Below are 72,089 nucleotides of genomic sequence, written 5' to 3' on the forward strand. Positions count from 1 at the left end.
GTGAAATTATTCCCTTGGAAGGAGCCAGAGGTGACTCTGGGCACTACTTAAGTATTGCTCTGCCCCTGCTCTATAAAATCCAGTGACTTTTAAATGGTGCCCTGGCTTCTGACTGACATTCTCCATATGGAAGAGTTTCATGGGGATGAAAGAAAAGGGACATCTGTCTTGAAATTGTTTTCCATCCCCCTGCATGGAAATCTAATCTAATCTAATCTAAATTTAATCAAGAGAGAATTAAATCTAAGAAGAAATTCCCCACTCCATAAAATTCAAAACCTCTGATTGCCAACTCTTCAGGAAATCATAGAATTCCAGAATAAAGATAGAGAAAACTAATGGGAGATTTCAGCAAACTAAACAGGCAAGTAATACATGTGCCTTTAATTATGTACAAATATATTTGTATATGTAATATTTATTTGAGTCACTCAGCTGAAGTCTATTTTTTATTGAGAACAGATTGAAAATCATCACTTATTGCTATTAGTAGATGTAAATGTGCAGTGAGATGCTTCCTCAAATGAGCAGAGAAACCACATAAGAAGCTGGCTTTGTGTTGTCAAACATTAATTTTTACTTATTTCTATTCTATCTCACCACCTTTACACTGCTTACTCCAAGTCAAAGGCCAGATCAGAAAAATGTTTGCCCCAAAAGCTAAATGGTGATTTTCTTGGTTTTATGTTAAAGAAGAGTAAACAATCTTGAGTTTTTGAGGAAAAACCTACAGGAAAATGTAAGTAGGAGGCATTTTCTACTGCAGAATCTGAGTAACTTCTCTTCATGCAAATGGGAGTTTTTTATGTGCAAGGTTTTGAGAGGTTTGAATAATTAATAGATGCAATTAGACACTATTATAGAGAATAAATGAAAAAAAAAAAACAAAAGCAGGACACTGATACATGCAGGGGGTCCAGGTTAAGATATTTAATATTTCTTAAGATATTTAATATTTCTTATTAATCTTTTGGAGACATCTCTGAAAATACTGTTTCTGAATTGAATTGAAATTATAGTAGCAGAAATTGATGTTTATATTCACATGTGGACAAACCCAGTTCAAAAAAAGCTCTCTTATGTTAGAGATCACATGAAAATCACAGCTGGATCTTAATGCATCCCAAGAGTTGATTAGGACAATATTTGTTTCTTCACAGAGGCAGTTACTAAAAAAACCCTAAATGGGTGAGCTTTGGAACACAGTGGTTTAGTTATTCAATGTCAGGATTTTCAGACAGTTGAGCCTCTGGAAGAGGATAGAAAAGACAATGTATTTACTCTCACGTTCAAAGTAAAGAGACTCCTCTGAAAGCCAACGGTAATTTTACCAATTGTATGATGAATACAAAAGGACAAAATAATATTCTCTTACATTCAGCAATTTTTTACAGGATGGTGTCAGGAAAAGGCTGAGCTGTGCTAAGTCTTGCTGAGAAACCTTTCTGGATCTAGAAGTCATTAGAGGTCCACTACAAACATCTGAACAAACTCTGCAAGGTGCCCTCTGGATCTCACAGCTCATATTTGCACTTTTTTCAGATATTTTTGGCCCCTGTTTGGGCTGTGTAATGGAGTATAACGTCAGGATTGCATAAACTCCAATGTTTTCCTTGGAATTGGTGAGGATTTCACGAGGCCTATGGATTTGCTTTAAATATACAAATATCTCTTCAGACATGTGGCTGCAGGGAAATTCAGCCCTTGGTGTCTGAGCTCTTCTGCTTTGCAGCCTGTGAGAAATTCCAATCAGCTGAGGGCATTTGTTTAAGGGTAGCACAGCTTGGAATTTGGATTATTCCATAGGGATGCTCAGTAGCTGGCCATATTTGAGCTGTCTCTGTTGTGTCCACAGCACAACTCCACTCAGTTTCCGTGAAAACAATGTGCTCATGCCAGTCTGCTGAGAAAAAGAGAGAGAAACAGGGAGGAAAGAAAGAAGAAGGAAGGAAAACCAAGAAAAAAGGAGAGGAAGAACAAAGATAAAGATAAAAAGACAATCCTCCCCTCATCCACCAAGAAGAACAAGGCCTAACAAAAGTGTTATTCACTGCTGAGCTGTAATACCTTATTTTAGCTTCTGATCCGAAATCCTTTGACGTCAATGAACTTTCTTTGACTTTAATGTGCTCTGGCTCAAGCCTGTCATGTGGATCTCAGACTTGCTGTCTGTGAATTAACATGAATCCATGGATTAGCTTTCCAGAACAAACAAATAACTCTACAAGGTAATTAGGCTGGTATTTCAACATTAGCTGGTTGCAATACCCAGGTTCCTGAGCAGATATGTGGGGTGATGGGTTTGAAGGGTGCAGGATGAAGTAATTTCTCAGCAGTGTGCTTTCTGGGGGGGCTGACAGAATTTAGGTTAATGGAAAACATGCCTGTCTTGCACAGTATTTCCACCAGAATTATTGGAGTCTGAACAAAAAACTTTCCCTGTTCTGAAAAACGTGTAGCTGCAGTAATGTGCTTTTTTCCCCTTTGGTGTGTACACCTATATAACTGAGTATATCCATGTCATTATAATGTGTACATGCAGCAGCTCACATTATATAAACACATTAAAATGTAGCCATATCTACCTTATACATTTACAATAAATACCACTTATTATTCCAGAATAATGATTACTTGGGCTCTGCACACTGGATATTAAATATTAAAATAAAATCTTAACTGAGAATTTTTGTTTTCAATGCTTATATCCATATGTTGTTTTTACTTTAAAGGACCATTTTCTGACTCAGCACAGTCGGTAAAATCTTTTTAAGATCCCACTGCCACTCAAGGAGAGGTTTAGTTTTAATATAGTTTATTTTATGGAAACAGTAGGGGATGAATGTGTTTGTGTGCATATAAAGAGGATAAAGAATTCTTTTGTTAACCTGCTAGGACTAATTTTATATGGTTGATGTTCTGTATTATATTTAAATCTGGAACTACCTATTTTAAACCATTTACTGATTTTGTCTGATCAGTGTCCCAAATGTTGCCATTTCACATGGCCAGATCATATTATACTGCAATTTCTAAATTGTGCACACTTAAAAATTCTGCCAAAATATGCAATTTAGTACACAGAAATTAATGGTTGAGGAAAAATATATGTAACAGTTAGCATATTACATGTCATTGCTATAGATTTTATACTTGAATATTTTGGCAGAAGCAACTAGAGGGAGACCAAAATGACACCTATTGAGTAGGAATGAATTCCAAAGTCTCTGTGTTGTTATTACATGTTATTTAAACTGAAATAGAGTAGGTTTAGATGGGATATTGAGAAGGAATTGTTCCCTGTGAGGGTGGGGAGGCCCTGGCACAGGTTCCCAGAGAAGCTGTGGCTGCCCCTGGCAGTGTCCAAGGCCAGGCTGGAGCTTGGAGCATCCTGGGCTGGTGGAAGATGTCTCTGCCCATGGCAGGGGTGGGATGAAATGAACTTTGCTTTAAGGTTGTTCAGAGCCCATTCAAACTGTACCCCTTTAAATTCCATCCCCTTTACACCCATGTAGTTTTTATTTAGTCCCATTAAAAGAGAGAACCAAAACACAGCAATATGGTTTTATCCCCGTATTTGGTGGCAAAAAATCTGTATCTAGTGTAGGCAGAATCAGGATTTGTCCATATGCTGGGCATTGTTAATTCTTGTTCTTATCCCTCTTTGTTGCACTCTGGTCAGAAAAACCATCCTGGAAAGGTGGAGGCCACTAAGGCTCAGCCATAAACCACATTCCTCTTTCTGTGCATGTATACATTTGTGGTGTATAATTTTAAAAAATGATTATGTTTTATTCAAACAAAAGCTAATCCATGTAGCAGTGTAACAAGAAGCCATCAGAAAAAAAAAATTAAAAAAAAAGAAAAGAAAAGCTGTGTTCTGAGGTTGAAAGGGAATAAGTGGTTGGTGTGTTTAAAACAAAGACTCATTTTCTCACTGCACGCTCTTGCACAAGCGCCAGTGACCACAATTGAAAACTCCTTGCCTGGGTGATGTAACAATGCTGGTCTGAGCCCACTGCTCTGATGCTTTCTCCTTATAGAGGTCAATCACAGTTGCTCTGTTTCTGTGGCTTTTCTTCAGGGCAGCCTGACTCCTTGCTGAGCTCTGTGACCCAGTGTCACCATCTTTGTCGTGATGATCTCCTAAAATATTTATGGGCTGGCTCCAGTGCCCTTTGAGACACCCTAAACAGGACCAGGGGCTGGCTGCTGGACCCAGGAGCAGAACTGAATCCTGTTGTTTTTGTTACTTTCTAATATTTTTCTTAATTTGTTTAACCAGAAAAACCCAACTCATGCTCAGATCTAAGAGAGTAATTATGTATTTATATATATAAAAAAAACCCTGTGTATATATGTCTGTGTCTGCAGTTATCATTCAAGTTTCAGTGTTGTGCTGGGTTTGGCTGGGGCAGGGTAAATTATTTTTAAATGGGAAATGAGAAGAACCAAATGCAAGGTGGTGATGCAAAAAGAGAAGGAGACAGGGAAGCACCTGGCTTGTACAGGGGACATCTGTTTTTACTGGGTTTTACACAGTAGGGAGGGGAGAGAGGAATAATTTCACACAAAAAGCAAAGAATTGACAGAATTTTATCTGGATATGGAGGAAGGAAGAAAAAAGAGAGAGAAGCCTAAAGCATGAACAATTTCTAAATATGAAGACCTGAATTTTTGAGTAACTAAATAACTGCCATTTTATTGAAGCCAGATTTTGTGCTCAGTGTCCCACCTCCCTGGCACCCTGGTGGCCATTTCACCTGCCAGTCTGACATGTGTGACCATGTATTTCATTCCCTTCCTAAAGGGTTTTTGATTCCTTTCCAGATGGTCCAAGCCCCAATGGACCAAAGTGCATTCAGCTGTTGTAGCACAGAGCTTTGGTACAAGTGTCACTAGCACATTTTGTGTTAAAAAACTTATTTTGGGTAAGAACTATGATCAGAAAAGAAGATGAGGAGGAGTCGGAAGATGAGGAGGAGTCGGAAGACCATTTCTGTGTATTTTAATTTGGGATCATTTTGCCTGGGACAAATTCAGTGAGTGCCTCTCTGAGGGCATTGCACATGCCTATAATGGGTCTGAATTTAGCCTAATTGGCACCAGGCACATGGCACCATCAGTAGACAGCACTTCTGGAAATCTAATTACAGCAGCAGGATGTCAGAGCTCCCAAAACTGGAACAGCACCTTTCAGGGCAATAACATTAGTAGCCCCAAAACTCCTGTTTATCCATTTTATTTATCTGTGGGGAAGGAACAGCATTAGGTACAAGGATGTGTTTATCACTCGTGACAAATATCTGCGCCTTAGGACAGGCCCAAGATGGAGCTGGACATTTACAAAAACATCTGAGCTAAGAAATTTCAGGATAATTTCTAAGCCCTGCTAGAAGAAGTGATAGAATTCCCATGGGGTTTGGTGTATCTGGAATGCTCTCAGGTGGTGTCAGGCTGTTTGTGATGGCCCTGGAAGCTGTCCCTGAAGAGATGTTGCGTGGGACAGACAAGGCTGTAATGTTCTGAGTGGAGAACTTTGGGACAGGAGATGCTTTGGGATGAAAAACAGCAACCTTATTAATCAGGGAATTTCCCTTCTCTGCAGAGGGCAGCTGGCGTGGAACTTGTCTGAAGTATCCTAGAGATGGGCAAGGTCTGGTTTCCTGTCCCAGCCCCACAGAATGTCAAACCCCTCTTTCTCTGCTTTTGCATAATATAAACAATGAAGTGATAGATAATAATTTTTATCCTTTCTCCTCTTGCCTCAGCTTTTCATTTGGGCAGTCACAAAGTCCCTCTGTTTTGACATGAACAGATTGTTTCTTTCTCTGTCCCTGTCTCTTTTGGTCTGCATTAAAAATGTGTCTTCCTGAAAATAGAAGCCTTTGCTTGCACATTGGCCATGCTCTCTGTATTTTGAATTGCTCATCCTTTACCCCTGACTTGGCCTATTTGAGATGCAATCAACAAATCACAGTATTTCCAGTCATTTTTCTTGCAGAGCTAATCTGGGAAAAGTTCTTTCCAAACAGAATGTCTGGGACTTGCTGCTGGATTATTTCCTCTCCGTTTTATCACCTCCATAAGCAAATAATAGCCAGGGTAGGAACAGAAAGGTCCTGCAGCAAAATTAACTTAAAAATTAGCTGTAGTGTTCTCTGATGAGAGACCAATTATAAGAGAGATGCTGTATTTCTCTTCTCTGCAGGATAATTAAAACTGATTAACAAGTGGCTGGTTTTTTCTGTTTTCCATACAGAACCACATTCAAAATTTGAAATAGATGCTGCTAATCCTCAGCAGTACCTGTTAATTTAGCACAAATTGTCTGATTGAATCCATTTTAGTCACCAGTTCTAAAATCACAAAAAACAATAATTTATGAGCGCACTGACAAGAATCTGTGTTAGATGGAGTCAAGGAGGATAATAAAGACTGTATCTATGGAAAAAAAAGGGCCATTCTGGGAAAAATTGCCAGACTTGACTCATTCTAAGCACAAAAGGTTGGAAAAGATACGAAAATTCGAGTATGGAAAACAAAGAGAGGAAATGACTTTGCAGGACAGTAGCCAGTGGGTTATTTAGTTCTTTGTAGGACTGAAATACAAAGCAGCTTTAGTTATGGGACTTGGAGAAGACTGAGGCTTAATTTTCAGACATATCTACCTAAATCCATCAGATGTACTTCAGGCTTTAAACACTTTTATTTTTAAGCTTTCTGCTTTTTTCCCAGATATCTATAAATCTTGGGGTATTTAATCAAGACATATTATAGCACTGTGAAAAGTTGTATTCTGAACAATGATTTGATGTTTGCTTTCAAGTTCAGTTTGATATGTGTTAATGGTATGCAAAAAAAGGCATTTTTGCATATGAGAGACAAGCAGATACATAGAAGTGTGGCTGAGTTTTTGGGGTTTTTTCCCCCTAGTATTTCAAAGCCAATGACAATCTCCTGACTATTAATGGGATGGGAAAAAAAAAGAGGAAAGGAAAGGAAAGGAAAGGAAAGGAAAGGAAAGGAAAGGAAAGGAAAGGAAAGGAAAGGAAAGGAAAGGAAAGGAAAGGAAAGGAAAGGAAAGGAAAGGAAAGGAAAGGAAAGGAAAGGAAAGGAAAGGAAAGGAAAGGAAAGGAAAGGAAAGGAAAGGAAAGGAAAGGAAAGGAAAGGAAAGGAAAGGAAAGGAAAGGAAAGGAAAGGAAAGGAAAGGAAAGGAAAAAGGTTTAAGAGTGTTCTGGGACTCTCGTATACCTCAAATAGAAATTAAGGGGAGAAAATAAAAAAATATAGTTTGATAATTAGGCCTCTGAAAACAACCAAGATAGAAACACAGGCCTTGTGAAGGCCATGACATTTTCTGGCCCAGGGCAATGTTTGGTGTTCACCATGGAGATAATTTAACAGGGAGGATTATCTGGTGTCTTCAGCTGGACACCTTGGGGCTGACGCTCAGGGAGAAGGAACAAAACTGAATCCCAGGTCATGCTCCAGCTGGGAAAGTGCAAAAGAAATCAAGAGACAGCAGTCAGGTCCTTGGCTCATGGTTTAGTTAGAATATTTTGCTGCTACTGGCAGCTCTGGTGGCTTTTCTCTGCATCCAGCAGTCTCTTAGAGATGCAAAATTGCTCATGACACCATTCAGCACAGTTTGGGCCCAGAGATAAAGCCCCTCTGCTGCCTCCCTGCCATGGGCAGTGGGCAATGATGAGTGGAAGCATCATGAGGCTGTTTTTCTCATGCTCTACTTAATATTTGCTTCTCCTGTAATTCTCCTGTAATTCTCAATTCATTCCTTCAGGATTTTACCTTTATTCTCTGTAATTTTTAATTTATTATAAATTAAAGTGCAAATATCTACCCATCCCTCAGAACCACTGATGTACTTTCCACAATGGAGTCAGAGGATGTGACATCTTCATTTGTGTAAATCAGTATTTATTGACACTGCAGGTAATTATTAATTAGGTGTTTCCAATGCAAAATACAGAGCAAACCTTTAGTGCTGGAATTGGCACCTAGAAAAGTATGATTGTGAGTTTACAAAAACACAGAATAGTCCGGAGATTCTCTGGTTCACAACCAGGTTAGAATCTAGAAATAGGTGATAAGAATTGAGTGAACTGAGAATGGTTATCCATCAACATAACAATATTCCTATTCTAACCTGGCAACATAAATTGAAATAACATATGTATGTATATATGTATTGAAATCCTTCATGCTAGCATGAACTTCCTTCAGCAAGATCTTTACTGGTCCGTTGAACTAGAAATTTGGGTGGGGGACAAATTTGATAAATTTATAATTATGCAAACTTGCCAGGCTCTGTATAAGCACCAGGAGGAGGTAGCAGGACTTTGCAAATGCAAACTGTATCTGTCAATGCCCTTTAGCTTTCCTTCAGCTCTTGAGAAGTTTGCTAACAGGCTGCTGATTAATGTGATGTGTACTTAATTACTGAATGCCTATTTCTAATCCTTGCAATAATTAACATCAACAAGAGTGCTGTTGACAAGGAGGGTGATTTGCAGCCGGAGTGTGAAGGTTTGACTGAGCTTGGCATCAGGCTGTGGGAGTTAGAGAACACCTGAATTTTGTCCTGCTCTGTCAATCATTTGGGCTTAGGCTTGGCTGGCCTTTGGCTTATTCCCCAAAACAGAATTTCCAGCTGTGGGAAGCAGTGGCAGACTGATCCCAGCAGAGGATTGTGGGGCAGCTCCTTCCCTCTCCTTTGCCTGGAGCTGTTGTCTCCCCAGAAAAGGCTTCATCTACACCAGGCCACCAGTTTGTGAGCCCAGCAGAATAGGGAACACCTGACCCTCCCAGGGAATCTTGCTGCATGAGGGGCTCTTTGTACCCTTCAATAAAAGATGCACACACCTGAAGGGCTCTTTTGCTCCTCTTTTGCTTCTCTGATTCCTGGGCACAATCCACGGGGATGAATTCAGAGCACCATGATGCTCCCATGATCACTGCAATTTTCTACACATGAGCTGCTGGGACAGCTCATTTTGGGAAAGCTGTGGGACACAAAATGAGAAGGAGCCACTCCCTTGGCATTTTTTGCCAGGCTCTGTCCACTCACCTCAGTAACTCAGTTCAACATCCAGGATTTCTGCAGGTGTTGGATGAAAAGGAGTGGCTCAGCTCTCACATTGCTGTGCCTCAGCTCCCATTCTCCTCCGAGTTCCTTGGCTAGACACAGTCCCTGGGTGTCCCTCAGCTGCCTGCCACAGCCTGAGCTGCAGCATGGATGCATTAACCCAGCCTCATCCCTCAGGATCAGGCTGGGGATTCACCTCAGGTTAGGATCTGCTTCATCCTTTTTGGGATTATTATTTGATTCCCACATTTTCAACTCGTTTTGGTTGCAGTTTTCTCTGAGGTCACCAGCTCTGTCTTGGTTTCTGGCTGTTCTCATTAATATCACAGGATCTGACACTAGCTTTGTGTTCTACAGCTGCATGATAACTAAATTAATTCAGTTTATCCACCATAATAAAACAATGTTTTCCTAAAACTTAATGTTATAAAATAAAGCATAGGAAAAACCCCTATATTTTTATACATAATATCTTTTTTACTAATACAAATAATGGGAATTATTTAAACAAGTCTGATTAAATTCCTTTTAAAAGCTCACAATATTTGATCAAACTCTACTAAAAGAATAACATTTATTTTAATATACATTATTCAATGTATATCTATTATACTGAAATACAACCCTAAAAAAATATGTACACGACACAGAAATAAGTACTGTGACAACAAATGGGATTACTGGCAGCTGATTAATTGATTTGTTTGGATAATGAAGATATTAACACAAATTTTTGATATATAGGGTTATTCAGAGTTTTTTTGCCAAAAGATATCAGGAATTAGCAATGCAAAAAATTAACAATTCCAGATGAAAAAGAGAAGTTTCCTAAGAAATTTCTTGTTTCTGGTTCACCTCATTGAATTTCTGACTCATTGATTCACCTATTGAAGTAATTGTAATATTTAAGGTCTTACATTACCCATGGCTCTCTTAGAAGCTGCTTTACTGAATTATTTACTGAGGGATTTGGCAATCCAAACCAGGGAGATTTTGTGCATAGAAATCCACATCTCTTAAGTGTGTTGTTTTTTTTTTTTTTTAATTTTCTCCCAAAGCTTTCAGGATGGATTGGATTTAATGTGCACCAGTCCTAAGTGTCAACTCACCATCCTTGAGCGAAAAAATAAAGATGTGCTTGGAAAAAGCTCAATGTATGATAACATTAAATTTAACTATAGGATCTCACAGGTAAATAAAATAGCATTGTGCTCTTTCTTGCTGGATAAATTATATATATATATATATATGTATAGGTGTATTGGGGTTTTTGAGGTTGGTTGGCTGGTTGGTTGGTTGGGGTTTTGTAACCTGCCTTTTTATTCATAAACATGTCAAGTTCTTGTAAGGGATCATGGAGCTGGTGCAATGGTGGGCAGGTTTCTGAGGCACCTTCCAGGCTGCAGGGAAGGGAACAAGCAAACCTTCCTGGGAGCAAAAGGTAGAGAATGATGCAAACCACAAATCTCCTGATCTACTACCTGGAAGCAAAATACCTGTAATGGGACAGGAGAAGCTGTGTATAAATCCTTCTAATTTCCATTCCATTTCCCATAGACAATTTGAATTTCCTCTGTTTGGAAAGTTAAGTTTTCCAGTCTTCTTGGCTATTTTGAGTTTTAAAGTGTCTGGGTTTCTTTGAGGAGTTTGCTATAAAAGCAAGGCCTAAGCACATCCATCACAAGGTTATGGCTGAGTCCCTGGGCCATAACCTCACCCCCCTTCCCCTAAAGGAGTCATCCAAAGGGAGACCTTTGAAGGTGCAGATGCCCTTTGAGATCCTGGCTCTCACCAGTGCTCTTTGGATTGAAAATCTGCTTTTTGTATCTGAAGGAACCACCTGAAAAATGTCTGCTTGTGTTGCAGTGCTTCCAGCGGAGCCAATGGCCTTGCTCTGACATTTAGTGCCCTTTTAACACAATATTTTAACTTCCATTTCTATGGTGCTGGCTGCAGAACCTCGGCAGCTGAAAACCTAAGGAGTTTCCTGGCTGTGAAGATAAACTCAGTGTATGACACACGGTTTGGAAGTGGGAACACTCCAGTGGCAGATCTTGTTTGTTCAGTCTGACTGAATCCAGTCCCATTGACTCGACAATTTCCCAACCCTGTGTTACCTCTGCTTTGCAGAAATTTAAGAGAATTTCTGTCTTGGCTGTGAGATGGGGATTTTCAGTGTCATTTTGCAGGTGAGGAACTGAAGCACTGGAAGACCTGTTCAAGTATTTACAAAATCTACTGCCAGGATAAAACTGAATTTAATTATCCCAGAGCAGTCCCTGAATTAAATTTCCCTTCTATGAGTTTGTCTGCTTAAAAAAGAGAGCATTTTGTTGATATGTTTTAAACTGAAGATAGATTTATTTTAATAACTGACGGTTTTGTTTTTTATGATTTCAATGCTTTATGTCAAATATAAATGATACCTGCACAAACGTACTGTCCAAATACAGCAGACAAACCCAGATGAATATTGTGCTCTCACCTGAGAAAGGCAGAGGGGCAGAATTCCTCCATCCCTTCTGCCCACGGGGCTTTGGGTACAGCACAGGGGGGATTCTGGGCTGGGGCTTGTGCTGCTCTCACCCAGCAGCACCCCCAAATCCTTCTCCCCAGGGCTGCTCTGGATCTGTGCATCCCCAACCTGGGAGTTTCCCCAGTCCAGGTGCAGCATCTTTTACTTGTTAGGACATCCTGCTCTGCTGAATGCATGTCTTTGTCCCCATTTTAGACACCTCTGGAGATAAAACATGAGCTGACAACACCTGCTTTATGTGTTCAGCTTTGGGAACGGCTATCAGCAGCTTGTTTCATTTGGAGGCATAATTACACATATTTTTTTTCCATTTAATGGACTTGCATGACCTTTTAACTGAAATTCCCTTTGAACTGGGATTCCTGTCCTCTCCAGTGCTGCTGTTCAGGTCCCTGCCAAGGAACTGGACAGGGTTTCTTGCTTTTCAGTCCCCTTAGTTTCTGTGTCTGGAACTAATGCTCATGAATTTGTCCAAGCCCTCTTTGAACCTGCTGATAATAATTTAGTTTCCTGAGGCAGTAATTCCCAGAGGTTCACTGTGTGCTGTGTAAAACAGGTTTTTTAAATCTATTTAAATATCCTACTAGATTTGTCAGGAGAATTTTAGTTTTTGGATTTGGTTGATAATCTTTGGGTTCATTCCAGTTTGTCTCTCTTGAGGTGGATTGGGAATATTTGATCTATTTAAATCTGAAGATCTAAAAGAAAATAACTTTTCTTCCTTCCCTCCTGAGCTATATCTCAAAATATCTGCTGTACATTTCAGTGCCTGATAAACATGGAAAGAAGCAAAAATGTATTTAAAAGAGATATCTTTCTGTTTGTTGCCTCTGTGCATGATAATGAATATTGATTCTGAAATCACAGCAGAAAAAAAATTATTTTTTCCTGAAGACCATCCAGACAGGTTGTGATGTGAACAAGTGAGAGACTTGATTTCATTGTGTTGTGGGAAGAAAATGGTAATATAATGTTTAAAAATTATGGTACAGAGAAAAAAAATCTTACACATCTTAAGTGTCTCCAAGCAATTTATGATTTTTCTTTTCCAGTGCCATAATTCACCCATGACTTAAATATTATGCTAGCAGTAACTCTGGAAATGTTTTTTATGCTGTTTAGAGCCCTTTTTACATTGTTTTGAAAGCTAAAGATTAGAAAAACACAAATTAACAAACCAGGTGAGATACTTAGCTACAATGTGAATATCCTGTGTAAATAAAATCTCCATGTAATTGACACGGTTTTGCCAGCTTCACATTTAGACATCCAGGATGGCTATTTTAAGAATATATTTAAATTTTTATTCCATTTTCCATGGTTACTGAAGCTTAAAGCTCAAATATTATTAGCATTATTATCTAGGAAAACAGTTAAGGTTATTTGAAATTAATCACATGCAACAAGTCTTTCAGCAAACAACCAAAACATTTGAGTTTCTTTTTTGTTTGTTTGTTTGTTTTGGGGGGGTTGATTTGTTTTGTTTTGATGTTTTTTGGATTTTGGGGGGGGGTTTGTTTGTTTGTTTTGCTTTGGGTTTTTGGTTGGTTGGTTGGTTGGTTTAGTTTGGTTTCATTTAGTTTTGGTTTTGTTGGGTTTTTTGGGGCATTTTGGTGGTTTTTTCAGTCAAACTGGGGCTCAGTTTTGGAAGCCAATTAGAAGAATTTGGACTTTCTACCTGCAATCATCTGAATTCACTGACTCTTGCAGGAATTTAAGTAGAAAAACATAAGGAAGCCAAACATTTTATTTACATAAGCTGCATTTCAAAATAGAAGAACTTCATTTTCAGCTGTGCAAGCCACATTCTTCACTCAGTCTCATGTTTCTTAAAATAATTTGGCCCCTTGCCTTGCAGATTTTGAGGGCAGCTGCGTTGTTTTTGCAAAGCAAACTGTGCAGTGAGTGCCCTGGGCAGTGTCACTCAGACTGATGCAGAGGTTGGATGCTGTGGCTCTTGGAGGGAGGCTGGAGGTGACCTGTTCCAAGGAGCTTGTAGCAGCACAGCCTCAGGAATGAAGCAACCATCCAGGCTCTGAGTGTGGGTGAAATGTGAGGAATTGCTCCTTGGAGCCCTTCCAGAAGCCCAGTCAGTGCCACTGTAATTTGTAATTTGTCAGGGCTCTGGATTCTATAAGGGGAACACATCATGTGCAACGTGTGTTCTTTGTGTTTAAAGAATCTGGGGGGTGCATGAGCATTTTCTGGGAATGAAATCAGTGTGATTTGGTTTCTGGAGAAATAAATTCCCCTGAACTCTTTGCTTTGCTCTTTGTCTTCTGTTAAAGCCGGCAAGATTAACGTGAGTGAAATAATCTGTTTGATAAATGTGTCAAACTACTGTAAGAGTATGCAAAAAAAACCCCAAAACCCTGCAGTGTCGGGGATGTTTGAGATAATTAAAAGCATTTAGTGGTGGGTAAAGCAGATACAGACCCACATTTCTGCACGAGGGAGCTTAATTCCTGCATTTTCACAGGCACTGCTCCAGAATATCCCAGTGGGGCACAAGGCCCTTTACAAAAAGGTTTGACAAGTGTGTCCAGAAAAGTAGTGAAACACTTCCAACACCAAGATTTCTACTTTCTTTGCCTCTAGATTTGAAGGGAGAGAATTTGGAGAGTGACAGCAGCAGGGAGTCAGTGGGAAGGTGTGAGGAACAAGCTGGCAGCTCTCCAGGGAGTTGCTTGGAGCTATGGTTGTACCTGCTGAGGGTATTTTCCTTAAAATTTGCTCAGGAATGGGACTTTCTGCTGCAAGGTCTTGGGTTGCTGGCAAAGAACATCATGAGAGGTTGGCTACAAACAGCCATGAGACAAGGTAGGCTGCAGCCTCAGTGCTCCCCCCAATTCTGTGTTAATCAGATTTCGTAGTCACAACAGGCAATGCTGTCGGATGTTGCTAACATGGTAACATAAATATCGTGTAGCTGTGTCTAGAATGGTGTTTTTCCATGGAGCAGCAGGAGCTCATGCTGAGCACATGTCATGTTTACAGAAGTTTCCATGATTTATCATCCAAAAGACACAAAGAGTTCACGGAAGGGAAAATTGTGGCTAAGCGTTAACCAATGACAAAAATTACCACCTCTCTGTAGGATAAAGAATATTAGTAAGGGAAAACATAAAAATCAAAAGAAGCTTATCTAGTCTTATAATTATTTATCCAAATGGCTTCTTTTTGTGCACCTCTCCCATGAAATTGTGGTCTTGCCACAGTGAGGATTCAGCAGCAAATTGAAAGCGACCCCGTAGTTGCTTGAGAAGGAGGAGCTGTTCTGGTGCTCCAGAAAAATTCCTTGACCATGCACAAGATCTGGTCTATTCCTTGGCAGGTGTGTGCTTTTGGTAGTGTATTGAAGTATTAATTGGATAGGAATGGAAGTAAAGGAATGCTTCCCAATGTCCAGTGGGAACCTGCACTGGCACATCTTCGAACCATTCCCACGTTCCTGCAATTGGGTGCCAGGGAGAAGAGCCCAGAACCTCCCTCTTCACTTCCCCACCTCAGGGACTTGGAGAGTTCTGCCTTTTTAATGGACACAGAGCCTACTGTAGGATGGCTGCTTGACTCTGCAGCTCTTTGTGTACTGTTTAAACTCATTCAAAACTTCCTACCCACAGAATCTGGTACACTGGGAATCATGCTGCTGATGGCATTATCTTTACTTCCAGTTTCACCTCATGCCAGAGCAAATCATTGGCCAAATGTCCTCATTCCCAGCAAAGAACCAGCAGGTTTTGTCATGCTCTTCCATCTGCACATCTCAGCTTCAACATGACTTTCCCAAAAAATTATTTCCTGCTGGCACTTCTCTGTGTTTCTCTTTTCTCCATCTCTCCTCCAGCCTGGTGACACTTGAGAATATTTGTTCCAGCCCCAGGGTAAAGACAGCAAATTTTTGAGTGCTAACAAATCAGCCTTCACATTTCTCCTACTGACAGAGAGTTTATATTATCCAATTGTCCTGGGGGTGTTTCATTTCAGTATCAGACAATGTTTACCTGATACATGTAATTACTTTTTCTGCATGTAAAAGCAAGAACTAAATTTAAACACAGGCTGTGTATCCATTTTCTGAAAGCTTTTTTAAATCAGCAGCTAATGAAACAACCTGTCACCAGCAAGCTGTGGTGCTGAAATTACACGAAAAGCAAAGCCACAAGTAAGTTTGTTTGTAGGCTTTCACCTAAGTTTGGGGCTGGTGATGATTTGTTGTTTTTTCTGCAGTTTAACCTTGTTTGGTCTAGCTGGAGATGTGGCACTGGTGATGTCAGTATTTGCCAAGAGCTATACTTTTACAGGAAACAGTAATGGACATAATTCAAGGTTTTGACAAGATTTCACACAGCATAGCAGGGCAATCCAGCACAAATTCATCATCATTCCATGCCCATTTTGGGCGATGTGCTCATAAAGGCACACATGTGGCCCATGTGTAGCTGAATGAAGCTATTCAGTCACTGCTTTGCCTGAAATGCTGGAATGCTGTGACAAATGTCTATTAAAATGCTTTGCTGCTAATGTGGATTTAGAGGCATTAAAACATCAACACTCTGTGATACAGCATAGCTTGAGGTCACAAGAAATCAGAAAGCACAGATTCAAGTATCATCATTTTCACAGTGTTTTTTGTTCTCTGTGCTGTTGTGTGCCCTCCGAGCACTCTCACTGTCTTTGTCTTTTTCTTTTCAGGGACTTCTTTGGCAAATGGCCAGCAGATGTGTACCTGTCCAAAAGAAAAATAAATCCTTATAATTCCCTCCCCACTTGGTCTTTATATTGTTTGGCACATGTGAGGTTGGTTTGTTGTTGATAGTTTTGTGGATGTGCGTTTGGAATATTTGTCTTTTGCTTTTCTGTCAGCTGAACTTGAATTATTGAGATCAATTCTCTTCCCTTTTCAGATTGCTGGGTAATATCCTGTAGCTTCTGGTCAGCAGGAGAAATCATTAGAGAGTCACAAGCCTAAAATCTATCACAGAATGGCTTACATTGGAAGGGACCTTAAATTCATCTAATTCCAACATCCTGTCATGGGCAGGGACACCTTCCACTGTCCCAGGCTGTTTCAAGCCCCATCCAACCTGGCCTGGACATTTCCAGGGATGCAGCAGCCACAGCTTCTCTGGGCAGCCTGTGCCAGGGCTTCCCCACCCTCACAGGGAAGAATTTCCTCCCAAAATCCCATTTAATGGTCCCCTCTTCCAGTTTGAAGGTTCTGCCCGTTGTCCTGTCCCTCCAAGCTATTTTAAATAGTGTCTCTCCATCTCTCCTTAGGTACTGGAAGCCTTCTCTCTCCAGGCTGAACATTCCCAACTTTGTTCCATCTCTCTGATCATCCTGGTGCCTCCTCTGGGCTCTCTCCAGCAGCTCCAGCTCCTTCCTGTGCTGGGCCCCATGGCAGAGGGACAGAATCCCCCCTTTCCTGCAGCCCATGGGGCTTGGGATCAGCCCAGGGGGGTTCTGGGCTCCCAGAGCTCATGGCTGGGCCAGGTCCACATGACAAATAGCATCCCCTTCAATTCCAAAGGTTTCTCCACTTCATTCATTTCCTCATTTATTTTTTGTTTTACTTCATGTATGACAATGTTATAAGAAGGGGATTGTTGCAAGTGGAACCATATTTTCTTATTTCATATAGCAAATCCAGTGCACTTGCATTAAAACTGATTTGCTGCAGCTTTGTAAGGATGACCTTGCAACCAGAACATTTTGCTGACAGTGATTTTTTTTTAGGCAACCAAATTTGCTAAATGCACAAAATGCAGGCCAATCACTCTTCAAGAGTTTTGACCTACTTTCCCCTTGAACCCATTCCAAAATAATAATAATAAAAAATAACCATGGGGAGAGCAGATTACACAGCTCTATAATTTCACTGATGGGAATGTGAATGCCATTAAAGCAAAAGTGCTTCCTGCTGGCAGCCCAAGTCTGTATTTGTGTGGTTGTAACTCCTCAATACTCATTCAGATTTTGGGAGAGAGACAAGGCCAGGGAAGGACACTTATGCTGACTTAAACATGGTCTTTTCTACTCAGTGGGACCTTCTATTGAATTTCTCTTAATTTGTCCGTGTAAAAATGCACAGTATGGAATCTAGAGGTTTTGGGTTTGTTAAGAAGAATCCACTTTTCATTTTCATATGGTTTAAGCTAAGTTTGAAGAGCCTTTTTCTTACAAGAGTTTGCAATTCAAATTCATTTTTGAGTCATTGCTACTTATGTATTTTCATACAGACATCTTTATGGATATTCTGATTTTTGAAGCTTAAAAAAAAAAAGTAGTGACATAATTCTTGTGCATTTCTCCCTTTGTTCTGCCTTTTCCATGCTAAAGTGCTTCCTTATCTTTGGGAAAGGGGGGAGAGGGCATGTGCTCTGTGTTTAAAAGCAGACCTGCAGCCTTGTGCTTTTCAAGCCCCATGTGAGATAGAGACAGGATGACTGTGTCAGTTCTGAAAGTATTTAAGAGCCCTGCTTTACTGGCAAAGGTATTAATGAGCTTTAAAAAGGGGCGAGGGAGTTGACAGGAAGAATTAATCCCTCCCAATCCTAAACAAAACTCCAGAAATGCTGCATTTCCTTCCTCCCAGCATCATACAAATTGTACGGTTTCGGCGTTCCACCCTTGCTTTAGCCTCCCCCAGCTCCTCAGGAGAGTTATTCTGTAATTTCCAGTAGGGAGATGATTTGTATGAACCAGTTCCTTTTCATGATTAGATTCAGGAAATCAGCATTATAATCTGATGCTGGTTTGCTTTTGTCCTGGAAGTTGTTAAACTGAGTCATCTGGCAAAATCTAATCCCGTTTCTAACCATATACGGACATGTGTGGGACAGAAAATGAAGCTGTGTGGTTTTGTATTGGTGCGTTTGACAAATTCAACAGCCAGATCCTTTCTAGGATTTTAATTTTGCAAAGCACTTAGGCACTGAAAAGTAATTGCACACACAGTCTCAGGAGGCTCTGTGTGAGCAAGGAATTGTCCTAGAAGCATGATGATATGAACAGAAGTTCAAAAGGGTTTAAAAAATCATTTATGGAAGGAAGATGCGTGCTGTAGTGTGGTAGTTCTCCCCCTGAATTTGTTTTCCACAGGTTGTGTTCTCCTCTAGATCTTAGCCCCAAAGAATTCTTTACTCAGCACAAATTGTCAGTTTTGCTTTTTATTATCATAAATCCTGGTTATGAATTGAAGAAATGCCTCCTGCCAGTTTCAGAGGGCACTCTGCTCAAAGCAAGCCCACAGGCTGCTGGACCTTTCTTCTCTCTTTCTCTTGTCTTGAGTCATAGAATCACAGAATGGTTTGGGTTGGAAAGGACCTTAAAGATCATCCAGTCCCACCTTCCACTAACCCAGGTTGCTCAGAGCATCATCCACCCTGGATTTAAACACTTCCAGGGGTGGGGCAGCCACAGCTTCTCTGGGCAACCTGTGCCAGGGCCTCACCACCCTCCCAGGGAGGAATTTCCTGCAACTATCTCACCTAAACTTACTCTTTCATTTTTTAAGCCATTCCTCCTTGTTCTGTACCTTGCAAAAAAAGTCCCTCTTCATCTTTCTTGTAGGCTGATGATATTTGAAAAGTCCTGGCAGTCAGGCAAAGCCCCAGGTGACTGAGAAAAGGAAAATATCTTTTAAAAGGGTGGAAAGGAGGTGACCCGCAGGAACTACTGAGCTGTCAGCCTCAGCTTTCTGCCTGGGAACATCACAGAGATCCTCCATAACGGAGCCCTCAATTTAAGCATCTGCATAGAAAAACTCTGGGTTATGGATAAATTATGTCGATTGGGAGAGCTCTATCAAAGACATATAAGCCTCCCCCATCCCTTCCCTTGATGCCTCAGGTTTCAGCTTTTATATTTTTCAGATTCTGTGCTGCTTTAGTGTGTGGGTCTGGGCTTTGTATTAGGGGATGGTGAGCTCTCTTCACAGAGTAGGGAGACAAAAAATTCCTGCTCTAGCTGGGGACCGAGGACAAATCATCCAAAACTCAGGCCCAAGAGAGCAAACAACGTGGACTGAAGAGAGAAAAACAAAAAGGATGGGACTTCATGGACTAAAACTGTAATTACACAATGAACTCCAATATGCAAATGAAGCAGAACTTATAGAAGTGAGGGACACCATGAGTGGTTCTGCATTTTGGGACCATTTTGGCTCATCTTGGGTGCAGCCCTGGCTGGGCTCTTGTGCTGCCCAAGGTGGATCTATGGAGGAGATCCTTTTAATAAATCCCTGCTTTATTCTTTAGCTCTGTCCAGCCTCTGTTCTAGGTCAGCCTTCACAAGGCATCACCCTCAGATTGTCCCTCCTGCAGCCCCACCCTGTCCCCAGCCCCCAGTCCCAGGGAGGCCGCAGGGCTGGCGCCTGCTCCTGGGGTGCAGGGAAGCCAGGCCTGGTTAAATTGTCTGCATCGCAAGCCAGAAGTCAGGAAATTATGAAATTCCAAGTGGGAACAAAGTCCCTGTGCCATCCCTGCTTCTTGTACAGCTTGATACAGCTCTGTGATGTTGCTGGCGTGCAGGGAAACCACCCTGCCCAATTTGTAGGTTCTTTATTCCTACCCCAATGAGTCCTGACAGCTTGGGAAGGCATTGAGGCAAAACTAAACTAAGGTTTGGCACAAAAACATTGCTGAGCAGCGGGGTAGGAGTGGATGGGCTGTTATTTTTTGTTGTTCCAAAATGCTTAAATACAATCTGTAGTAGAAAAGTTGTTATGGTAAGCACCACAGTGTTAAATCTCAGATAAATCTCCCAGTTGCTGTGAGCCAAAACCAAGCTGTGGATGTCTGGCTGACCCTTTAGATCTAAGTGCCCATAACTTGTTCTGTGGAGTCACTTTTCAAATAGATGGATATTCTCTATAGGGAAGGGAATGCCTGGTGCTCTGTAGGTATCAGATTGCTCCTGTCTTGATCTCTTAAATCCTTTTTTGACAGACAGGAGTCAGGTGAATTTTTGATCCCATGCTCAGCACAGAAGTTCTCATCCTGCCTTGGCATTCTGTTCATCTCCCAGCACCATGGAGCAGGATGTGGGCAACGAATGCACAGAAGAGGATGCTCTGGGTTTCAACAAGCCTTTGATTATCTTCTCTAAAGTGCTTGGTTTCAGTATTTAAAGCCATGACAAAATTGACATGATCACATTTGTCTCCATCCTGTGCAATTAGTTTGGCGTTTATAAAACGCCACAGTGGCAAACTTGGCAAGGGGCAGGCTGAAAGTGCAACAATGACCCACATTTGGAGAGGAGATGGGAAGTCATGTGCTGATGTGGAATAGTGTTTTAAAAACCCCAACTCACTGTGTTTATAAAATCTTGTAAGTGCTTAAATGCTTAGAGCAGGACACACATTTTTATCATCCTTACAAGGTCCAACTTCCATTTGTCTCTCAGTGACACCAGAAGTGTTCAGTTCATGTAAATAAAAGGTGATCTGTGGGGAATCTTTCCAGTGCTGGCCTGGCATCATCTTTACAACATTTCTCACACTGTAACAGGGTTTGCTGTTCAGATGCACTAAAGGGTACAAGTTGTATTTAAACAACAGCTAAAAAAACCCCCAGAAAACGTCCCTTCCATGAATTACCTATGAGGAGACAACATTTTTTTCAGTGATACTTCTATTCAGGTGCCCTATACCTTTAAGAAACAAGCTTAATAATTTTCAGCTAGGGGGACATAATTCTGGAATTTTCTCTTTTACTTAAAGGAAAGAATTCTCACGAGAACAAAAAGAACTCTACCTGTGAGATACAATTCACATATTCTGCCTTCTAAATGTCACTTTCTTCTTGTAATGGATTTGGTAGGAAACTCTGCCCTTTCCTTTGAGTGACTCATGATGTAATGTCCTCACAGATTAGAGACACGATTTGAGCAATGCACTCGTGGCATTGAGTGAGGTTTTGCCCATTCTGTCACGTTTATCCTGGTGGAAACCTAACACTACATCACTTGTGCTAATATTAGTGTGTTTAGGTCATTAGTGCAGAAAATCTTGCTGAAATTCATGTGTGGATGCACTTTTCCTTCATGTTAACAATGTGCTTTTTCATGTCAAAACTTTGAATTCTTACACCTGTAAATGTCATTGCTTAAAACTGAGCATGAGAAGCACTTTATTAATGCCTCATTTGTATCTGTCAGAGATGTCCAAATGACATACAAGTGCACATTTATTTTAATACAAAAAAGCTCTTACCTGGCTGATCTGGAATTCAATATTCATAATATTTGCAGAATTGGACAAGATTGCTAATAAGCTTGGTGAATAAAGGAGCTCTACCATTGGACAGAAGTATGAATGTCCTATTTGTTTCTGCTTTGCATACTCTGTTTTTACTTTTAAGCCATAAAGAGACCATTTCAGGGGTATTTTATTTCAGAGGAGTGTTTCATATTTTGGGTTTCTGGTGCTCTGCCAATATCAGAGGAGAAGGATGAAGTCACAGGCCTGATGCCTGCAGAAATGACAGCCTGCTCAGATGTGAAGTCATCATTTTCACATATGGATTCTGTTTGCTCATGCCAAGGGAATGGGACATGTTGAGGAGATATGGCCACTGCAGGAGGGCTGGGAACAGCTACCTCTGGCTCAGTTATGGGGCAATTTCCCTTAATAACCATGAGATGCTGAAACAGTTAATGGCTCAAACATTGTTAACATCACTTGAGGACTGGGCACATTGTAGAAAACTGAAAAGAAGCAACATAAATTATCAAAGATCCCCAAAACATCCCCAGAGAATTTCCTGAGGCCTTCCACCAGGGTAAAAACTCCCTCCCAGGGAGATACCTGGTAAAAATCCTGTGGATTCCTGAACATCCATTGAATTCTTTTTTTTTTTTTGGGGGGGAGAGCCCTGCCACTGCCTTAAGGGAGAGTCATTACCCTGTAAGGTTAAAAGTGGATCTATGGCAATCCCAACCCCAAAGACTTCAAAGGAACAAACTTCAAACAAAATTTTGAGCTGTTTCAATTGACATTCTCATGGGGTTTGTTGGCTTTTTTTTTTTTCCCATTGTAGCAATGTCCAAAGAGGGAACTTTATCTTTCCTGTAATCTTTATCAAAGTGAAATTTCAGAATTCATTGGCACAACCCAGTTCCAAAAGTCTGATGCCACTTGAGAGGCTCTGGGGACCCACCTGGCTCCAGCTGCCAGGTCAAAAGGGTCTCCTGGAGGTCCTGTCTCACATCTGCCACCCTCTTGGAAACATCTGAGATCCTCTGGATGTCTCAAATGACACCCAGTGCCTCTGTCAGGGGAGCTGAGCTGAGCTAATTGTATCTGTTAATAGACACAAACCTCAATTAGCATCTTCCCTAAAAACACATGGAGTAATTGGAGTTTGGATTTGAGCTTGTGCAATTAAGTCATCCTCAAAAATAAATACAGTGTTTTTTTCCTTAATGCTTTTAGTAGCTGATTTCTTAGAATGTGTCATTCAAAATCTCTTCATTCATAGATTTATCTTTTTTACCTATTTATCTTTTCAGATTTGCCACAAACCAGGTGTTATTTATATGATTTGTTTACAGTAATGCATGAAAAGCCAAAATTTTGATTGGCTCACTCAAGTACATTCATTTATGTCCTTGTCAAATATTAACTTGGAATATCTGTACATAATTGCATGTAAACAGCTGCTGTTTTCAAAGTAAATATAGCATTTTTTCTGTATAAAATACATTTTTTTAAAAGGTTCAAAGTGACAGAAGCCAAAAGGATGACACCAAAATGCTTTTACTTACAGAGTCATCCAATGGAAGCACTGACAGAAGGAGGGCACTTATGAAGCTTAAATTTACTGCCTTTCCTGGATTAATGATTGAAGTGAATGTTTGACATGTTGTTAATTGTTTTGTTGTGGGGAGGACAGCTTTGAACTTCTTCCTTAAAGCACAAAAGAATTGCTGTTAAGTGTTAAACAGCTGCTCTGGATGCAAGTTTTTCTTGGGAATTACTTGGTAGATTGGATGGCTGGATTTCTCAATGGGTGTGTAACTGAAAAGAGAATTTACATAAATATTGAACTTCAATTTCTTCCTATGAAAACATTAATATGAATAACATTATAGAATATCTTCATGTTTAAAATCAGCCAGGGGAGATATTCTGCGAGTTTGAAATCACAAACATGTTGAGGCATTAATACTGACTAAAATCAACTCACACTTTCACTTAATTCCAAAGCTGGTGCAATTGAATCAGTATAATGAGAAAAATTAATAATCCTTTGAAGAACAAATTTTTCCTATAGCAGCAATGCAAATTTTGCCTAAAGCAAAAAGTTGTCTGAAATAGTGTGCCTCAGACCTGCTGAATTCCTTTATTTGGGAAGCAAATACTGAATGCATTTTTGGTGAAGTCAAAATGCATAAATTTTTATTTGCCTAAACTTGAGATAAAGCAAGAAGGAAATATTTCCTACAAAATAAAATATTTGATCTGAAAATATTTTCCCTCAATTTCTAGCCTCAGGATACCTTCACATCTTTCACCAATATAATTTTTTTCATATGAATACTAACTTTTTGGTGGGGGGTGTTAAAATTCTGGCAACAAGTACAGACCACTCCTTAACTGGTTGTCTGAAGTGCCTACCTTGTTACCTTGGAAGATAGAAAAAAGAAGATTCTAAAGTCTTACCTTCTGTCTTTTCAAAAGTCAAATACTTCTAACAAGTAATTTCTCTTAACTTGGCAAGCCTTTTGAGCACTGTTTGTTTCTTTGCTTGCCTCTATTTTTGGGTTGAATCACCAGCAAAGGTGTCAGAAAAAGCAGGTTTAATATAAATGTGAAAGTGTGACAAAGTTTGTTGGCAAGGTTCACTCCACCACTTACAATGTGGTTAAGGCACAGAGGGAAAAGGGAACTAAAATCTGAAATCAATCAATCCAAACCCAAAATCATCCCCAAAATTATCTGTGTGAGGCTGTTGGGGGAAAGGAGTGGGGATAGAAAAGGGAAAAGATGAAAAGGAAAAAGGAAGATGCTCCAGTTCAGTCGCAAGATTCAGAATGAACCCCTTGCCAAACTGAGCACTGGACTTGAAAAATTATTTGGGCTTGAAGGTTTATCATCACTTAATTAAGATTAAGTTAATTTAACAAGAAATCATATAGATTTTACCATAAGCACAACAGTCACTGACAGGCCTGGCTTGCTAACAATCTAAAGTGCTTAAGCTTCTGAGAGAGCAGCACCACCTTTGCTTGAAAGCACCTCTGCTGCCCTGCCTGTGCACTGCAAGGGCTCTGTCTTTGGGCAGGGTGCTCTCCAAAACTGGGGGCTGGAAGACCAAATTCCCTGCCAAAAGAAAGCTGCACTTTTCCATGGATTTCTACCTCATCTTCAAGTGTGGCCTTATGAGTCATCACCATCAGAAAAACAAAGCAGCACTGAGAGCTTGGTGAAAAAATATCAGGGACATCAATTGCTGTCTAATTTGGTGGTGCTCAGACCTGCTGGAGGCTGCAGAGTGTGCAAAACCCCTGCCTGTGTATGGCATTCACATTGAAAATATACCATAGCCTTGGAGTTATGAGGAAGTGGGATGTGATCCCAAACTGTATCCAAATATTTCCTCATGCAGCCAACCTGGCTTGGACAAGGGAATTGTAAAGAAATGAGTCCCAAAGTGGATTCAGCCAGTAGCTGTCCTCTCACTGGGCTGCACTGATGGTGTGAGGTGTGATACTGCCAGCACCACTTTACTTTGTGCTCTGAAAAGAAACAACTTCCTTCTCCTACTTTTTGGTTTGTTTGGCGGTTTTTTGTTTTTTTTTTTTTTTTTTTTTTTTTTTTTGTTTGTTTGTTTGTTTGTTTTTTTTTTGTTTTTTTTTTTTGTTCTGGGTAGATCAGGAGAAAATGAAGCAGTGAGTGCTAAAAGCAACATTTTGGATCAGACAAACATGCACAGCAATTGTAGCCTTTCAAACAGTGAAATGGGCATGAAGGAGCATCTTCTCCACCCAACCTCTTTAACAGCAGTGTGTTGTCTCCTTTATATCCCCTTTCTTCTCATCCCTTTTTTGAAGTTCTGCCACTCCGTGGTATAGATAGGATTGTTCTTGGCTTGCCTTCCTTTTCAGTCCTTCATTTACATCTTGACTCCCTTTTATTCCTCTGTTCTTGATCTCCCCACCATTTCTTTTTACCCACTCATGGAGCGTGTCTCACTCTCAGTGTCTGCCCATGTCCTCATCCAGACTTGCCTTCAAATGTTCCTTTTCCCTCTGGTGAGGGCACAGAAAACCCCCAGGAATTTATTCGTCTGTTCCTTATTCCAATAGCATCCAATTTTTGGCTGTCCCCAGCCCTTTTCAAGTTTTCAGGAGGTGGTTTTGTGTCACACTCTTAGGCAGAATCACAAAATCACTGAATTGTGTGGGCTGGAAAAGATCTCTGGAGATCTTTTAGTCCAACCTCCTTGCCAAGGCAGGGTCACCTACAGCATTTTGAGAAATGAAAATTCACCCAATATTGCTTTAAAAGGCCATTTTTCACTGCCAGGCAAATGGAGTTTGAATTCCAAAGCAGATCTTCCAGGATCTGACCTTTCCTCAACATTCTGAGGAGGAGCCATAACAATGTGGGGAAATTACCCAGTTTGGACCAGAGCTCCTCATGGGCTTCAAAAAAAGGGATCTGGAAGAAGCACTGCCCATTTAACATGAGGCCCACAGTATTTCCTCAGTTAAAAAATGAAAAGTATTTTGGCTATGCATCCGAATGAAGGTGGGAGGAAGATTGTGTTTCAAGAGAAGGGGTTTGTTTTTATTTCTTATTTCTCTGCCTGTGTTATAGCTATTAAATCCTGATAAACTGATCTCATTTGCACTGATTTAGGTTCTTAGCTTAACCAGTTAAACAGATTTGATTTTGGCAGCAGCCATTGTAATTCCCAGAAAGAAGGATCTGAAGCAAAGCCCTATGTGTAATAATTTCTACTGTTTTAAGAAAATCCAATCTCCTTTCTAATCTTTAAACCAGATTCATTGTGACTTTTTTTTTAATACAACTGAAGTTCCCTTGCTTTGAAAAAATGAATAAATTACCTTTTCCACCTGGAAACAGAACCAGCATGAAGAAAAGTGGGTCTATTTTAGGCAAGCAAAGCCAAAATTCTATGCATGTACTTAATCTCTCTGCCAAATGTGCAAAGATAAGAAAGTGGAAGTCTCTTTTCTGCTCCATTTCCACCTCTGTCTCACATTTCCACATTCCTTAAAGGAAATTTTTTCTTCCTATTGTAGGTGAATTCCATCTCTGTGCAGAAGGCTCACCTAAGGCTTGTCATGCTGCCTAAATTCTGCTGAAATCCACATTGTGGACAGGGAATTTTTCAATAGATCTTTTGTTTGCCCAGTGAATTTTGCTCGAGTTGATATTTTGTGCCTGAGACTGAGTATTGATCAAAGTGTTTAATGGGTTGAAACCTTGTGTTCCAATTGCAGTCTGCTACAGCCAAGTACATAAAAATGCAAATCATATTTTTATAGTATTTGCAGTATTTTGGCCTACTTTTCCTGTAAAGTACTGAAAATTGAGAGGAAAAAAAGGGAAAATATTGTTGCTGTTTCAACTCCAGTCCATGTAGATTTTTAAAAATGTGCACTTTTGAGGATTTGTGTGATAAACTCATGATGGCCTTTTTGAACCATTAAGATTGTCTCACATATGAAGAAGTTTTTTAATTTAAATACCACCTTATTTCTTGTGTAATTTAAGGTTTATTCTTCTGGTATACATGACACCTTTCTGATTTTGACAGATGCTATAATTAAGTATTACACTAATGAGACTGCTCACAGCAGATTTCATCAAGAGTATACCAAACTTTCAGGCTTAAACCTTAGTGAGGCATCCCATTTTCAACATCTATATGTTAATTATCAATTATGTCCCTTGCAAGTAAGCTGCTTGTGACAAGCCATGTTCATGAAGTGCTTTAAGATGTTTTTATGGGATGTTCATCTGTTCTACTTCAACCTCACTGTCTTGCACAGAAAACTTATGTGAACTCATTTTTAATGAGTTTATAATGAAAAATACATGTACATATAGTAGAGGCCACTACTTGGCTCATTTAGCAGTCAGGATTTTTTGTTCTGGGCTGTGGAGTCACTGTGCTTTATTTATTATTTTGGCCTCTGGTATTTTTGCTGCTCCAGCCTATTTTTTATTTTTATTATATTTAAGTCTCCAGTGCACCAGAATACAAACTCTGCAAATTCACCAGGTTATAGTGGATGGCCAGGGTTGATTAATGGCATGTGTTAGTTTTGGATAGGTTTGGGATGCAGATATAGTGCAGACTGTGGTGCTTTGTGGAATTTTAGTTTGAAGTGCAGCCTGCCTGTGTTCTCCACACATTGCTTGATGGTTGTCATTGATTATTCACATCTATTGCAGTTGCCACATTTTTCCTTTTATTTCCCATTTTGTAGTGCTACAGAAGAAAAATGCACTTGAACAAAAGTTCATTCTGTCCTTTATGTTCTTTTGAAATGTAAAGCTAATTGACTGTGTTTGTTGTCAGTACATTTGAAGTTGGACAAGTTTATTCATTAATCTTATTCTATAGGCTTCACCTAGTAAGGGCAAATTCTGCAACCCTCTTTTCCTTATAGATGTTTATTTATTGTTATGGAGATATTGGTGCAGCTTAAAGAAAGAGATTTTCCAGAGATCTTAAATCCTTCAGCTCTTATTGAAGTGGCACTATGGAGAGCTTATCAAAATTAACTTTTGTGTGTTGGGTACAGGAACCCAATTCTAGACATATTTTTAAAACTCAGAGTCTGTGATATTGACCCTTTGGGATAATTATTATTGGAGGATAGAGATAAAAGACTTTATTAAATAACAACATTTTACCTCCAGTAAAGGGGTTTATGAGTGCTGTCATTTTTTTCATATGTCTGGTTTTCACCTTATAGGAATTAATTTTAAAGAACTTTTCTGGAGTAAGATTAAGCACAGAACAGATTTTGTCTAATGAATGTATTAAAGGCATAGAGTTTATTACTAATTTGCAGAAGAAAACAAAAAGAGGATTTTGATGATTTGGGATATTCTTGCGACATCTTCTGGGAGATATTTTTGTCCAAGGGGAGGCACCTGAGTTTACCACCTTAACTTAATGTATAATTAATTGTTTGTCCAAGGCCTTGTGTTTCTGTGCTGTTCTGGAGATGATCTGTTCATGCACAGACACCTTCTGGTCTTGCATCCCAGGATTCTTTTTGTCCAAAGAACATGACACAAAAAATGCATCATGAACAGATTATTTTCTCCCCTTCCTTAAATTATTCTCAGCATTCCTGGTCTGTTCCTTGAATAACATATTAAGTTCTTTCTGACACAGCCTGTTGCTCACATAATCCCATTTTGTTTTTGGACCTCAGCACTATTGAAGTTTCAGCACAGCCATCACAAGTAACATCAGCAGCATGTGGTAAGTATTGTTCTAAATTCAAGCAAAATCACATTTTTAAGATTTTTTTCTTTAAGCATTTTAGGTATTTCTATTTTACAAACAAAAAAAAATGATGGATTATATTAGAATTGGACATGAAATGTCCTCCTCATGGAGTTTGGCTTTATGGTCTCTTAATATAAATCCATTATTTTGAAAAGAATGATGAATGGTAGAGGCCATATTTGCTGATCTACCAGAGATTTTTTAACAACTTTGGCTTCAGTTACAATTTGTGAAATTAAACTTTAATGGGTTTTTAGATTCAAAGGGATATTGGAAAAGAAGGAATTATTTGTACTGGAAGAAGTTTACCCCTGGTTTCTGGGAAACATCCCCTCACCATTGTACTCCAGCCCTGGATAAACCAATTTTTCTTCTCTTTCTTATTTATAAACCACCTCCCACACTTTAATGTTTGCCTATGCTTTTCTACAATGTGGGTCTTATAAAAACCTATAAGCTTTGTCTGGGTAAGAGGCTGCCTTAAGGGTGAACATTTTTGAGGGAAGCATTTCTTAGATGCCAACATTCAAATGTGGGCGGGGATGTCAGGAATTTATCACTCTCTACAGGATGCTCAGCCTTTTAGGTGGTTGTTGACTTGAACACATGGACCAGAACATATTCCACTTGATTGGAATATGCAAATACTTGGAAAATCTGGTTGCAATATTTTGATTTTGTATGACCTGTCTGACAAACACTGGAGGCCCTTGATTTTCAGAAAAAAAAGGATTTTCTTAAAATGTTTCAGAAGGACATGCAAGGTCCCTTATCAGCAGTTATCAGAATTAATTTATTTATTAGTAATTAGTGTTTTTAATGAGGATTATTTCAAACTATTAATTGTAAGTGCCAATGAGCGCTGTGACATTTGTGAAAATATTTATTTCCACAAAGAAAAATTGTGTATTTTGCAGCTGCTCTTAGAAATGGATCCAAATCTCCTTTTACCTTCACCATAAAAACCACATTTTCTCTCCGTGCAAGAAGTGTTTGTGTTCAAGGTAAAACACGAAGAACATCACCAGTCATTGCCTGCAGTATAAAATCACCAAAATATGTCTGAAGAAAGAACCTAAGTAATTTGATTTTTGGTTTGCTCAGTTGAAAATCATGCAGTCAGAAAAATTGGCTGCATTGACTAAGACTGGGACTGCATTAATGTTTGTCTTTGTCTATGAACATGGGAACGAAGAAAGGCCACTCTTTATTGCCATATTTTCACTGAATGCTGGATTTTTAAGATGTCAGAAGATGTCAATGTTTAGCTAAGATCCCAAAGATTAGCAGGGAGAAATGGGGGTTATATTTTTCATGTTTCTGCACAGAGTATTTGGAGTCAATTGCCAGTGGCCTGGCCTCATCCCTTTGGGATTTTTTGATTTATTTCCAAACCCACTGCACAGCCTCTCAGTCTCTGAACTATGCCAGGCCCCAGACAGTTTAAACTCCTCCTTCTGAGCAGCAAAGTTGGTATTGGATAAAAACATTTTGCAGTCTGTACAAAAGCACCTCCTAAGTCCTAAAAGGCAGGAGATATTTTGATAACCAAAGTGAGGAAAATAAAGAAAGCTTTAAATAAACCAGGAATTGCTGGAAAGCCTCAGTGTGTGTCAATTCTAAAGCCCATTATACCTTACAGAAATGACAGCACACATTGGAATTGCTCTCTGTAAACTCAGGACTCTTGTTTATCCTTTAAATTCAACTGATGTGACCAAAGAAGGACTGGTGTTGGTGTTTCAGATTTTTTTGGGACTGAATTATCTTTTGGCAGCACTGAGATTTATTAGGACTCCTGGGTCTCATTTACTTGAGGACTTGCTTAGCACATACCTTTGTTCTCTTCTTTCCCTCTGTGCTTCTTATTAAGCTGTCAACAATTATCTCCAGGAGATAGCTGAAGGCCAGGACTTTTTTTCTTCTCCAACATAATATTTCAGGGGAAAATAAAACTATATCTCTGTTTATTATTCCCTTTTGTTTTCCCACAATCAACATTAATAACCCCTGCAATTTCAGAAAGGAAAACTGGGAGACATTTGAAAAGTCATGTTGTGACTAAGTAACAAAATTGTTGGGTTTTAAATTAAGGCACAGGCATCCATAGGCTGGGACTGGTTGGGAAATGCCAGAGGAGGAAGGTTTTGGATGAAATGGGGATATTTCTTGACCAATTAATCAGGAAAATCAGTTGATGTGTAGTTTTGCAGCTGGTATTGAAAAAGGTAGATTGCTGAGATATGGAGAGGTGTGGTAAAGATGAGAAAATCAATTTTAAAAGAGACCAAATAAAGAAAAGTACATGAAGTACAGCGAGTGCATTTGTACAACATAAAGTGAGGACGTACACCAAAATAATATTCTATAAATCAGTTATTTATCTTTCTATTTCTCCCTCTCCAAACTGAGTAATGTCAGGTGCATCAGAATATGAGTAGAATTCTCTTTTCAAAGCCATGTTCAAATACATCTCTTTCCACTGCTGTCGTGTCCCACTGTCATGTGTCACACACTACACTTTAAAAAGGATGTAGTGCACGCAGGGGACAGCACAAAGGAGTGTATAAGGAAGTAAGTGATTTTGCATGACCTTTAATGACATAAATTCGGTAGACACGGCACGTAGGGGGTGCCTTTACTCCAGGGATTCCTCTCCTGACACAAACAGTGAAATTCTGAGCAGCTGAGTCACTGAGGAAACGGGGCAGGTTTTGAGAACAGATCCCTGGTCATTGACGTAGATGTGAGAATAGAAACATTTGTGTTTTATGGGAAGAGAACATCCTAAGGAGAGGGGTGGGAAGGAAATCCAGCCCAAGCAGGAGCACACAGCACGTTCGTCTCTGGCCTGGCTGGTCCAGGAGCTCAGGGCACGCCAGATATTTTAATTATAGCCCAAGCAGGCCATTCAGCCTGGCTTCTGTTACCTGGTAATGGTGCATTCTGGTTAATGGGACATTCTGACACATTCTCTCTCATTCCAGCAGGAAAATTTAGTCACTGGGAAGCAGAGACACACACCCACAGCTCGCCTGTGAAAAATCTGTGAGACTGCACTTCTACCAGCTGAGGGCTTCAGATTTACCTAAAGGCATGAAGAGATTTTTTGGGGAGGAAATAGCAATACCCACAGCAGTGAATGTAATAACCAGCATGATTTTAGAATATTTATATTGATCTTTACAAATACTTATTCCCTTTTCTCTATATATCTGCAGCAAAAGGCTTTTGACAAAGTCACTGGGAGAATTCAACAGCTCAGAATTTTAGCCCCTGTTCTGAATTTGAACACAAGCATTAAGCTCAGATTTTTGGGGGAGGCAATTGGAAATCGTTGCATTTCTTTGCCCACTCCTGGTCAGTCCTTTCCAAAAGCACCACATTCCCAGGGGCAGGATGTGTAGGAACAATGTTCAGCTTCCCCAGCTGAAAACTGCCTGAGAGTTTTGTGCCAGCCCTGCAGCAGCAGCAGCAGTGTTTATGTGCTGAATTGCCACTGGATGAAAGATAGAGAAGAAAAAGTTTAGACTGGCAAAATCCTGCCTTCAATATGCAAGTTAAGATAAAATATGTTTTTTGCAAGAACAGTTAGGCAAAGAATAAGAGAGGAATCAGATACTCTGGATTGATTTGTTTAATTACTTCAGACAATGGGCCTCCTTTGTGTTTTTCTGTTTTCCAGTGGCCCAATTCTAAAGCTTTTAAAACAATTGGAGAACTTTCAGGGATTTTATTTTTCATATAATAGTGGGAAAAATGACCAAAATGTCTCAGTATTTCTATAGAATGAGACACAGGCTGAGACTATTGAAAATATGTTCCAAAAGAAAACTTTTCCCCTTCTTTTTTTGTTTGCTTCCTTTCATCTTTTGCAGAAATATTTTTTTAAATCTCACCCTTATTCTCTATTGTGCAGCATCTAATTTTTGGACTAAGTCTCACAAAAACAGCTGTCTATTCCTGATGCTTTTGCTCAAGTTTGTGCAAGGCAAATTTTTTCCCCTTTAACTGCTCTAAAATATAACTCAGATGCTAAGTGAAAGGAGCCAGGGGTGCAGTCCCAGGCTGTTTTTGAGGAACTTGATGTGGAACACACATGGAAAATGGAGATTGCAATTGTGTTTTCTTGGTTGTTTTCAGGAGGGTTTCAAATCTTCTGTCTCTTTGCAGATGGGCTGTACCCTTTCCATCAGGCAGGTGGGCAGTGCTCCTCTTTCCCTGCATGGAAATGATCCTGGCCCTGCAGCTCCAGGAGAGGAACTAGCAGCCCTGCCTACCAAATTTTTGCATTCAGGGATAGCAAGGTATTAAAAAGAGGAAGGAACTTTTTGGGCAGCAGAACTGAATTGAATTAAATCAATTAAGCTACTGCAGAACACAGGCAGTGATGCTAATGAACACATGTTAAATGATTCATTGACTTCTTGCTGTGACCCCACTGACATTTGCAGCTCTGAAAAAATGATTTCTCATACTGATATTGAGAATGAATTTCCCAGAGCAGCCCAGCCCATTTGTTGGCTTTAATGACACCAGTTCAGGAAAAGCTGAACTCTTTTATTGTGCTCTGAGAGCTTCATTCAGAGTCCATGGAAGCAGTTCCTCTGCAGGAAGACCATTAAAAAAATATATATTCCCTTAGTTTCACCTTTTCCTCACTTTTTTCTGTTTGGTCTTGGCCTACAAGTTGTTCAAGTTCTTTTTAGAGGAAGACAACATCCTCTAAATTTGGATGAAACAGCCTATGGTAAATCTCACTTTTAATCTCATGGTAATATGAATTTCAGAGTGGATGAAGACTCTACAGGTGTTGGATGACAGACACCAATTCTCCACAAGCTGAGACAATGTACTGAAAGAACAGAAGCTTTCCCAGAATTAATTTTTAGTGTAAGTAGAGAATTTCTGAGGGGAATTGAAAAAAAAAAAAAAAACAAAAAAAAAAAACCAAGGCCTTGCAGTTGTTGCATCTTCCTGTAGGCCTTTTATATTGTACGGTTCTACAGCAGTGGGAGTAAAATATTTATAACCAAAGATCCCTTTGACAATTTTTTTTTTTTTTTACAAAAAAGAAGATTTTTTTCCCTTGAGATGGTCATGATAATTTTATTTCACTGCTCTATTCACTCTAGTGGTATCCCATAAAAATGACTCCTGCCTTACCTCACTATTTAAACACACAATGTTGTATTTTGTTCACAAATGCAAAATCCTTTCTTCCCTGCAGGGAGGAAGGAGTTTTTACCTGGTTTTCCAGCCAAGATTCCTGAGCAGTCAGTAGATGTTGGTGCTGTGGTTGGGTTTGTAAAAAATGTAGACTGGGCACGTGGAGCTTTGTGCTGGATGCCAGGGGTGAGTGAGGGTGACCTGGGGCAGTGGTGGCATCCAAAGATGTTGGATTTTGGGTGTTGCTGCTGCCGGTTGAATGCTGCACTGAGCAGCAGAGATGCTCACAGCTGGCACAACTGCAGCTCTGTCTTGTGGGTATTGTTGGCAACTTGTTTTGGCCTCCTAAAAAGAAAAAAAAAAATAATTACTTGTAGTTTAAGCATTCTGAGCTCTCCTGAGACTTCCAGAATTTGCTTTTTCATCTGGATACTTTTCCCTTTAAAGCTCCTTTTCCCCCCATAGCATACACATTTTTCAACAGCTAATATTTTCCCTTGCACAGCTATATATACTCCCTCTCCCCATGTGCTAGAGAAACACGTGCCCAGAGTGAAACCACACACACCATTTCACTCAAAATCCTCTCCATGTGCATCTGCTTCTCATTAGATTTTCCCTCTGCTGTACACACAGACTTTCCTTTAAGATGTGTCATTACATTCGTTTGTGTTACAGGATTATTTTTCACTCAGCTGTGCACCAGGGAGGTGACCAAACACTTCCTTTGGAGTCTCATGTGAGGTTTTGGAGACAGAATTGGGCCATTTCCTTTGTCAACAGCACCCAGACATGTAAATTCACACATCAAAGAAAGTGGCATTTTTAACCCATGTTTTGTGCAAATATTGGGGTTACATTTCCTAAATATAATAGGTGTGTGATGTGGTTGGTACCTGTTTTTTCTCAGCATGAAAAAGCTTCTCTGTGTGAATGTGAGGGAAACAAGTACAGTGTCTTCACCTAAGTCTGCCTGAGCTCTGCATCTGTCCCCAGGTTCCTCTACACTGAAATTTATTTCAACACCTGCACAACTCTGGTTGGGACGTATTTCCTCACTCTTACCAGGTTTATAATTTTCTAAAATCCCAAATTATTTACCTAAAATGGAAAACAAAATTTCCTGCATAACAGCAATTAGGTTAAAAGGGTATCCAAGGGACCAGTTGGACTAATAAAAATCAGTTTGCTGTATGGAGTAATACAGTAAATATCAAAATATAGTTATAGGTCATCAATGCCACAATATTGATTGAAGCCTGCAGGCCTTACACAAAAAACAAAACCAAAACCAAAACTAAAACCAAAACCAAAACTAAAAACAAACACCAAAAGTGTATTTTATATTTATACCTGTACATTTTAACATATAGGCATTTATATAGGAAGTTGTGCTGCCTGAGCAAAGGAAAAAGAGTGGGAGAAGGCAAAAATAAGCCTTGATTTAAACAGTCATTAAAAATAAAATATGGCAAAGAGCAGTGTCAGAATGCATAATGGTGCTTTGGGATTAAATTCAGTGATCATTGGACCATCAACAAAATTCATCATTGCCTTGCTGCTTGTAAATAAAATGGGGAGAAAAGAAATCAAACACTTTTCAAAATTTTTCTTTAAGGTAATTCTTTAGGCTTTTCATTCATATTAATATTTTCCTTAAATCTACTGAAAGTACACATCACAGTTATTGGAGGCTTTCCCTTAGAACTGTTAATTAGCTAGGAAATAACAGACCTTATGAATTTCATTGAATTTTTAAAATACTGCTTAATTTTCACTATGTCTTTCTTTAATAAAACAGATATTTCTTACAAATAATTGCAGTAAATTTGGGATGCATTTGCCGGTGGTTTTGAGGTAATTTTTAATCTCTGCCTTCTGCAGAAAGGTGTTGCATATGAAGGCCAGCATATAAAAATTCAAACCTGGATATTTTTTTGTTCATCTGAAGAATGAAAACTAAATGAAGTTTTTATAATTACTGGACATAACAAAGTGATGAAGCATGAAATTAAATATAATGTTTGCTTATAAAATTTGGAGCCACCTATCTTTGAAACTGAACATGTGAAACAGCAAGGTAATTTCAAGCTAATTCTTAAGCTGGTTTGCATAATTTTAACATTTTTAATATCTAATATTTCAGTAGGTGGTGCCATAAATCCATGTACAGTTGTGCTAAGGCAAAATTCAGTAAAGTGTAGTAAAAAGTAATGACTCATATTTTCAGGAATGGCAACATTCAATCCAAATTTATTGTGCTCATGAAAAAGCAAGTCCACAGAGTCAATTTTCAGAGTTTTGAGTGAGTTCTTGATATAAAGAAACTGCAGAATCTTGTAGGGAACTGGTCATTAGCCTGAAGTGTTACATAAATGTTTGAGAATTCTGCTGACTGTGCCTGGAAGTGCTGATTTGCTGAGTAAAGTTGTGAGCCCTCAGCAGATTCAGCATTTCCTTTAAAAGGTGCTGACTCAGAAGTCTAAAAGGCTTTGAACAAAGAACATTTCTCGCTGCAAAATATGTGCAGGGAAACCACACGTGGTATTTTACACAAGGAAACAGAAGAAAATGGTAGGATGGTATTGTTGAGGAAGCAATAAAACTATATTTAAAAGGCAGCGAAAATCAGCAGGAGAACGGGATAAACTCAGGGTTCTCAGAAACTGCAGAAAAAACAAGATGAATACAGGACAAAAGCAGGACATGGATTTTCCTGGACGTATTGCCAAAAGCTTTGGAGTTGACTTCAGCAGCTCCACAAGTTTGCTGGGTACCTTTGAAAATAGAACTTCAGATGCAAACCAAATGGTATTTCTATGGCTTGACTAATTCTGGAAACTGTTATCTTGAATTTTACTAAATCCAGCCACCTACATATGCCCCTATATTTATAGGATGGTGTATACATAAAAATATGGATGGATGGATGGATGGATGGATGGATGGATGGATGGATGGATGGATGGATGGATGGACGGATGGATACACTCAGAGGTGTTTTTTGGGCTGCAAAACATCCCTCTAATATTGTAGAAGCTGCTTCAGCCTCCTGCTGGGCCAGTGCCTCCATGTCTGAATCGATGTCTGGAAGGAGTTTCTGAACACAGGATTTTAGGGCCAGCTCCCCAACATGCACTACTTAGTAGGATTTGTGCATGTGGCCCAAAAGAGCATCACTGAGAGCAGAGAATGAAGGTGTTAAGGGATTTCTACTCTACACTTTGGCCTTTCAAGCTGACCTTTGTGAGGTAAATCTGCAGGTTTTGCTTTGACTTTTATTAGTTAACTGCAGGTTAAAGTGAAGGTCTCACTAGTTCAGTCCCCTGAGGAGGTGGGTGGAGAGTGTGCAATTATCTTTCCAGCTTCAGGATGACAAAACCAGGTCCTCCTGCAGATTTGTTCTCATCCTCCTCAGAGGCTAAATCTGCTGGGAAGGATCTGAATCCCATTTTCATGTATATTTTTGTAGGTCCTCTGGCCATGATAGGCACTCAAGCAGAGCTCCTGTCTGTTCCTGTGTATATTTGGGGGATGGAGGGGAGGTGAAATAATTTACATGGACTCTAGCAAAGAAATGTAAAAGCTGTGCAAGGCCAAGTATCCAGGTGCTGGCTGCCAGGGCAAAGGATGTAGCACATCAGAGACCTCTTGAAGTCTCTTTATTTTCTTTTGAAGCAGTTGTTTCATTACAAAATATCTATAAGCTTGATTTAAACAAAATGCCAATTTTGAAATTGCCAGGATGAAAATGTACTGTTTTTTTTTTAAACCAAAAGTAGTAAAAGAGTCCTTTCCTTAGAAAATTTGAAAACTCTGATGCTGGTCCAGCTGAAAAGTATTTTCTTTCTGTTTGCTGATAACTGCCAGTGAATCGAGTACACGTGTCAGAGCTTTGGATTTTCAAACAGTGGACACATGCCTCAGACAGAAACAAACTTAGGAGCTAATAAGATCACACAGAGATAAAAATGGCAAAATAGTAAATGCAGCCACAGCCTGAGGCCGTTCCCTCTCCTCCTGTCTCTGTTCCCTGGAGCACAGCCCGACCCCCCCGGCTGTCCTCTCCTGTCAGGAGTTGTGCAGAGCCACAAGGTCCCCTGAGCCTCCTTTTCTCCAGGCTGAGCCCCTTCCCAGCTCCCTCAGGAGTTCTCCAGCCCATTCCCAGCTCCATTCCCTGCCCTGGACACCCTCCAGCCCCTCATGTCCTTCTTGCAGTGCAGGACCCAAAACTGGACACAGCCCTCCAGGTGTGCCCTCAGCACATGGGGATAAGAGAAGAAAGCGCTGGAAGAGCCTCAGAAAAAATTCTTCCTGGTGGAAAATTAATAAAGACTGAAGAGAAAGAGATCTATAATGACTTTGTCCTTGTGTTGCTATTTGCCTTTAAGTCCATTCTCTTAGCTTGAAGTAGGAGGAGCACCATCTCTGGAGCATCAAGAGGCTGGTCCTTGGTAACCAAATCTCTCTCTGCCAGTGCTCACTGAGGCCATGCTGGTGTGATGCCATCTTTTTGTCCTTTCTGTAACGTGATCTGTACATGGGCATTTCATTCCATATAGTGAAAACATGACTTTTTCTGTGCTAGCAGGCGTAAAATCCACATTGTAAGAGTGCTAGCAGTGAATTGCTTGGATTTGCCCAGGCATGTGCCTCTGACTCAGCCCAAACATGGTCAGTGACAAAGCTGTAATGGTTTGCAGGCTTCACTTTTGAGCAGAGGAAATCCCACTCTTCTGACTCTGAAATGTGATTCCACTGGGCTCCAGAGCTCAGAGAGAAAATACTCTTGGTTCTGAGGGTGTTCAGCTGGAAAAAGCCTGTACCTGTGTGCTGGTTTGACAGGGAATTGGAAAAAGAGCTGCTCCTTTGCATGGAGAATTCAGCCTGCTGCTCACATGGATGCTCCTTAGCAGCTCTTTAATAGATAGAGAAATAAATCATTACTTCATTAAACAAATACACTTTACACCAATATATCTGACTTCCTTTCCCAAGGGGAAAAAAGCCCCAAACCTTATATATTGTTTCCATGCTGCCACTGAAAGAAGAGTGGTAAATTTTATGTATTAAGTGTAAGAAGCAAATCTCATTTTTAGGAGTGTTGATGCAATCTGCTTGTGTGCAGTTCTGTTGTTATCCAAGTGTGTGGTACCTGTTTATGAAATATTCTCTTTTTCTAGGCAAGCATATGAAGCAAAATTCAAATTTTTAGCCATGAAAAGTGGATGATTGATAACTTCTGTACTCCAATAGCTGCTGTGAGCACATGTGATAGCTTGGATTTCATCACAGTTTGAGATCAAAGTATTGCTGTCATTTTCTGTGTATCTAAACTATGTCAGCATCAGTTACTTAACCTTTTTTTCTACCATGAAGACTTATTACACTACAAATATCAGAACCTAGTAAATTTTGGGAACTGTCTCCAAGTCAGCTTTCACAGGGAGGCACAAACCAACTCAGGAAGGCCATAACATCTAACTTTGAATAAAACTCTTTTATTTAATACTCTGAGAAGTTCTGCTTACAAATAACCGGGATAATATGTTCATAAGTCACTATTTACTGATAAATCTGTGACTGTGGGCTAGGATTTTAAAAGAAAGATAAGGAACTTTGACTCCTCAGGCCCTGTTCAACCAGAGTGGAAGTTAGGTAGCAGGACAGCTTGTTCCCATGGGAAAACTGAGTGATAATCCCCATGTTCAAATGCCTCTGAGTCACTATTTTCATATCCAGGGCTCTGTTATAATAGAAATTAATGTGTCAATATTCTTCCTGGCTCTGCAAGGCTTCCTGGAAAATGTGGTTAAATTGTCTCCTTTGGGTTTGCCCATTGGGTTGTGTTGATCCAGGTGTTTTCCTTTCTTTTCTTCCTTATGTTTAATTTATGAAAATTAGCTTTAAAAAAAAAAAGGAAAAAAGAAAGAAAAAAGGAAAAAAAAATGGTGGGCAGCAAGAATTTTGCAAAGCTGGATTTTAACAGGGTACTCCAACAAGTGGTAGAGAAACAGGTTTGATTTTTCCATCAGTCTGGAGGGGCATGACCATCACCTGGAGGTTATTTTATACCATCTCTGTTTTGGGGATGGGGGAGTGGTCCCTGACAGGTTGTATCATGTGGTAAGAAAGTCTGTGAATTGTTCATCTTTCATAAGAGAAAAAACAGAATGTTTTGCATTTAAGAAGTTTGTTGCAGTTGGTACTGTAAATTTTTAAACTTTCATAACGCACACCTTGAGAAAGAAAAAGAACAAAAAGGAAGATTTTTCTGTGACTACAAGTTGTAGAGTGGTAGAATTAGTAAAATCTCAATGTGACTTCAGAAATCAGAAAAATTGAATTCCATGCACAGAACTCAGGAAATTATTTTTTCCTGGTCCCAGAAGGGTCAAGATTCATCTCATTTGACCTTGGCTGTTTATCAAGTAAAGTCAGCATCCTAACCAGGAATCCCAGGCTCATTTAACTGTCAGAGGAGAACATGAGGATATTTTAGGATTTCCTCAACCTATTCTGGATGTTCACTACAGGATGAGATGTGTAGTGGCCTATATTCCATTGACTGGGTGAAGTCAGAATGAATCAAACTACCTTCCCTTTAAACCTGCTGAATAGGGCAGTGAGAGTGAACTAAAAATAAAATAAGATTATTTGCTGAGTTTACTGATCTCATCAGGAAGCAAGAAATATGCAAATGCTGCTGGTGATAGCCAAACATTACTGCTTCAATATGAACTTGTCAAGCCTTTGATCTTCACCTGTGTCACCAACAAAATAAGAGTGCCTTTTCAAAAGTTACACACATGATTGAGAGACTCAAGCTCCCTTGTAATGAGTGAGGTTGAGACGCTGAAGCAGAGTTCAGGGTGCCTGCAGAGGGTGATCAGGATCCTGAGCCATGCAGGACCAGGGAAACAGTAAAAAAAGTGCTGTCATTTTGCATAATTGCCATGCCCACTCATTCTGGCTGAAGGGCAGCAACTCAAAAGGTAAACAAGTTTGGCCTCAGGGAAGAAAATTGTAGTACAGCAATTTGTGCTGCAATATCTTTGCACGGATATTGTTTTAAAACATGTACATAAACTCTGTTTTCAACAGAGTATTATGGACACCCCTGTAATGCACTCATACATTGATTTGTTTCACCTCATTTATTAGTGAGCGTGGCAGAACATAGGCAGGGGAATGAAAGCACCACTGACCAAGCAGCACCCTGGTATATTTGTTGTTCTCTGTAAGTTGCTTTTATTGCATACCATTGGAGTCCTATTTTTTCCTTTTAAGTATGTGTCCTTTTTAGAGGAACAGCAGTAAACTTGGTTTTTTCCACTTATACTTAAAGCTCTCTGTGTTTAATAAGAAATGGTCATTAATTCTTCTCTGACTAACACTGTGGTCCCTGGACTTCCTGTAAAGAGCAAATAAAACCCTCAGGCTAAATTGTAAAGTATTTAATTTCATTGGAGACATCATTTCAGTGTTACTCAGGGCAAGGTTTAGTCTGTTGAAAGAGTAAACCTCTGGTTTTTTTGGTCTCTGCTTGACTGCCCTGGTTTCAAAGCCATGACTTGTAGTTCTTGTGACAGCTGAGCTGAGTCTCTCTCATGTCAGGGACTGAAGTCCCACAGAGTTTTCTCAGTCCTTTAAACCTTTCCAAGGGAGGACACACTAACCTGGGATAGTTATGAAGCAGTTGTTACTGAGCATAATATTTCAGTACCCTCTATTATCTGTAGTACTGCTGATATCAGAGAAGGAGCTGAGGGAAAGACATAGATTTATATTTAAGTGTTGCTGACCTTTGATATTCCACTGAACTCACAGGGGTCTTTCCATTTGAACTGCCACCTGCATGTTAAGCTAAGCTGTAAACTGTAATTACCTTAAATTTACAAATTAAATAGCTCTTAAGTTGCTCTTTCCTTCTTAGAGCTGATGTATCTCTCTGGCAAGCATGTGTACACAAGGAAAGAGTCACGAAATAATATCTGTACACATTTGTAAAAAAAACAAAGCAAAACAAACCAAATGAAACCAACACAAATAAATGAATAACATACTTTAAATTAAGCATTAGCATGTAATTTTTACTCTGACGAAGTTTCATCAAATTTCAGGCCCTCTTAGCTCATGAACAGGTCATTGTATAGACAGTGGCTTAGAGTATTTCTATCTTGTTTTCCTGGTTTGTTTCCAAGGGAAGTGGATGCTTACAGTCTGGCATGAAAGGAGAATTACTGTCACTTTTAACCCTTTTCTCTATAGTGGTGTTGCTTTATTGCGTGGACAGAGAAGGTAAGATAGAAGTTGGAAAATTCTTGCTTACTGGCTCTTCTTTTTGTTTCTCACATCACTACTGTTCCCTTTATCTTTCAGATCTCTCAACTTCTTTTTCAGCTGTCTCATGTCAGCCTGACAGCTCGGGATAAAATGAAAATGTGGCCAGATCTCACCCACACTCACCCATCCCTCAGGGCTGTGAGCACCAAGGTGACACCTTTGAAGGAGAGACAGCTCTGCTGCAAGCCCTGTAAAATTCTGTTCCCCAGTCCCTGCAGATCCCACATGATCCTGCAAATCTTACATCTTAAAATAATCAGTTTACGGTTTTCTTTCCTGTTGCTCATTTGCCTATAGCCAGCTCTTTTTTCAAATACAGTCTCCTGTACAGTCTCCTCCATGAAAGTTGCACATATGACCAACATATCTTTTGATCAATTCTATTACAATAATGCTGTGCATAAAAGAATTCTTAATTCCCCCTCCCCCTTTTTAAGCCCCGTTGCATAGATTTTAATAGCACTATAAGAGTTTTTAAATAGCCATATGAGAGGAAATCTTATCTTTATCTACAGGCCACCTGGCATTTACTTTTTGGTTTTCAGTGAAGTCCATTAGGCTGTGGAAAAGACACAGCAATGTGAGAATAAATATTTCAAAGATGAGATGACAGTGATGGGTTTGGGTGTCCCTGTCTGTCCCTCTCCCACAGGCCCATTAACTTCTGCACTCAGTCTGTGTTTTTCTGAGCAGAAAGGACACAGAGCAGAAAGGATGAGATGGAAATGGACAGAAGGACGTGCCTGAAGATGGCAGGAGAGATTAGGAAGGGAGGTCTCCCTAAGGGTTATTGTCTTCTGTAGCCACCAGCTTGTCTTTGTCCCAGCCACCCTCATGACTGTAGAAGAAAAACAGGAACAATGTGGAGGAGGAAGGTGGACAGGCAGAAGCTTTTTCTTCAGCTCATCTTTATTTTTCACTGATAGGTCTGGAAAAATAATTTCTGGCCCACATAGAGCATGAACCACAGAGGTATCAGCTGTAACATGTCCCCAGTCAGGCCTGGTGCACTGATGACAGTTCCTTGGCACCACAGGAGACCCCACAGAAACTTGCATTGGCAGCTCATGGTTTGTGTTACTGCCATCCTTGCTTTCCCATGGTTTGCAAGTGCTTTTAAAACCTCTCAGCAGAGTATTACTGTGCTGTGATGTAGAAGATCTCATGTGTATTATTCTGGAAGAATTTAACAGCTCAATCAGCCAGCACTATGTATAATTTCTATTTTCCCTAAAATATGTGAATGCCAATTAAACTTTTCTTTATTAGTGGATTCATCTTCAGAGAACAAAGGAATTCTGCCTGTTTCCTTCAGGACTATCTCACCATGGGTTTTACTCTCTCCCTATACTGGCATTGCTCCACACTCCTATGGAAAGCTTTTTCCAAGGCAGTGTAGTTTTCTGCTGGGCACTACTATCAGATAAAGCATGGTAGCAAAAAAAAATTAAAACTAAAAATGAAAGGATAAAGAGCTAAAGGAGTAAAATAGAGATCTAGCTCTGAAAATATTTGCTTTGCCTTAGAGATACAAGTGAAATCAGACTTCTGTGAGGTCACAGAAGTGACTCGAAAAATGAAGTGGATAAATATGGTGACTAAAGTAGCAACAAAAGGATAGAACTGTAAATAGCTTTGAGAACAGACAATAAATCAAATCAATTAGGGAATGTGTATTTTTTCACACTTAATTACACTGAGTATATTAAAAAAGTTTAAAAATCTCAGGCCTAATTCTTGTCAAAATGCGACCTTATTAAGCTATTTAGTGGGGTAAAAGATGCTTAAACTAGAAATGAATTATTATTATTATTATGTCTATCTTCTACTTGACCCGATGTGTACATAAGAGCTCAAGTATGTATGTGAATAAATACTGTGAAATAAAGGTTGCACATTTCAGATAGTGTTTGCTAATTTTAAATAACATTGCAGAGAACTCAGGGCTACTTTGGCCTGAGGCCTCTGAAAAATCTGTCAGGAACAAATTTATAGTAAACTCAAATGTGTCTTGGCAGCCTTGGTTTCATTTAAAAATGTCAGATGCTTCTCCAGAACAGGTGGCACTAAAAAAAATTGGTTATGGAAAATGAATCCTGCTTACAAGGAAAATATCCACTTTCACAGATTGGGAAAAAAAACATTGAACAGCTGATCTCTGAAGTAGCGGTGCTTTTAATGTGTTTTCCTTAAAATTGCTTTGAGAAGTTCATGGCCAAACCTTCTCCTGTTACTGTTTGGTTTTAGGTTTCCATTATTCTATAGTTCAGGGTAGTGAAGCTTAGCAAGTGAGACCTGAGCCATTAAAGAGTCTTTATGTATGATCCTGGCACTTGGACCAGAGATGGGAACACTCAACTGCTGCTGTTAGCCCATAAATCACAAAGGAGTTACTGTGGCTTCAGACTGGAACAAACACAGCCAGGATGGGGTCTGCAGTCATGCAATACTCCCAACAAATTATTTTTGGTGGTTCCCATCACACATCTCCCCTAGGCTTGTTCTTTCCACTATTTTGTGTGAGTAGCATATGAACAGTAAAGGACTGATCACTGAGTTTTATTCAACCCCTTCTCCACCAACAATGGTTTGCCTTTAAACAGAATAAAGTGAATCATGTCCTCAGATTTAATCACTGTTTTATTTTTAGTGGCAATTTGTCAACATGGCACTGTGTTGTTAAGGTCAGAGAAGTGCTGTGTCCCCAGTGTGCCTCAGCTGATGGCAAAGGCCCCCTGTTATTACATTCTCCAGGCTGTGTAGCACAAAATGTACTTCAGAGGACACAGGTGAATAAAATAGAAAGCAGCACACAAATACAATAAATGAGAAAACCATTAACTGTTTTTCCATTTTTTGGTAGTGCTATGGAATATTTGAGTTGCACTTCCCTAGCAAGGCACAGCTGCCCAGCCAAGATGAGCCCGCCTTCATATGAGTGAAAAAATTACAAAAGGTTTACAAGAGTCCCTAGTGTATTAATTCCTGAAAAACTGGCCACACATTTCCCTGGCAAAACAGGCCTGTTGCATTTTTCCAACCCAGAATCCCTCACTCCCTTGGCATCTGGGGGACATTGCTGCTGGTACAAACAAGAAATCATGGTATCAGAACTGATGGGGCTTTTTTTTCCAGCATCCCAACATTTCCCTTATGAATCAGAGGTGCCTTTCAGAAGATGAGTGGCCAGGAATTAAGAGAGGGTAACTCTTAGAATAATTTCTCTATCCCATCCCCACCTTTCCTATGGGAATACTACTTAGCACCAGAGCACATGACTCACACAGAGCACACAAATTAATTAATGATATATGTAGTTACTTTTACAGCGTGAAGCAGGAGGACTTCTAAATGTTTAGATATTTTAATTAGTGTTCTCTTTTCTCTTTCTTAGCTGGAAAAAAAAAATCTTCAGTTCATTCAGCTTTATTCACTTGTCACAGCAATTAGAGAGTGGCTCAGAGTTACAGGCAAAGCACATTCCTCATGCTTTGCTTGTTCCAGTTCCACACAGCTGGCAAAGCATCTTGCTAATTGAAACAGAATCATGTAGGCAGTTTGGCACCTTCCTTTCCTTCCTTCCTCCGTGTCCTCTGAGGGGGATATGACATCTGGGGTGTGGGCTCTGTGTCACTGCTGGCACCATGCTACAGCCTGCAGGGTTTAACCTTTATCAGGTGCCGTGCTTGGGGTTAAGAACAATGAAAAATAGGAGCACTGGGGAAGTGTGCATATCATAGACCTCTAAACACCCACCGTGGGCAAAGCTCAGGAAATGCCTGACCTTAAAAATGTCCTTCTCAGTTTCATGTAAAGAAAGTAAGAAAAAAAATAGTCATTCTCTCCCAGGCATTAAAATCAAGATTATTAAATTTAAGAGTAGATTGAGTTCTTTCCTTGCATTCAGTTGCCTTTGTTGAGTAGTGATATATTCTGGTTCCTAGCAGCACACAACTGTTTACGCTGGTTACTAAAGGAATAAATTGTTCTAGCGATGCAGATGTCCAAGCAGTTAACATTACAGCCTCCAGATATTGCCAAGGAAGTAGGAAAACCTGAGTTAACTCTCCTGCAGAACCACTTTGTTAAGCTATGTTTCTAACTTATGTCATCCTTAGCTCTCTGCCTTTACACAACATCCCTGGGTGATGTTGGTGGGTGCAGAGCCCTGTGCCCAGAGGTCACAGCTGGTGACAGAGGTTTTGTGAGTCTAGAATGTGAGCAGAAGTGCTGGTGCCTATAGAAGCCTCCAGTTTTATTTGCCCACTTTCAACACCCTAAAACCAGCCTGTGTCTAGGTCTGCCTGAGCACCCAGAGCAGCATTTCTGTTAAAAAACACTAATGGTCACATAACAGTATGTGGTAAATTACATCTCGTGAAGATCACCTCTCTATCCAATGCTATCCAATAAGCTTCTGGTCTCAATAATTACATATATATTCTAATATCTGACATTTCTGTGTCTTTTAAGCTTTTCCAGTGAACAATTTTGTTGTTGTTTATAGAAATAGGCACGCTGTTAAGAAACGTACCAAGAAAAGATTCCAGTTAACTTCAGAGGATATTTCAGTGATTTCTTAGGAAGTTTGGGGGAATAACAATTGAAAGGAGATGTAATAAACTGACATTATCGAGATTTTTCCCATGTTAATTCATCTGGCTAAGAAGAACCATCAGTTGTTGCTAATTATAAAGTATCTGCTCTAATTTTTCTATTTTTTCCTTTTAACATGAGAACTTGCAAGGAGTTTCTGTAAACTTCATATTTTTATTCTATACATTGCATACATATATATTTATATATATAAAACACAAGGTATTTTAGCTGAAGTTTTGTCTGGTACAAAATACTGGAAAGGCAGGAAATTTAAAGTTAAACTTAATTTAATATAAGCCATCAAAAAGCTAATACAGGTTTGGGTCTCTGTGAAGTCTATGCATTATTAGAAATGAGGTATGGGAGGAGATTTGATTATTTTCTTTTTTTTTTTTTACCATCAGAACCAGAAGTTGGTGTAACACTGCCAATGAAACAAGAAAATGAGATGAAAACATAAAAAATTCTAAAATTGAGACTCTTCAACAGCAATCAGGACAGAGAGAGAGAAAGCTGAGTGTCCTCAGTGCTCTCCCTGCTGTGGTGACTGGATTTCCTTCCCTGTGGAAAACTGATGTGATTCTGTGCCACTTTTTGGATTCCCCTTTTCTCCAGGGCTCCTCAGAAGAGCAGGAGGGAAGAAGGAAAAGCTCCAGAGTGCTCAGCTGAGCTCACCAACTCAAGCACCCACCTGCATCCTGTCTGTCACCATCTATGACCCCTGACAATCTGAACTCAGTAGCTCCTATTTAGGAGTCCAGAAATTCACCTGGAGAGCTGGAAATCTTTCCCAAGAGATCTTTTCTGGGTGTATAGAGACAAATTCTTTTCTGATTTAAGCAAAAGATGCTAATTCTTGGCGCTCTCATGGTTTTTTAAACTAAGGCCATCATTTTAATAACAGAGAGTGTTTACTTGAGCTCAAATCTAGTCATTGAGGTCTCCGGGCCCAGTGACAAGACACATAAAAAGCTTGTCCTACCTGAAAACTACTTTTTGGGTACATTTTAAAGGGAAATACTGACTAAATTGGCTTCTGAGTTTCCCTGCCCTCACTAATAGCATGTAGGAGAAGGAAAAGTCTCCATGTCTGGCCCACTGAACATTTTAATCCCCTGCTGGTGTTGATAGCTCATGACTTCTGGAGAAATTTTTCTCTAAGTTCACGGATAGTTCCCTCCCTTCCCATTTCATAAGATTGTGCTGTTTTGGTTGCAAATAACTTCACTACTACTCACAGGACCTAGTAATTCCTGAAGACAATGACTTACAAAGCTGCTTGTAAAAACCTGGTTGTGTTGTTGCCAGATGCCTGCTCAGACAGACTGTGCATCCTTTCTGTAGTGAGTCCTGATTTATGTAGCCCTTCCAATCCAGGCTGGGACAGCTGCAAACAGCTTTAAAAAAGTGTGCTTTATCACTTTTTGCCTGAATTTTCTGTAGATGTATCTCCCAGGTCTGCAGGGAAGAGTAGGCCAGTAACTGTTATTTTAATGGCACTTTGTCCATCTCAAAACTAGAAAAAGATCCTTTGAGAAAATGAAGGCTGCCTGCCCTCGTAGCTGGTTTTGCTGGCTTGGCTCAAATGCTCATTCTCCCTTCTGTTCCTGCTGTAGGTCAAGGGCTTCTCTAGCACTGGGGTCATCACTTATTGATGTGCAATTAAGGTTTAGATGAGGTATTAGGAGGAAATTTTTTTACTGTGAGGTTGAGTTCTTGGCACAGGGTGCCCAGAGAAGCTGTGGCTGCCCCTGGATCCCTGGAAGTGTTCAAGGCCAGGCTGGACAGGTCTTGCAGCAACCTGGGATAATGAAAATTGTCCCTGTCCATGGCTTTGGTTACAATGCCAGCTCATTGACTTCAGCTCAAAGCAGCCATTTTCTTGTCTTTTATTGCTTTGGAGGTAGAATTACCCCATCCAGACCACATGCTGAGAGAACTAATTTCCAAGGGCCTCTTCTGCTGTGAGCAGCTGAAATATGAAGATTCAAGGCTTCAAGCCAGGTTTTGATTTCTGTTGAGCTGGCATGAATGGAACTACTCCAGTTTTAATGAGAATAGAGCTGGGGAGTACTTGGGCCTCCTCAGAACAAATTTCTGAGTGTCATACTGGAAAACAAAGGTCTGTCACTCAGCTCCCTGTTACCTTCTGGGTTTGAATGGCTCAGACAGTGTTTTGAAAACTTGTAATTTTTGAAATCACAAAAAAAGAGTTTGTTTCTATACTTTGCAAATATAGGGAAGATTTACTGCAGTGAAAAATAAAAAGCTTTATGGTATAACAACTTCACTTGAAGTGCTCAGAGTTATGATGGACATGATAAATCATACTTCTTAGGGAAATAACATTACCTCATGGGCTGAATTTAATTAAAACCAGCAATACTGTTGCATATGTTACTTGAGGAAATGAGAAGAACACCGGCTAACTTTCACCACCAATTTTTGTCATACCTTCTGATGTAGACAGCTGGTCTTGAGTTCATCATCACAGAGTAGCAGGCTCAGACTTGGGGGTGTCCCATAAGGGATATCAGCCCATAACTTCATGGCATAATGTATGGGCTGTTGAGAAAGCTGACAGAACAGAGCTTGGATTTTTCACAGGTCATTTCCCCATAAGGGAAGGTTTTGGAGCTGTAACTGTTATTTCAGAGCCTTTCTTCCTGGTCATGCTCAACACAGAGCTCATTTTTATGTTGGGTTGTGCATTGGTTGGCAGAGTATATCTTGGAGCAAATGCTGTTTCCAAAGTGGAGGTCATGATCTTGGAAGTGCAAGTGGAAATGGGGTCATGGGAAAAGCTGAGAATTGTTGGAATGTGGTGAAAGCAAAGTCATCTATAGATGTTTATGTTGACAGCAGCCACCAAATGGTTCCTTGAGGAATTCAGATAGAGTTATCACAGGGAGTAATGACTGGCAAGGCCGAACTGACATAAATAGCTCAAGGTTTGGGCTTGCTGTGCTTATAAAAACTTAAGGTAGTTCAACTCTCTTAAAGCTAAACCATGGGCTGTGATACCCTTTTAATCACAGAGATCAGGCTTTGTGGGGAAGTTTCCTTTAAATGCTCAAATAGGATCACTTGTTTCTGTCAAACAAGAAGATTCCTCTCCTGACAGTGACACATGTCATGTGCCAGAGTCATCAAAGACTTTCATCTTCATTTTGTAGTAAATATTTCCATATAAGCCTATGTTTGCTTAATTTTTCAGCAAAGGGCTCTTCCCACCCTCACAGGTGGGAAGACTAAAACTAGAGGGGTGCTGGTTATCAGAAGAGAAATTGTGAATTTGCCTACTATGTACAAATCCATAGACCAGCAGAATTTTTTTTCAATGAGCAGATTTTTCACACTAGAAATTTACAGCACAACAAAGCTGTGTCTGTGTTCCTGCAGAATGTAGGTGGCTGGGTAGTACGATTGCCTCAAATAATTTGGGCTCAGTTTAATGTTCTCTTTCCCACATATGGCAGTTTGTTTCCCACTGTTCAATAGAATTTTAATAGATCTCATGATTGAACATTATTGAGAAGTAATAAATTAATACATAGGAAAAAAATTTAGATGCAGAGCACAGTCCTGAAAACAAGTCCAAGCTTGTTGAGTGTGTGAGGGTCCTTTTGCATTGCCTTTTGTTTGGTGAAATGAATGATTCACTGAAAGACACTGGTATTTGTCATTAAAATTCTAAAAACAAATGTCTACTAAAATGGCAGTTTTATAGAAAGTAAAAGTTCAATCCTTAGTGATGCTATTTTAAAAATGTCTTTGTTTTACTTTTGATGATATTAGGCATCTAACATTAAAAAACCCTTTTCTCTTGTATTTCCATTTGTCATAACAATGTCCACAGCAGACAAAAGGATCCCATATTTCCTCTGTAAAACATTTATAAAAATTCTGAAGTGCCAGACTGAAAAACCATCAGGAAGTCAAAAGTGCCTGCCTTAATCAAGTTACCTTGTGCTTTGTGGAACTGGCAAATACACACAGGGCACTGTGTAAGCTGTAACCTTTTCTGCAGATTCAGCCATGCAAACCCAACAGGGAATTAAGCATCTGAAATCCAAATCTAACACCCACAAGCCCCAGGAAGTCACATAAGTGAAGTATCAGAGTGATTTTCACAGATAACATTGCCCTTGCCAAGGCAGGGGCTGTATTTCAGTTTTAAGCTGACCAGCATGTGCAGTGGTCTGCAAAACAAGTAATAATGTAGTAATATAAGCAAAAATGTAAATTCTGAACTCTAGTACCAACCCTAGGAGGAAACTCAGCCAGTGCTGTCAGGAGCTGTCAGCAATGGGTTTCCATAAATGAGAATTTCTGGCCTGTGTCTGTCCCACCTTCCTATCTCACACCGCTCAAGCACTGAAATTTCACCAGTCCTTGCACTGAATTAGGAAAACAAGTAAGGCAATAATTTCCATCAGTACAAAAGTATGCCTGTATTAAAGACAGAACATTTTTGTCTTCTCTGTTCCTTTTCCCTGCTTCAGTCAGGAAGACAAGGGAAGAAGAGGCTACCATTCCTCAGGAAGATCAAACACTGTTCCTTACTGTTTTAAAAAATGTCATATGTCAAAACAGGCAGGATTTTCTCACGCTCACAAAGTCCCCACACTCATTCCAGAACCTGCACTGTCCATGGATGTCTGGACCTCTGCCTGGACTTATACCCTGACTGCACCAAACCAAGGAAGGTAAAAGCCAGCAATGAAATTTGTGTCTTAAACACAACAGCAACGTGACTGTTCCTACCTCTTGCAGGGGGAATCAGGAACTCCGTGAGGATGACAGGAGAGGTCACATCACATTATTTTCTTCACAATATTTCCAGCTATGGAGACCCTTTCTGTGGGATATGAGCAGGCCCATCTCTGCCCTGCATGAACTGAGGTCATGAGTGAGTCCACAAGGCCTGACATCTGCACCAAGGTTTAGAGGCAGTGTCCACACAGTCCCAGATCAAACAATACACTTAAACCACAGCTGAGCTGTACTAAAACCAGTTCTAAACACAAAGGACCGGGCCTGGCTGCAGGCCTGTCACTGGCGGTGTCCCCAGGGCTCAGCGCTAGGCCCTGTTGGCTGAGGCACAAAAGCCTCCTCAGAAATCACTGAGCACAGAGCAGTGGCTGATAGCCCTGAGAGACCTGACAGGCTGGATGGACACAGAGGAACTGCCTGAACTTGAACAAAGACAAATGGAGGCAGACAGTTTGTGGTAATTGGGAGTGGGCCCAGCCTTATCCCCAATGGGCACAGCTGTGAGAAGCAGGTGAAAAGCATGAGCCATGGAGTGCCCAGGTGCACCAAAGGGAAGAGAGGGCACACAGGAGGGCAATGCAGGAACATGAGGGGTATAAAAGGTTGGGCTGAAGAACAAGAGGGGTTGATACTTGAAGCTTTCTGAAATGGTAAGGTGTTACTCTGTATGGGTTGAAGCTCTGCAAAATTGTGTGGTGACACTCTGTGTGTTGTGGCTGTCTCAACTGTGACAGACAAATGCAGAATCCTGTGCCTGGGTAAGAACAAGCACAGGCTGTAGGAGCAGTACAAGGACCTGGGGGACAATGAGCTGTCCCTGAGCCCGCAGTGCTCTTGGAGCAAGCAGTCAATGGAACCCCGAGAAGAGCATTTCCAGAAGGGCAGGGAGGGATCCTATGGAGTGCTTGTGTCCAGCTCTGGATCCTCCACAAAGCAGGGACAGGGAGCTCCTGGAGCAGTGCCTGTGGAGGCTGTGGAGCTGAGGAAGGACCTGGAGCATCCCCGTGCCCAGGAAAGGCTGAGGGAGCTGGAGCTGCTCAGTCTGGAGAGGGGCCCTCAGCCCTGGGTGCAGGGAGGGACAGAGCAGGCTGTGCTCCAGGGCCCAGCAGTGGCACCAGGGGAACAGGCAGGGACTGAGCCCAGCAATTCCCCTGCACAGGAGCAGAACTTCTGCCCAGCTTTGAGCAGAGAAGCTCTGGGGTCTCATCCCTGGGGATGTTCAAGACCATGTGGACACACTATTGTGCCCTGGGATGACCCTGCCTGAGCAGGGAGGTGGCACCAGTGACTCTCTGTGCTCCCTTCCAGCCTGACCCATCCTGGAATTCTGTGGCTCTGTGACTTCACCGTGTGGAGAAGGAAGTCCTGCAGGCAGGTAAGAGGAGATCTCTCCACTTTGCTTCTTGGATCTCAGCCCACAGAACCATGATGTGTATTCTCGGAAAGCTCACATTTAAAGGGCAGAAAGTATCTGAATGCTTTTTTCTTCCTGAAATTTGTGCCCCCTTTTTATATTAGTGAGTATTTTAAGGCTTATCTCTGTACTTTGCTGACTTTGACCTTTCAGTGAGTGATTACATAATTAGTCTTTGAACTTGCATATCACTTCACAGCTTCTCACTTTCCCACAAAGGCACTGGTACTCTGTGGTATTTCCACCTCTTCCTACTTTTGTATGCACATTTTTGCCTCCTCAATAGACAATGAATTCAGCCAACACAAACATACTTTATACCAGCTGATTAGGCTTTAGGTTGAGGCTGAGGAAGTACTTTGATGCAAAGTCTTGATTTCCATCATTTTTCAAATATTTTGTGGGGGAAAAAAATTTTGTCAGTTTTCCAGTTATGCTTTGTAAAACAAAGGAGAACAGCTTAAACTCCTAAGGTATTCCACTTAAAGCATGTTTCTTCTTGTTGAATAGAGTATGAAATAATTCACTCTTAATTGACTTCAGATTGGGTATTATGACTAAAAACACTAACCTGGGTACTTTATATAGGCTTTTTTTGGAGAAGATTTCAGAGGAGGTTGTTGTGAGTCTTTGTGAAAGAAGGTATATTATACACAAAAACTATTTCCTCATGATTTTCATAAAATAAAAGAGTAGACTGAGACAGAGGCTCAAAATCCTGAGCATCAGGAAAGGTATAGCACAGGTATCTGTGAAACAAATCATGATCTACAAAAGACATGTGAGAAAATAACCTCCTCACTTCTGCAACTCATATTTATCTCTTAGATCAAGAACATGGAGTTACAATCCTACTCAAAAAGGTTTGAGAGGTCATGTGGCAACAGGCAAAGGAAAAGAGAATTGGTTGAACAGCGCATTATTCACAGGGTGCCCACATCAGGAAAGGTTTTAAAAATTGCTGTTCAGGAAAATTTTAACCATATGTACATAGCTGAAAGGGGCCACATGAAAAAGGGAAGCTGACAAGGTTTTTTTAAAAAATGTTTTCACATCTTGCCTAATCCCAGATTCCACAGGACAGGGGTTGTTGTTGTCTTGTCACTTTGCAGCTTTGCTGTCTGCATGCTCTGACAGGGCAGCATCCTTTAGACATCCCACAGAAGAATTGCTTTGTGTTTCTAGGACAGGAGAAGACATTCCCTTGGATTTCAGACTTAAACCCATCTGTGTGGTTTACCTTGGGGGTTGACTGTGTTTTAGTGGAGGAGTGACAATGTCTATCACTATTATTATGACATATAAAGTACTACAAAGATTGAAAACATATCAAAGATGGATGATGTGATGATCACAGCTGGGACATTTTGCACCAGAAACTGCTTTCCATGAGTATTTAATCAATGCCACCTTTGGAAATATCTATTTAGGCCCAGCAGGAATGGCATGAGTGGCTAAAAAGGAAGGCATCCTGTGACAGGATGTATGGGAATGGTTCAATCCTGTATATTTTTAGGAAAAAAAAATGTCTAAATTTCTATTAGCTTTTAATCTTTATGGGTTGCTTTTAGGGAAACCTGGTTTCACATTTGTCTCAGAATTATTCATATCTAAGAGAGCAGGAACTGAAGACCATTAATAAAAGTATATATGCATAATTAAAAAGATAAGGGAGTAAATATTTTGTTCTATTTCCTTCTTTTAATCAGGATACATACCTGGTGATAGCAACAGACCAATAGAGACAGAATTGCTGACTTTGAATGATAAATCCCACAACTGTTTATTGCTTTATCTCTGGATTTTTTGGGTCACTTCCTCAAGCTTTTTCTCTTATTAAGAGGGATATCTCAATTTTTATGAATAAGCTGTAAAATTCATGACATGTACTGGACTTCTGCACAAGCAAAAATTGGTCTTTTGTGTTTTCTAGCCTATGCCAGTGAAAATTCTTTGACATTGGTAGCAAAAGCCCTACTTAAGGGATTGCTTTTGTACAAGAGAACGGTTTCTGATTTATGGTTTTTAAAGGGTTTATTTTTCTTGTTGTAATTGCTCCATTATAAATATGTTTACTTAAACAAACCAAAGCATTTCCTGCCAAACTGGCAAATTCTGTGTTTTATTACTATAATAGCCCACATTTTCAGACTTGGGGCCTCCAGTAGCTTTTAAGGTATGCAGCAATTTTTGATGTGCTGACCCAACTGATATTTTGATTTTTATGGGCCTTCCCATCATTATATATCTTAAATAAAGCCTCTTAATTAAGTCTTAAAATATAGAATAAAGAATCTAATTTTAAAAACAAACACACTTGTCCTTCAAGAGGTCTGACTCAGGAGTAGATTCAGATCAGTCAGTACTTGTAGATTTAATTCCAAAAGCATTGTGTAGCTGAAATGTAAGTCATGAGAATTTTCAAAGTACCTTTCATTCCAGTTAGAATCAGAATGTAATTTAATTTTTTTTTTGTAGTTTGGCCTTTTGAGCTGAAAAGAAGTCTCAAATTTTCCCTGTTGCTTCACTGTTTTCACTGCCAATTATTATGTTTCACTTGTCTCTAATTATTTATTAATTCCTGTGTCAGAACTCAGGAATAAATGGTGTTGGTGAGAAGTAAAGCAAGACAAAGATATCTGTGGAATGGCTGCAATGACTGTGTGTTATTTGCACTGTATGGTTTACCACTCCATATTTCCATGCTCTGGGGGATCTCTAGCTATGTGGAAGCTCATTTGCCACCACAGCTGGTTTTTGTTTTGGTTTTTTATTAGTTTCCTATTTACTGTGCTATTTATAGAACACTTGATACATGAACACTTCCTGTTCTGTTAACAATTCATACTAATTTAGCATTCCTTTATGCTTCACACATGTTGAAACCTGTGCTTCAGTTCAGCCAGGTATTTGAATGTCTCAGCTTGGAAATCAAATAATCTCATAGCTGAGCTACATTAATTAATCAAGGCAGAAAGCATAGAGGGAGTCAGAAATATGAGAATATCCTTTAAGTAAAAGAAAAATTAGGTTTTCATTGGAAGCTACTGCACCTCAGGACAATTTCTGCAGATTGTTGGCAGTCATTCAAAGTCTTTAAGAGCCAGTGAATTTTCAGTAATGGAATTTTACTTTGGAACACTTTACCTTAAATTAGCCATATCCCTATCAATAACAGTAAGGGATCTGCAGGCAGGACTCCAGACTCTTTGGCATGTTGGAGAGCTACGTGCAATGCCTTCTTCTCACTTGCTATTGCTCTCTTGTGGTTGTTCAGATTCTGCATTGACCCAAACAAGTGAGGCAGAACATTCTTATTTCATTAGCAGCAAAAGGCCTGCAGGCAAAGTTCAAACTGTAGCTTTAATGTATACAAAATGTGCATAAAGTTCTTCAAAAGCTCCTTATCTAAGTCCTACTTTTTGACCTTATTTGTTGATTAATAATAAAAAAAAACCCAAATAGATTGTTATATATATCGTGTGGCGGATGTCTAAAACACAGGATATATGAAAATATTCCTGCATCAACCCCACATGTTGGTAATATAGCATAGAAAGTGGAGTGTGTGTATCTATATAATTATTTCTAATGGATTTGGAATCGGTGTCTAGAATTCTCATTTTCAGGCAACATCCAGTGCACACTTATAGAATCAATATACATGGGATTATATGAAACTATATTACACTACAGAAAAGGATTTAAGATGCATTTTGCTAAAGTGAGTGCCTCATCAGGGAGAAACTTGGTGAGCAAATAATTGTCCATTTAATCACTTTAGATAGGCTTAGGAGACAAATCAATATTAAGATTTCCATTATTAAAGCACTAAGCCTGTGCTTAATGTTAAGTGAATAAACATGTCCCAAATGAACTTGTAGCTAGTTACAAAGTACCTACACTGATAATTTTTTTTTTATTCTCTTAAAAGATATAATTAGGTCTTTGCCAAGTTCCTTCAACTTTTTTCTTGACCTGTTACCCATGTTAAAATACTGTGCTTTTTGTGACTAGAATAGATCTAGCTGGAAGCACTGCCGTGAATTTCTCCACTTTTTTGCTCCCAGTGTTTAAAGGGCAACATTTTAAATGAAAACCTATGTTATATTAAGCAATTTCTATTTTTATGAACATTTTTTAAGTTATTTTGTGGCTGGCTGAGCATGACTTTACTAGAAAGGAAGGATGAATTGCAGTGGGCCTAAATCTACTCTGCATTATGCTGGGGAAGATGAACTAGGGTGTTTTAAGGGTAGTTTAAAGCCACCCCTGCATGCATCATGGTTTCTGTGAAGGTGAAACTAAGCCAGATTAAAAAGATGTCTGTGACTTTCCCAGATGGCTCATACAACCTGAGGCTGCTCATTATTTCACCTTACGTGGCCTGTTAATATGAGCTTGTATTAACAGCAAGCAAACAGAAATCTTTCTCCTCTCTCTGCTCTCTTCCTTATTACTGAAGTTGAGGTTTATTTTTAGCTTTATAAAAAGTAAATTAGTCTTCCATGTTAACAGATTGATCACCTACAACAGGGATGTGTGGTTGCCCATTCCCAGAAAGCGTAGGAGACTTCTGGAGTGCCTTAGGGATAAAGTCTTCCTCATGTTTCTGTCTTCCTCACATAAATCAGGGAGCTGGCCCACCCCTTCATATCAAAAGGTCTCTGCCAAAGAGAAAAGCAAGGAATATGCTCTAGAATTTTGGAAAGGCATCCAGAAAGGCTGAATGAGTGATGAAATTAGCAGCCTGATAACTGAGACTGTTTCTCTTGATATGGCATTTTTTGGTTTTAATTAAATGCTTTCTCTTTCTCCTCCTTTGCACTCATTTTCTCTCCCATTGGCTTCTCCCAGAAGTGAGGCAATATCTGTGTGTTACATTCTGGGGACTGAGGTGATTTCTGTGGCAGTTCTACCTCATTTCAGCTTCTGATAGATTTCTATATGTGTGCTAATCATGATAAATTGATACAGATGCCAAAATAACTTGTACTCAGTGCAGTAACTCATCCCAAACAACATCCAGTCTCCTTTATGGATTTATACCCAGAATGAATCACATTCCCACTGTTCCATCACAATTCTATCAATATTAGGGTTTGGGGGTAAGAGAGAGAAAAGGATGATTTCTTTATATTTTGAATATAAAGAATAGAATACTAGCAGGAGTATTTCTTCCTGCTCCCCTGCTGGGGATTCTAATTGAGTGGCAGTTTTTAAGCCTGCCATTGACTCCAGATACGAATTTATGACTTGAATTCATCACTTGAAAGACCAATTTAACAGCAACTGTAGATGTCACCATGTGCCTTGAGTAGACTGCTCCTAAGGCAGGCAGAACATGAGGTTGCTGAACATTGGCTTTTAAACATTTTGACAGAATTTGACATTTATTTCTCATGTTGGTGCATCTCAATAAATCTTTTCAAGTCAACCACAAAGAGATAATTGGATTAGCAAGATCTGAGGTCACACAAAATTAGTTATAACTAAGGAAAACAAAGTGGGTTTTTTTTGTAAAATGTGGAGTGTTTAATAAGTTTGGATCACATTGGTCATAAATCTCTGGAAGATGCTTGCAAATGGTTATAGTAAGGGTTTAGGGTATATGTCCTAATTACAAATGAAGCTCCATGTTTTTCAACAACCACAAAAAAAATTGATTTTTATCAGTTTTCAAGTTCTGTGTAAATACACTAACATGAAGTCACAAGAAGATAAAAGCAATTTAGTTTTGTGGCACTATTTATATGTTTTTAGAGCAGGCTTGGGATTTTTAGATTTACTAATGTAGCTTTGCTTATAATGAACTCTGTAACCAAGGAAAATATCCCCAAAGAAAAACCCGCCACAAACACAATGAAGAAAAATTTCCCAGCGAGTGAATAATTAACGAATATTGCATTTATACATTTCATTTCTACCCTTTCACTGCCAAAAGCAAAAAGCAATTGGGCTGCTGCTGCCTGAGCCTGCTGTTGGTGAATGACAGGGATCTTAGAAGTTCCATAAAATAACTCTGTAGGAAAGTTATGCTAATTAATTGCTAATTAATGCTAATTAATTAAATGGTAATTAAGCACTCAATTTCTATGCAATCTGTTCATTTTTACATGCTTTTTCATTATCCCATATATTTGCCCGAATCAAAGACAATCTGAAGTAAAACCAGAACTGATAACGTGTTTATTTACCATGTTACATCATTTTGGGGATGGTCACAAACCACTGGAACAAATTGTTCAGAAAAGTTGACATGTCTATTGACTGAGGTCTTTGAATCCAGGCCAGGTGCCATTCTGGAAAAAAACTGTTCTGCAGAAAAGAAGATATCAAACTTAAATCAGGTAGTGCTTGAGGAATGCTTCTGAGTTGTGTTAAACAAGCTTTGGACATGTGAGCTCACAGTCTCCTTGGATTTAATAATCTAAACCCCAGGATTAATTTACTCCCATCTCAACATCAACACTGCAGAATTCCATGCTGAAGATGGTTGTCCAGGATTCCTTTATAACTTGGGAAATGAATAAACACCTCTGGGTCATGATTCACCTCACCCTAATGCAGACATCTGAAATTATGCTTATTTTTCTCCACTGAGGAGTCTAGACAGGTTGTTCACCCATAAATGGTATATTATATACATCTGAACTGAGGCAAAATGAAATGGGACCATAAATCCAGATGTCTTGTCTGTACAGCATATAAACTTACATATTATAGTATATATACAACATATACATGTGTATATATATATATGCAGTGTATGTGCATGTGTCTATTTCTCTTGGTGTTTCCAGGCTGGTGGAATCCTCATGACAACCTCTGATCACCAAAAACCCTGTAAAACTAGCCTGGGACTTTGGGTAAAAGGAGGTTTCCATCATTTTCCCTGGATGCTAGATGGCAGCATTGCACTTCCTAAACGCTTTGGTGGAAAACGGGGACAATGCCAGCACTCTGAGGATCTGAAGAGCAGGATGCTATCAGTAATGAAAATTCAGATAGCCCAAATAGTCATAGAATTAAAATACTATGTTTATGAAGGGGTTGTCTGGAACAGAAGGAGAATTGTATTTTCTTCTTTCCTGCTTACCTAACAGCTAAGAACAGCATTGCTCCTATTTTATATCTACATTAATAATCTTCAGGATTAGGCCCCTGATAAGTCACTTTCTTGTGATTTATAACACTCAGGAGGAGCAGTGATTTTTGCAAAGGGGGTGGGTGAACCTTACCCCACTGACACAAGGATTTCAATATTGCATGATTTTATCACAGCTGAACAGGGAAGACCTGGTTGTCTCAGTTCAGGTATTAGTGGATGAGCATCCGCCTCAAAGAGTTCTTGATCCAGAAAAGTGATTCCATTGAGCAAGATGACCCTGAAAAAAACCCTGAATTCTGCAGTGGGCCTGGCATGCCTAATCCCCAAGTGATGGGGCTCAGGCAGTCTTGGCACCCTCCAGTGTTTGTTTCCAAACTTTCAAGGAAAGCAGTGGTGGAAAAGGAGAACTCAAGCAAAAGAACAAGATTTTGGCACAGTTGGGAGTAGAAAAAAGAGCTGGTTGATAGCTTGGGGGTAGGCAAATCCCCCACGTGTGAGGGGATTCTCCAGCTGGAGACTGGTGTTCAGTGATAGTTTTGGACCCTGATCCCAGCCCCAAGCACTGGGAAGCTGCACATCTGCCTAAACTAACAAAAGGGGAAGTTCAAAAGGAGCTGAGAGATGCCAAGTGGGTAAGAAGTCAATGCGAGATCAAAGTCTCGGGATGGATGGAGGCTGAATTGGTTGCTTTGAAAGAGGACACAGAGGGGGAGTTGCTGTATGTGTTGATTGGATTTTATTGCAGCATTCTGGAGGGGATGTTCTCTGACAAGAGGCTGGGAGGTGAACCATCCCTGTCCTGCAGAGAACAGAAGTTCTCTTGCTGGAGCACAAAGAGATGTGCCTGGGATGGTGATATCAGAAGGATGTGGAAACAGGGACAGCAACCAGGCTTCCGAGTCTGATTTCCATGGCGAGTGTGGTTCCTCTGAATATTCATTGGAAAAATGTGAGGGGAAACATAACTCCCTTAGGTTAAAACATAAGATGAACTGATTCTATGCAATCTGGGGAGCTTCTGTTTTGTGTGTGTAATGACAATTTCTGCTGTAGGGTTTGTTCAAGGCTTTATTGTCTTGTGGTAGCACACACAGGTAAACATAGACTTCAGCTGCAAGTAATGGTCAAACATAGATAAAATAGGAAAATTTATCTGAGTACAGGTTATTTTTGTAAAAATAAGACTGTAAAATCAGGCCTAAATGTCAAATGTGTTCTAGAGCTCAGTCATCCACTGTGACTACTACCATGAGACAGTGACTTCATGTTGTTAAAGTTAGACTCTAATCCTGTGACTGAAATGATGTTTCTGTACCTGGCTCTGGTATAAATTATTAGGAAATTAAACCTGTAGCCTGACTGGAAAATTGATATTCTGTTTGTCACCGAGTTTTCCATAAATAAGACTTGATCAGTTTTTTACAGTCATTGCAGTAGGTTTAAAAGGCATGTAAGTCTTGTGCAGATCTCAGTTTTGGAATGGTTTAATCTCTGATGGCGTCAAGTGATCAAATTGGTCATACATTGTTTGGTCTGGCTTTATTTTAGTTTTCCTTTTTCCCTTACCATGGAATATTTTGACATTTGCTGAAACTCCCCAATTTCCAACTTTCCATTTGGAAGTTAATTGAAGCAACACAGTTTATTTTCAGCAGAAACTGAGATTAGGTATGTCAGACTGATGTTTCAGGGCTGCTCTGATGCCTTCTAGGACTTACCCTTCTCTGATAACCTTCTCTCTTCATTTGAGCAAAACCATGCTGAAGTCTCTGTAGTTTCTGGGATTCAAGTCCTTCCTGTTGTAGGAATCCTAGAATAGAGTTCCACAATGGTTTGTGTTGGAGGGGACCTTAGAAATCTATTCCACCCCCTGCCATGGGCAGGGACATCTTCCACTATCCTAGGTTGCTCCAAGCCCTGTCCAGCCTGGTCTTGGACACTTCCAGGGATCCACAACTTCTCTGGACAACCTGTGTCAGGGCATTACCACGCTCACAGTAAAGAATTTCTTTCTAAATGAATACTGTGTGGATTTTTTCAAGGCACTGAGGGACAGCTATGATCTCTGAAAACTCAGTTAAAAACACCCAGATTTTTCCTTTTAAATCAGACCTGCATCTATCACATGGTTAATAGAAATACATTAATCTCTGGTGTGCCTTGTGAATTTCTAATAGAGTCCAAGAATACAGCAATTTTCTCTTGGGTTCTATACAGGGAGAAAATCAGAAAACATTTTATTGTGGGGTTGACCCAGCACTGGTACAGATTGCTGAAGGACACTGTGGAGTCTCCCTCCTTATATTAAAAAGCTGGATGTGGTCTGGATGTGATCATGGGCAGCCTGCTTTAGGTGACTCTGCTTGAGCAGGGCAGAAAGAATTACTCCAGAGATCCCTTTGAGCCTCAGCCAAACCCTGACTCTCTTATCCCTATGTAAGGATAGTTCAGGGAGGAAAGAGCTTAACAGGCAAAGCAAAAGCTGTGTACTCAAGGAAAGCAAAGCAACAAATTCAGCACTTCAGCACCAATACAAAACACTGGCCCACACCAATGCTTGGAAAGGAAATTGGCTCTGCCCCAGACAAAACCAGATAATGGGAATGAGATCATAAGACAAAGGGATAATGAGAAATATTTTATAAATTTGTTAGCTTTTTCAAGTATTCTAATCATTTTCTTATAGGAAAACCTAGGTAGCAAGGTAGTACAATAATCTTTGTGATGTGAAGTACAGGACTATTGGGAGCTTGCTAACAGTAATAAATTCCAATTTTCCCAGTTGGACAAATGGAAGATGAACTGTCCTGAGGCCTCTGTAGGAGAACTCCTATCAGTGGACTTTCCAATGCTAAGATAGTTTCTCCAAGATTTCTAAGGCTTACCCAAACCCTGTGACTCTTGTTTCCCTATAAACATTACTTTCCATCTAGGATTTTATTTTTGGCGAAGGCAGAAAAGCTGCTTGAATGTTTTCTCTGCCTTCCCTCACGATTCTTCTTTTCCTTTCAAGAAATCAACGGCATGACTCATTTCCCACCCTGTGACTTGTTCCCTTGGGCTAAAGCTCCAGGAGCCTGGCCACTGTGTGCTACAGCTTCCTTCCAGCTTGCTTGCTCAGGTTTCCTCCTCAGGCAGTGGACTTGGTGAGCAACTCTTTCTCACTGTGATAGGGGCAGGGAGGAGATCAGAGCCTGAGCATGGAAATTTGGGAATGCCTCTGGATCCACAGCTAGATCCTGACATGTTCAGTCCCTTTTTCCTGCAATAGTTCAGAGCTTGTATTTCTGTGACAATTCCTCTTTTACTATGCTGACACTTCAGTAAGAAAAGTCCATTTTGAGTTTTCTTGATCATCACAGGTGGCTCCCAATGCCTTCCCTCTCTAAAAACATGATATCACCAGATACAGCTGTAACACAATTCAGAATTAAGAGAGGATGCACCATTGCTAACTTGTCAACTGTCAGCGCCTTATCTTGCAATTTTGTTTACTTTGAGGGGGGTATGCCTTTGGGATGTATTTAAAACAGAGTCTTGACTGTTGTTTAATAAAAATATTAGTGGCCTTTAAAGTATCAGGAATTCCTTACCCTGAGCTAAGTTTCCATGGGGAATACAAGAGACATTTTCAAGTTTTTGAGAAAAAATTTGTTTGGTGTTGAGAAAATCTAGAGGGTGGTTCCACAGTTTTCCTCCCAGAACCCTGTTTTTCTTTAATTAAGAAACGCATTATTTTTTATTTTCTATAAAACACCAGTTGCAGTATCTTTTAAATCAGATATTAAAAAACAAAATTAAATGAGATTGGAGTATTCTTTCCCCTCTTCTTCTCCCCCCTCCCCACCACATTTTCTGGCAAAAAGACTTCATGTGTGACTTCAATGTGACTTTTATATTAAAATGATGGAATGATGTTGTATGGTACTGACCCCTGACTATTTTATCTGCACAGCTAGAGTGCCCTATTATGTATTTTAGTTTTTCTAAATGATTGAGATTGTAATTTCAGTAAAGACAGCAACATAATCATATTTCTCCTGGATCTTTTGCCAATAACCTGATTTTGGCACTGCAAATGTTTAACAAAATACAACTTACTTCATCCAGCTTACAAAATTTTGGCTTTTCCTTTCCTGTTTGAGAAGGATAAGACACTTAAATCTTGATCTTTGCATTTTATTTTAACCTATTTGTTCAACTTTTTTTCCCTGGCTAGAAGGATGCTCTGAATTAAAATTTCAGTACTAGCTAATATTGGGTTCATTGCAGATGTTTTGATTTTTTTTTTTTTAATTTTTCTGGTTTTCCCTGCTTTTCATCTTGCCCTGCTGGGGATGTTTCTCTCCATATGTGTCTGTAATGCGTGCCCCTGACACACCAGAAGAGGGCAGTTTGAATAAGCTCACTGCTAAAGCATATGGAACACGTTCTGGAAAAACATGAAGCCAGGGAAAATGCAGCTGTGGAGCACAAGCCCTACCTGAAGCCAACTGTGCTTTGTGTACATACTGTACAAACTGGGAGAGAGCACACAACACAAGGCATAGAGAGCTGGATTAGCACCTCCTCCAATCTCCAGGCAGATGTTCAGCTCCATGTACCCTGTCAGCCCTGCACCAGGTCATGGCCAGTAACGGGATGAGGCCTTGCTGCAGCCAAATGTGTCAAAAACAAAGTCAATTTAATGGGAGAAACAGTTTAGCCAAGTTTGACTTTTCAGGATAATCACTCAGGGAAGATTTCAAGCTTCACAGAAGTGTGTCCAGCAGGTTTAGATTGGATATTAGGAAGAAATTTGTGCCTGTGAGGGTGGGCAGGCCCTGGCACAGGGTGCCCAGAGAAGCTGTGGCTGCCTCTGGATCCCTGGAAGTGTCCAAGGCCATGAGGCTTGGAGCAATTTGGGCTAGTGGAAGGTGTCCCTGACCATGGCAGGGGGTGGCACTGGATGAGCTTTAAGGTCTCTCCCAAACCACGCCATTCCATGACATATATTGAGGATTGCTGCAACCCACTTATGGCTGCAGGAAGGTCAGTAAGGGAACAGGGATTCCTTCAAACTAAAGCATAACTGCCATGGTAGAGTGATGTTTTAGAACAGGGCAAGCAAAATGTGTGAGGGTCTGGAGGGGAAGGATTGTGAGGAGCAACTGAAAGCACTTGGCCTGCTCAGCCTGGAGGAGACTGAGGGGAGACCTTGTTGTGGCCTTCAACATCTTCATGAGGGACAGGCACTGATGTCTGCTCTCTGTGACAGTGACTGCACCCTGTGACAGGGAAGGGCTGGAGCTGTGCCAGGGAAGCTTTAGGTTGGGTGTCAGGAAAAGGTTCTTCCCCCAGAGGGAGGTCAGGCACTGAACACACTCACCAGGGAACCATCAGCCTGACAGAACACAAAACATGTTTGGACAAGGCTCTAGGGCACAGGGTGTGACTCTTGGGGTGTCCTGTGCAGGGCCAGGAGTTGGACTCGATGACCTATGGGTCCCTTCCCACTCAGCAGATTGTGATTCCATGAAAATAGAGAAAAATGTCTGTACAGACTAGGGAATGAAGGGATTGAGAGGACTGCTGTGAAAAAGAACATGAAAACAGGGTAAAAAAATAATGTCAGAAAAGGTACTTAATTTGACAAGTGACTTGTAGATAAAACGTTTCTTTTCAGAAAAGATACCCTTTTTTCACTAAGAAAAAAAGAGGAGACACTGGAATTTCCTTTTTTTTCCCAATGTTCCCTCAGTCCCCGTAATCCAATGTTATGTCCAATTTGGCTATTTTGCAAGCACAACTTAATTTACAAGAACAGCCTTGTGTCTTCCTCCTGAGACTGAAAAGTTCACCTGAGGTTCTTCACATTATCAACTATAAAAATATTCCACAAGCAAAATTAATTGATAAAAATTGATTGATACCAGGATCAGATAATGAGCCCAGAGAGTTTAGGGCTTTAGTTAGGAATGATTGGGCATTTCTTTATTTCAAATATTTGCACTTTTGGCTCACAAAGAAATGCAAATATAGTTGGCTATTCAGATTCTACGTTGAAACTTGTAGAGCAGGTATTTTTAGGCACTTAGGAAAAGGGCTAAAACATGAAGAGTCTGCATAGACATCAATCATCAAATCTCCTGCAACTCTTGCTTGCAAGAGATGTCAGAAGCAGTACAACTTAGCAGCACAACTTTCGACAGCAGGGGTTTTTTTTTCTAATGTTTTGCAAAGTCCACATCAACAGTCATGTGGATTTGCTTTCTTATAAAATCTTTATTGTGGTTTAGCTCCAGTTTCAGTACTGTTCTTGGATTAGAACTGTGCACCGGCTCATCAGCCAGAATGCCTTTCTCTGAAACACATTTTTTTCAATTTCAGAACAGAAACATCAGTAACTTTTTTTTTTTTTTGCAGATCTGTCTTCATGTTTTGTTATCAGATTTCACTGCACAGCCACATTCTAGAATGCACACTCAGTGATGTCAAAAGTTTTGCTTTAGACATGCTGTTACAAGCAAGAAATTATTAGATGTGTTGGAGTCCAAATAGTTCTCAGTTCATGCATCCTCAATCCATCAATACCGTGTGTTTTAAACAACTCATTTGGAAGGGAGCCCAGCATGCTGACTTTATCAGGAGCATTACGTGCATTTTTAGACTCAGGCACATACAGTCCTTATGCACAGAAGAAAAATCCTCCTGCACAGCCAAGATCATCTTCTGTGTTACAGCAGCATTGTCTGGAGCAGCTGTGCTGGAAATCTGAATGTGTGCTGCTCATGCATGGATATTTCCTGAAACTCAAAGTTTTTATCCACAGTGAACATGGCTGTGGGGGGCACTTATACATGAACATTTTTTTAGACGATTCAATATCTGTGTGTTCATTGGCCCATGGAATAGCTTGGGTTGGAAGGGACTTAAAGTTCATCCAGTGCAACCCCTGCTATGGCAGGGACACCTTCCACTATCCCAGGTTGCTCCAAGCGCCATCCAACCTGGCCTGGGACACTGCCAGGGATCCAGGGGCAGCCACAGCTTTTCTGGGCACTCTGTGCCACTGCTTTTTGGGCCCTTAAAGCAAATTAGTGCATTGAGGATGTGGGGATAGTATCCTCAGATAACAGCGATTTGAGGAGCTAAGATTTGACCTGAAGTGGGCATGATAATTCTTATCCCCAGTGCTGCACTCAGTTTAGGCCCTTTGTGCAGTAAATATGTCTTAGATTAAATTACTGTTAGGCTCTGTGCACCTGATGGAACCAATGGTATGTGTTTGTGTCACAATGCTTCCATCTTCTGAGAGTGGAAAAAAAACAAAGCAAGAAACAACTCTGTTTTCAGTTGCATGTTTGTTTGCTTTTTTCTATGGGTTATGATTCACTTCTGGGATATTTGTGCTGTTTGCAACCAACTTGACTGCAGTTGTTCATAAGGAAGCAATCAGGTAAAAATGTGTAATTTGAAAAGGAAGACAAAGGTTTCTCACAAGAAAACATTTCTTTTGATGATACTGACCCTTCTGATGGCCAAGTAGCATTTGCTTGGCTGATGGTAAATGGCAGATTTTGAATATACAGAAACAAGTTTTAATTTCGGTGTTAAAGAGTGGCTGTTTAAAAAGTAATAGCACATAATATAATTTAAATTTTTCAACCACTTTAGACAAATTTGATAGGCCAAATGACCCTGCATAAGTCCTGTCTTGAATGGAGTGCAATCCTTCTTCTCACTGAGGCCTGTGGACAGCAATGTTATAACAATGCTGTGTGCATTTATGTTTAAAATTAGATAAGGATTTTTATTCACCAAGACTGTACTTTGAAGTGGTCCCAACACCATGAATTATCTCATTAAAGGTGCTTTACTGGGTTTTATATGGCAAACACTTGAAATTTCCTGTCATTCCAGATTAACGTGCTGCTCTCTGCTACAGTCATGTCTGATGATCTCACAGGAGAGAGAATTTTGCAGAACTGAACCTTAGTCTGTTTTGGTTTCACTGCCAAGTTGTTTTATATTAAGCTTCTCAACAGAATTCAGATAGGAAAACCAGTTAGGATTTGAAAAGACTTTGTGGAAAACTTCATTCAACTGTCTACACAACACAGAATCCTTAAACCTGTTTTGTTTGGTTTTGTATTTTTTTCTGTTTACAGTAGTACCTTTTTTCCTTTCAGTGTTTTCGTAAAAATACTGGTGAATACTCTGATAAAACCTGGTCCCTGATGTGGTAGAGTGCTTCTGCACTCAGAAGCAGGGAAGTTGCAGTCCAACAGTGCAGCCATTTGTTTAGTAATATTCCAGCAGAATTTCCAGCAAAATATTTTGAAATAATAGGGATTATGATCCAAAGCTGGCCAAGAATCAGAGTCTTGCATAACCAAGTGAGTATTTTTTAAGTGGGGTTTTTTTTTCCATTTTTTATCATGTACCAAAAAAAGACGTAACGATCCCTTCTCTGTTCTGAAGCATCCTTCACTGGAAATGTCAGGAACTGTGTCTGCTCTTCAGTGATCTTGCATGAACTTTGAAATCCATTTTAGAGATAATAGTAAACTCGAAAAGGGAAATTAGGATGAGTTTTTCTTTACAGGAGCTCTGCTAGAAGGAGAAGGTATCCCTTAAGCACTTTCTGTGCAGAAATTACCTCAGGTGTTCTAGAACAGATTCACTGTGTTCATTTACATCAAAAAATCCTCTCATTTAAGAGAAAGTTTGTGTCCTTAGTGCATCCCAGCTGGGGATGTTTATGATCTCTTAATCAGGGCAGAATGACCTGCAGTGCTTCTTGTCTGGACACCACAGTGTCCCACAATATATCCATGAGTTCCAGCACCTGCATTGTGGTCGTTTTGGAGCATGGAATAAAGCAACATCAAGCTGAGATACTGAGCATGCATAGTGAAGGGAGGAAGGAAATCTTGGGAATTCTAATTTATAAGGAGTGACACTGAGTCTAGTCTTATAGGGTCCCTTGAATTGTTGATGTATTGACGCCAAAAAGGGTTCCCAGCTCTTCTTTCAATAAGTTTTCATAAAGATGACCTACTCAGCATGTAGTGATTAGCTCAAGACTTCTAGAATAAAGATTAAACCACTAAAAAATATACTGGAAACAGAATTTCTGTCTGAAAAATAGCAGATAGTGGGATTTGGATTCCAGCCTCATTTTGCAGTGCATGTGTGCTATTTTTAAGTGATGTACTTTGGGGGCTTTTTTCTTTTTTTTTCTTTCTTTTTTTTTTGTCTTTCTTTAGGGTTTGATGAGAAATTCAATTCTTGAGATGCTGAAAGTGTAACACACTGAAATCACAGCAAAAATACTATTTCATTTCACTTTAGTGAGGATAAAGCTAAGCTATTGCCCTTTCTTCCTTTTCCTTTCTCTTTTTATTTTTTTCCCCTGTGGGAAACAAATGAGTCAATTTGAATGAAATAAATTGCTGCTTTTAAATACACTTTATGAAAACTGGAGCCAATGGTGTTTTGAGCAGCAGTAAGGTGGGCAGATCTTTGCCAGATGTCTCCATCAGCCTTCTTCTTTTGCATCCCCTGAGGGAAAGAGGGCAGGACAGAATCCCAGTTTTCTGGCAGTCTGAGGACAAGGTACAAAGGAGAATTCTTGGTGGCCCTTTGGAAGATGGGAAAAGCAGCTGAGGGTCCTGCAAGGCAAAGCATAGCAAGGAGAAACGGAAGCAGAGGGGAAGCCATCAACCCACTCACCTCCTGGGAAGGGCATGGAGATAATCAGTGGCTGTTTGGGGGAGGACTTTGCTTTGGGGAGGGGAAATCACAACTGAAGGAGATGAAAAGGTTCATTTGTTGACACTGAGCACAAATGATGACTCTCCCTGAAGATCCATCTGAAATCAGAGAGGGATCTCTGTGTGGGTAGGAAGCAAGAATTTATAGTTGTTAAAGTTTTGTGCATTCTGGGTGAGTGGGGAAATGGCAAGCACTTTGTTCATGCTACTCAAATAAAGGTGAAAAATCCTCCAGCACCTCACAGGCTGAGCTCCAGCATTGCATTGTCAATACAATGGTGAGGGATGCCCTGTGGTATTACCTAGTTACTGTTAATTAGTATTCATTTTGAACATGGCCTGGGTTGGAAGGGACCTTTAGTATCATTTAGGTCCAGCCTCTTTATCCTAGTATTCAGCCTTTTTTTCCTTGGCTATGTTATGTGTGGTGCCCACTGCACACCCAGTGTAAAATATGGAGAGGCAGGCAATGCAATATTGTGACCTTGAGCCTAAATATAGATTAAATCAGTAAATCTGACTCAAATGTCAAATTTTTGGGTCCTATGCTGCTGTTAGTCTATATTAGAGAGGGACTTTTTGAGAACAGATAAGTGCGCCTGTTGGATCACCCAGTCAAAACAAATTACCAGCCACAAATATTTTCTTTCATTAATGAAAGTGCTTAAGTGCTGCAATGGATTTCCCTGAGAGACTGTGGGATTGTTACTGCTGGCAATCTCCAGAAAAGTAAAGTTTTCTGGGAAGAAGGAAGGGAAAAATTCATTTAAAATCTTTTCATGAGAATATTTGAGTATATCCATAGATGCTTTTGTATAGTGGTCCTGTAACTCTGTCATTATTTCCCATTCTCTTTCCCACTCAAATGACTGCATCATGTTACCTATTTCCTAAATTCTTTTACCTTTCTTATTTTAAGTGTTTGCAGTAGGTATCTTCACAATTACTCTAAATGAACTATATTTAAAGCTATTTTTAAAAATATCACTAGGGACCAGAAAAAACACTTGAAATTAATGTGACACAGCCCTTTGTCCCATGTGTTTATCCTTACTCATGTGGTTCACACATGGACATCTTGGCAGAGAACCTTGTTACAAGCACTGCAGACTTCCACATGAAAAAGCTTTTTTATATCCTATGTTCCCTAATATTAATTTTAACCCACTCCTTAAATTTTAATGTTGTCTGTGTGAATAATGTACTCTTCTGGAAAGAAAAAATTGCAATCATAGAATGGTTTGGGTTGGAAGGCACCTTAAAGGTCATCTTGTTCCAACACCCCTGCAGGGACCTTCCGTTATCACTGGGTGCTCCAAGCCCTGTCCAGCCTGGCCTTGCACACTTGCAGGGATGTAGTGCTTAATTTCTACAGGATCTATAAGAAACAATTATATTCCATATAACCTGTTTTAGGGGGTGTGTGAGCAGTCAGGTCTTGAGTACCAGCCCTGTGTGTGTGATTATTAATATGTCTCTCTTGGAAACCAAGTCACAAAGTGATTTGAGACACATGACAAATGGATTTGAATCAACACTTCTTTGAAAAGAAAAAGGAATTTTAAAAAGAGAGTTGTAAAATCCTAAACTGAAAAATAGTAACTTTGCCCTGCATGTGTTTGTATTGGTGCTAATGAGACATTGAAATGTGTCACATTACATTGCCCTGATGACACAACTTTTCCCCATAAGATCTACAAATGCAGATGCTACAAAAGCTTCCCTTCTTGCCAAGTACATTGAAGCATTCCCAGCTTACTGGAT

At 40.0% G+C, this 72,089-nt stretch overlaps 1 long non-coding RNA gene across 4 annotated transcripts; it reads right to left on the reverse strand.

Annotated features, from left to right (window-relative positions):
- Positions 1-911: 911 nt before the first annotated feature.
- LOC135295067 (uncharacterized) lies at positions 912-53,059 on the reverse strand. Of its 4 annotated transcripts, XR_010357132.1 has the most exons (4): positions 52,034-53,059; positions 34,401-34,666; positions 2,068-2,169; positions 912-1,900 (listed from the first exon to the last, which is right to left on the reverse strand). It is a non-coding gene; the product is annotated as an uncharacterized LOC135295067 (long non-coding RNA). The 4 variants fall into 4 exon arrangements; XR_010357131.1 differs by having other exon boundaries at positions 912-2,169; positions 52,034-53,054; XR_010357134.1 differs by lacking the exons at positions 912-1,900; positions 2,068-2,169 and adding an exon at positions 14,541-16,371 and having other exon boundaries at positions 52,034-53,054.
- Between the last annotated feature and the right edge of the window lie 19,030 nt (positions 53,060-72,089).

This window comes from Passer domesticus, chromosome 2 (genome assembly GCF_036417665.1).
Source record: "Passer domesticus isolate bPasDom1 chromosome 2, bPasDom1.hap1, whole genome shotgun sequence".
Classification (NCBI taxonomy): domain Eukaryota; kingdom Metazoa; phylum Chordata; class Aves; order Passeriformes; family Passeridae; genus Passer; species Passer domesticus.